This window comes from Gavia stellata, chromosome 12 (assembly GCF_030936135.1).
Source record: "Gavia stellata isolate bGavSte3 chromosome 12, bGavSte3.hap2, whole genome shotgun sequence".
NCBI lineage: Eukaryota > Metazoa > Chordata > Aves > Gaviiformes > Gaviidae > Gavia > Gavia stellata.
The window spans coordinates 13,867,615-13,938,448 of NC_082605.1; the positions used below are offsets into that span (position 1 = coordinate 13,867,615).

General features: G+C 40.7%; 4 protein-coding genes across 4 annotated transcripts; 2 read left to right on the plus strand and 2 right to left on the minus strand.

The window, feature by feature from the left end:
• Positions 1-1,053: 1,053 nt before the first annotated feature.
• Positions 1,054-11,284, minus strand: CHCHD4 (coiled-coil-helix-coiled-coil-helix domain containing 4). The gene is made up of 3 exons (XM_059823298.1): positions 11,172-11,284; positions 9,032-9,130; positions 1,054-2,183 (listed from the first exon to the last, which is right to left on the minus strand). Exons 1-3 carry the CDS (start codon positions 11,191-11,193, stop codon positions 1,888-1,890), a joined length of 417 nt encoding a protein of 138 aa, XP_059679281.1. The 5' UTR covers positions 11,194-11,284; the 3' UTR covers positions 1,054-1,887.
• Positions 11,285-11,567: 283 nt separating this feature from the next.
• Positions 11,568-26,481, plus strand: TMEM43 (transmembrane protein 43). Its single transcript, XM_059823138.1, has 12 exons — positions 11,568-11,678; positions 12,472-12,621; positions 13,700-13,834; positions 14,554-14,648; positions 16,482-16,531; positions 18,807-18,876; positions 20,710-20,780; positions 20,946-21,067; positions 21,665-21,739; positions 21,819-21,920; positions 23,463-23,580; positions 24,568-26,481. The coding sequence occupies exons 1-12, from the start codon at positions 11,667-11,669 to the stop codon at positions 24,768-24,770; spliced, it is 1,203 nt and encodes a 400-aa protein (XP_059679121.1). The 5' UTR covers positions 11,568-11,666; the 3' UTR covers positions 24,771-26,481.
• A 1,277-nt stretch (positions 26,482-27,758) lies between these two features.
• XPC (XPC complex subunit, DNA damage recognition and repair factor) lies at positions 27,759-39,954 on the minus strand. The gene is made up of 15 exons (XM_059823105.1): positions 39,776-39,954; positions 38,726-38,853; positions 37,781-37,904; positions 36,750-36,834; positions 36,082-36,239; positions 35,749-35,869; positions 34,339-34,428; positions 33,205-33,894; positions 32,341-32,501; positions 31,999-32,080; positions 31,412-31,546; positions 30,740-30,909; positions 30,426-30,519; positions 29,785-29,874; positions 27,759-29,123 (listed from the first exon to the last, which is right to left on the minus strand). Exons 2-15 carry the CDS (start codon positions 38,790-38,792, stop codon positions 28,911-28,913), a joined length of 2,280 nt encoding a protein of 759 aa, XP_059679088.1. The 5' UTR covers positions 38,793-38,853; positions 39,776-39,954; the 3' UTR covers positions 27,759-28,910.
• A 992-nt stretch (positions 39,955-40,946) lies between these two features.
• Positions 40,947-44,843, plus strand: LSM3 (LSM3 homolog, U6 small nuclear RNA and mRNA degradation associated). The gene is made up of 4 exons (XM_059823359.1): positions 40,947-40,985; positions 42,002-42,112; positions 44,009-44,104; positions 44,432-44,843. The coding sequence occupies exons 1-4, from the start codon at positions 40,965-40,967 to the stop codon at positions 44,510-44,512; spliced, it is 309 nt and encodes a 102-aa protein (XP_059679342.1). The 5' UTR covers positions 40,947-40,964; the 3' UTR covers positions 44,513-44,843.
• The last annotated feature ends 25,991 nt before the right edge of the window (positions 44,844-70,834 follow it).

Below are 70,834 nucleotides of genomic sequence, written 5' to 3' on the forward strand. Positions count from 1 at the left end.
TTGGATTTCCATTTGAACAACCAAAAGCTTGGGTGTATGTGATTTTTTTTTTTATTTGGTGCCCAGTGTTTATCTGATTACCTAAGATTTCATCTTCAGGGTCCAATTGCCTAAGTGCCAAGGTTTATCACTGCTGCTTTTGTACCCATTTAGTCAATTTTGTGCCCATTGTGAAAGAGTCACACTGAGAAACTCTGTCACACTTTGTTTCTTTTAAAAGTAAAGAGATGCTGAGAGTACCTGCTATCCATGCCCTCAGAACTGAGTAGTTGTCAGCCAGTTAATTGCCTACAATTTTTTTTGAGGATCCAACAGCTGTACTGAAATATAAACAGCTCAAACACACTAAAATTTAACAGACATTCCCCTCAAACATTCAGAAGCATCATCACTAACACTGAAATAATTTAGGCAAACAGCAAGATAGCAAAACATTATATGGAAGCAATGCTGCTGAGCACTCAAGACTGTTGCACACAGAGACAGGCAAGTGTTTAAACATTACTAGACTTACTGGGCTGCATTATTGCCACTACAACTTTTCATGCTTTGGTTAAGTTAACCAACACATAAGAAGAGGGAAAAAAAAACCCAACCGTGCAATGAACAGTTACTGAAGCCACAGGTACAATTTGTTTTGTAATACAATTCTCACAGCCTGCATTTTGCTAGGAAAGAAAAACAATGTAGCATTCCCTTATCCACAGGTATTAAACTATAATGAATTACTATTAAATTATTTGCACCTCTAAAGTATTTTTCAAATATTTTAATAGCTATTCAGGTCCTCTCTAGTGCTGGTTCACGATCCACAGTCTACCACAGCTACTGAAAATGCTTTACATTTTTTATGCCTTCCTGCCTGGGGAGAAAAGAACGGGACAAGAATAAAAATCTGTCAAGCTGGAGCAACTGATCTTCACAATCCACAAATTGATTCAAAGTCTGCTTACAATGCAGAAGAGTTATCTTAAATCCAAGCAGTGTTAACAAAAAACCATGCCACAAAGACACAGGCACTTTCAATGAAGGTAAAAAGTATTTGATTTTTAATATGCATTTAAGTCACAGTATCTGTTTTGAGATCACTACACCAGGTAACATTTTCACTGTATTCTCAAAGTATTTGACAAGAGCCTGTCTATACACTGAAGGAGCAGGTACTAACTAAAGGAACCCAAAAACTGTGGTTTCAGAGCAAAGATGAAGCCAGTGACCAACATTCTTTCCATTCATCTTTATCAATGGTTGCACAACACACCGTTTTTAAAAATGCAAAAGCCATCACAGTAAGTAAATGAAATCAAAGGAGATACACATTTCAACATTTTTCTGGCAGTCCTTACCTGATGCCGGTAGTAAAATGCAACCATAATGTAATATGACCATTTGAAATTTTACGAATTCCAGATTTAGGCCACTTTCAATGTCCTGTATCACTCTAGCAAAAACAAATCTTTAAGGAAAAACAATCATTAACACAATTTCTATTAATAGAACAGAATACATTAAAAAAAGAGCAGCTATTGATCAGAACATACTGAAATGAAGACAGACCTGGTGGGCTAGTGGAATTTTAGTTGACAGCTATATATTTAAAGACATTGTTCAAGTCAAAAATCAAGGAGAACTTGAGGGTAAAAAACCAGCTGTTAAAGTATTAACTGCCTCTGATAGCAGGTTACACAGTACACACACATTCTTTTTGCAGTATTTATTTGCAAGGCTGTAGCACTGAGATTTCTCCTTCGTCAATAAATTATTTACTATGATACAGTGTATAGAACAATGGTGAAACATTTCTTGACGACTCAGAAGACAGACATACTGCAAAAGTCCAGGTCTCTGAAAATGAGAAATGGAGACAACAGCCTCCTTGCATCTTCATTAGCTAGATCCCTTCTCCTCTTTGGCAGCAGAAGCCTCCATAGGAGTAGCTTCTAAATCTTTGCTTGACTTTTCTTTTTCTTCATTTTCATCTTCTTGAGGGTAAAGATCTGGGTATTTTTGCATGCATTCCTGCATGGCACGGAATTGGTCCACACAGTCTGATCCCTTTATTTCTTCTGTGCTATAGTGGAAACAAGAAAAAGCTGACTTGAACTGTTCCCCACAGGGACCACTAGCCATTCCTCCAAGACATGGGCAATTCCAATTAATATCTCCATTGGGCAATATCAATCCTGAACAAACAAAAGAGAGAATAAAAGTTAAGTGCTCCTTCCAAAAATTTATTTCAGTCAGTGAAAACTGCTAGGTTGCAGGTGTAACCTGAAGTACTAACAATGCCGTATTAACTCTGTAGCTTCAAGGGTGCTAAACACTTCTTGGTCAGTCTACTTCTGTCTCTGATCTGTATGATCCTTTACTGGGCATAAGTGAGATTAGTTCTATATCCATGCCTGAATTAAGTCTTTCTCCCTGGACTACAGACCACTGAGAATATTCTAAGGAAACTGCGAAACAGATCAGAGTCAAGTCAATCCACTTGCCAGACTTTGCCAGGGAAACATGCAAGCTTTAAAATCGTGTCATACAAGTCCTAAGAATTTAATTCCAGTATTAAGACTAGAATTATTTAAATGAAGTTGGATGGATGCATTTTTCTTCTGGTTTTAATGAACTCCGGAATACTAACCCACAACTTTCCCCCTTAAGATTTGAACAGGAAAACCAGAACTACAAAACCGAGAATCACTTTATTTCTAAGACAGAGATTAAGTCACATGCCACAGAACACAAAGAATAGTGAGAGCATGCCAGACTGTCTGGTCCCCAGAAATCAAACTGCGCTTTAGATCACAACTGCAAGTGAGTTAGGTCTCATTTTAGACTCTAAATAAACTAGAGTAGCTATAAATTTCTGCTCTGGAAGAGTTAAAGTCATCACAGAAATACTTCAGTGATGGAATAGCAAGGTGGAGATTTAAATGGACATACGGGGTTTTTTGAGACATCAACTGATCTGAGCAACGAAGTTCAAGCAGCAAGACAGAGAACTCAGTTCCTCTGTAAGTTTTTCAAAAACCTTTTAAACAGTCAGGTATAGCAACATAATATAAAGGACTTGTTCATGTGGGCTTCTAGAGTCTCTAATATATTGCTTTAAAGCAATACATCTCCATTCCCTTTCTCTACTTTGCATGAACATACATGTAGTTATGTTTGTCTATGAAGAACAAGATAAATACTGTGCTGTGACCCAAGCTGGTTTCTTCTCCACTTTAACAGTTTGCTCTCCTCCCCTGTAGTAGAATTCCCTAACTTCATCTCCAGGTTGAGTCTCTGCAGAAGCTAACAGCATGTGCACAAACCTGAAGTTTAAGTACTTTCCCTTTAGAAGCAGGTATGAAAATAGCATTGTCAGAGAATAAAGTTGCATCAACTCTGATCCAAAGATGAAATTATATTTAGTGCCTGATGTAACTTGATGTTACCTAAAATACTCCCACAGAATTCAATAAGCCTACTTATTGTCATTGTCCTGTGGGATCATGAAGTTCCAGACATATGTTTCACTCCCACAAGCAACTCCTTGGACATTAGGCCACAATATCATGAATCTTATGTACTGGTACAGCAAAAGCAGCTCAATCATATTTATTGCTATATTAAAAGGAATGAAAGGAAAATTTTACTCTGATTTGCAATTCATCAATTATGTGCTCTAACTCAGACAATACAGTTCAACAGAAGATTACGCTGAGTCAGTCAAATCTCAGTGTTGATCAGCCTCCTTTTCATTACAGAAAGTAACACTCTTAGCATGATTTAGTCAACTACAGTAATACTGTCATTTTTCATAGATCATGCTTTATTTGGCAAGATAGTTTTGTAAAATATCTGTAATAATCACTGTACTGAGAAGATATACCTAGTACAGTGCATCACAGCATCTCTAGCTGCCTGGAAGAAAAGCAGAACTTCTCAGACAAGGAAATGGATGGCTGGTGCCGGATTCCTTATTGCCAAGGATGACATAAAGCAAAAAGATGTGCATCATACACTGTAGAAGAAATATGGCTTGCTTTGTAAACTAGATTTTGAAGTCCTATATTCCTCCTCACTAATACCAATACCAACCAGTCATTTTAAACAGTAATTTTTTTAATACTTCAGAAAGAAAAAAAATACATGAAGAGTTCTGAAATGTTCCTGAAGACATCCCAGCAGTAAAATTACTTGTAAAATAAATCTCTTAAAATAAATTGTTCCTTTTAGAACCAGAACTGCCTTGTAAGCATGCAAATTTTAACAATCTAAGAGTTATCCCATAAACAATACATTCTTGTATATCACACAAGCATTGATTTGCACCTATTTGATCACTAAAATAGCATTGTTATTTGCACAGAAACCATGCTTTAAAAAAACAAACAAAACCCACAGTAATAAGGCGCATTACCTCACTGATAATTACAGCAGAATGCACACTTCAATGAGTAAGTATATCAGCTAGCTTAGAACACAATTAAAATGGAAACATTTCATTCACCACTCTCCTGGAATCACAAGTCTGCAATAGACAGGATTACTATTTTTAATTAAAATTGAATTAAAGCTTTCTTCAAATGCAGCCTGAACCTCACTGATCCAGTGGGTCATAATCTACTTGAGCCTGTGCTTGGGGAAGAAAAAACAACCCTGTTTACATCATAGCAGATCAAGGCTTGCGTTAGCAATTAACTGCTGACATCACACAACCTAATCCTAATCTCTCTTAGCTCATGGGATCTGCTAATATCATGGATGAAGGCAGGCCCATCTGCATTTATGTCAACACTTGTCTTTGTACTTGCTGTAATGAAGTCCCACTGTTGTTCTGAGATAAGTTTCTTCCCTGCTACATGACAAACATTCCAATAACAAGTTTATCTGCCAATGATTCACAATGTAAGATGATAGACACAGAGGAAGCAGGATTGGACAGGACACCATCATTCACAAAAACAGTCCTGTACATCTGATCATTCGTCAAGTTCTTTCTTAAAAGAATGAAGGGTTTTGCTTCATCAGTCCTCTGTGGAAACCATTTCAAAACTGACTCTAAAATAAGATGACTGGAACAAGTCTGGAGAAACAGAGAACGGAGAGGACAGCAACAACCTGTGTTTGATGCGCAATTCCATAAGCTGATTTAGCCAACTTTCCTATCACAACTGTAATGCTAATAAAAATTACTTTTCATGCATAAAACTCACCAGTGCCTTCTTCATATAAGCCTAATAAAGTAAGAAATTACTCTAACTGATGGGAGCAAGATTTAAATTCTTCCATCTGCAACACATAAGACCAGAAACAAGATTTACAGTGAGAATACTATTTTTAAACTGCTGCAAATGAATTCTTAATTTGTTTCCAGCAGCCACAGCTGTTAAAAGGCACATACAGTGAACTTTAAGATACACTGCAATATGAAGTGCTAACTAACTTGAACCTACTCTGGTTTGTCTGCCTTCCCATTTCACATGGCTTCACTTCTTTCAATGCTTTTGGCTTAAAGCGAGCCATTAACATTTTGCCTACCAAAATCTCATAACTGATAGAACAAAATAAATAAATAAATCTCATAACTGATAGAAATAAAAAAAGAATACTACACAACTTTATTTTCTCCCAAGGGAAACAGAGCACAAGTTTTCGCAAGTGATTTACTGACTAAAGTAGACTGCTCAAAAACTAATGATAATTAGTTATAGTTACAATATCTAATATATTAGATAGTTAGTGTTAATGCCTAAAGCAAAATAAGAGCAATACAAAAATACTAAACTATATGATAAGATGGAGATTTTATCATTTTAAGTATGAAAAAGGCCCCTACAAAAAAACAAAACCTCAAATAAAAGTTTCAGCTGTATTAGAAAACAATACAGACTATGGTATATCTAGATAATAAATCTGTTCTTTCCCAGATATGACTGTTCTGTGTATAGCATAGCAGAAAAGATGAAAAGAGTCATTATAGTGAATTATGCCACAGAAGTTAAACACTGGAAACCAAGTCTTCTATTCAAAGCAGCAGCTAAATTAGAAAAGCCTGCATGTTACTTTACGTACAGGAAAGCCCTTTCTAATTTTCTTTTAAATAATAACCACATGAGCCACAGCTTCTGCACTTCAACATATTCCAAAACATTTTGCCCACACGTCTTTCCTGCCCACAAGCTTCATTCCCATTAGGTACAGCTACATTCTGTGATGTCAATTGTTTCGGTTTTGACCTGATGCATTGTAGCCCAAAATCGTTCAAGTGAGAAGTTTTCAGAGAACCCTTAAAACATGGCAGTAACTTAGCACATGCTAAAAAAAAAAGATAACAAACAAAAAACCCAAACCAAACTTATTAACAGTATTTAAACAGAGTTTCTCATTTTGAATCACACAGATACACATTTTCACTGTAAGATGCCCCTGACGTAACTAGCTTTTGGCTTTCTCTGTTTTCTTCCCCTGCTGTAAATACAGAACTGCTAGGAAAAAACCCCACCACCTCTGCTCCTCACCATGGCAGTTCCATATCCAGCAAAATACACACAAGAAGAATCAATTAATATGACCTTTAAACAAGGAGGAAGTGGCTCTTTATTTTGGATAGTTTATTACCCAAATATATGGCACAAGACTATATACCTGTGGAATACATACAAACAGAAACATAATTTGGGGCAGAGGGATGGGACATGAGACAGAAGGAAAAGAATCCCCTCTTTAGAGGTACCAGAAGAATTGTTTTCTATGTTCACATTCCAAGCCTTTGTAGTATGCCTGTTGTGCTAGATGTGAGACAGGGACCTTTCCCTTTCCTCTTAAAAGCTGGTGTCAAAAACAGATGCTTCGTTATAGAACCAATATGCATCCACATACTGTTGCTAGATAGACACCTTTTACTCACAGAATATTTAATTATCACCAAAGACCACGAATCACTGTAAGGGGGAAGATAGGTGAACTTTAAACAACCACATGTAACATCAATACAGACTGCATACATGAATTTACTTAGGTAAACAGCAAGCCACTTTGTTTAGCTGTACACCACACAAGGTGACTTAACAGTTCAGTGAATGATAAAATCTCCAAGGGTTTGTATGTTCTCCAGATGTATCTAGAAAAAGTAACTTTCTTTGCTTTATTTTGTGAGCAGTCTCCAGTTTTTCAGAGGAAACAGAAAGCCACAGGAAAGGAATGGGGAACTTAATGCCACCATCTGATCATTAGAGGCTGTTAACTCTTCACTTAACAGACCAATAATGGATTATAAATTTGCCCAAGACAGAAGTTAAAAGCTCAGATTTTGTTTCACTTCCACATAGCATACTGCCAGGAGCAAATACTGTTAAAAATGAGCTCTCCTCAGACACTGTTTTCCACCTAAGGATGAACTACTTTGCATGAATCATTTGTAGGTTCCATCTTCCATCCTTGTCAAGGCAGTAACAGATATAAGTGCCACACAGATTTTATTGCCTGTAGGGGTCTCTGTTTGAAATCTCCAGGGGCCTAATCACCATTCCCATGGTGAAGATGATGGTAAATCCCAAAGCATAGATTGTTCCCACCAAATAGGCAGTTTGGGTCTTTGGTCTTAGCCAGCAAAACAACCTACCTGAAAATACAAGGTAGAAGAAATCCTAACAGATCCTAAACTGCAGTTTTTAAACACCTTTCTGAAATTGAAATTCTATTTCATTGTTCTCATTTGGGTCATTATAAAACTGAACAGACTCATCACTGCTGACAAGCAAAACTTTTAGATACATCTGCTGACTACAAACAGTTGTAATGAAGCCAAGACAGGCAGCTAAATGCAAAATCATTTCAACACAAATCTATGTACAAAAAAAGTTATTTTAATGACATATGAAGATATGGTTCTAATTAAACTACATACCCTATCAGCTAACAAAGCGACGCTGTGTGCTCCAGCTCCTAAACTGTGCTTAAATACTGCCCTCTAAAGGTCACAGAGCCACTTGCACAACTTTTACTTTCTAACAAAATTTCAAAAAGGGTCAAGCATTTACTTCAACTCAGCTGAGCTGAAAGCAATGAGATCATTTCACACAAAGTGAACAGGCTAAAAGATCTGTAAGCATAAAGCAAATTAGAAAAAAATTAACCCAAATTCACAGATGTTCATGACAATTTATTAACCTAGGGCAAAATTTATTTAATCATTGTGATCGGAAGTTTATTTCATTTACCCATTAGAAACAACCTAAAATATGCTCTGTGCAATCAGAATATTACAAGTCTTGATCTCAGAAATATTCTGATCTCTTAAGCTTCCAGCTGCAGGTTAGATCTACTTCATGTGAGAACTGTAATCTTCACTGAGAACTTTAACTTACATCTTTTTGAGGCAAGACAGTTACAGTTGAAAACAGATTAATTTAAACTTACCTGTCATGTGCCATTGAAAGATATTACTACTAGTTATTGACTATATTGCTGCTAGTGTAGTACAGGATTAGTCAGATATAATTTATATTATATCAGATATTCAGAGATCACCAAATTAGGCAATTTCAGCTGTACACAGGCAGGTAAGCAACTCACATCAGTGACAGTGGTATGTAACTTACTTCAGCTTCTCTCAAAATTGCACTTCGTCATTTAAAACAGTGAAAAAACAACCATAATTTTCACTGGTTAAGCTCTAACTTTGTTAAGAAAAGAAAGGAAGGAAAAGTTTTTTCTGGATATCTCTGGCTACTAACCAAAACTATAAGCCATCAACCGATGTATTTGAACAGGCCACTTTGAAAGAGCATTAAAAGTGTAGAAAAAAACCCACTGTAAGGAAAGCATGTAATTTCTGATGTCCTAATTTGGAAGTTAAAACTGCTACAAGTTTGGGCGTTTATCTACTGAATAACCAGCTGCCCTCAGTCCTTAGAAATGAATGCATAATTTTTTCCTACTTAATACAAGGCTTGTTTTTTGTTGTTCTTGTTTTTTAAGATTGTTAGAATATGGTATATGTGATGTATCACTCCTTACTTCCGTTCTTCTGCTTACTACTGACCTTGTTCTTCATAAGGGTCATCTGGGTCGTCTGCAACCAGCTCAGCACTGCTTGGTGTCTCATGGTCCTCCTTGGTCGCAAATATAATTCTGTCTTTTCCTACCATATAGGAGACAACAACCAAAAGTTCAGAGAAAGCTGAGACAGAAGGAGTCATTTACAAAGCTGCTAAACAGCACGAGGTAATGAGATATTCAACATGATGCATTAATGTTAACAGTGAATGAATTCTGTTGTACTTATCAATCACCTTCAATTAGAACAGTTGTTGGTTCAGAGGAACACATACACAACTGAAATTCTATTCTTCTAAAGTTCCAATTTTCACAGCAACGTACTGTAATGGCTGCAGATCACAGTACAGTTCATTGAACTGTGAAGTTAAAAAGCTGTTTCAAAACAAGCTCAAACTACTCCATTACCAGGACTAACCGAGGTGAAGAGGTTAGACAAAAAAAAGGAAAAGTGAAAGAAAAACTACCCTAAATTACAGGAAAGTGTTCAATAGGATACATATTAATAAAGTACTCTCCATTAAAGACTGGTGTAATATTTTACAGTAATTATCTGAATTAAATACTGAAGAGCACCTTAACATTGTAGAACCAACTATATTGAAAGGTGCTGTGAACATTACCAAGGATAAAAAAGCAACACAGCGCACTTCCTGCTCTTGTGCCACTCTTGATTTAAGAAAGAAGTTCCGTATCGGGCTGGGGGGAAGCTTTGCTGGAAACCCAAGCAGAGTTTTCTAACAACTCTGTAAAGCTGTAAAAAGCACTGAGGCAGACACAAGCAGAAAAGAACAGCTAGCTGAAACTCTTCTGAACGCACAACTGAGTATTCACTGCGTGGGAAAAAAAATGGTAAGTTCCCCAAGAACCTCCTTTCATTCTCCAAATTCATAAAGGCCACTACAGTGACTCGGTATATTAGAAATTAGTATCTTCTCGCCCCTCAATGTGACCTCAACTAGCAGATGTTCAGCAACTCCCTTTACTTTGCTCATTAACCAATTTATCTGTTTCTCAGACATGTTCAAACTAAACCTTTTTTAAAAGGGAAACAGTCTTCCATCAACTCTGCATTGTACTACAGCAAACTTTACAATGTAGAATGCCCAGTCATTTTTTATATAAAACGAACTAGAAACATACGAACTCTAACCCCTGTCCTGTAATTTTGTGGGATGCCATAAGACAACTTACAGATCTCGCAAAGATCTAAGATGTTGTTAAAATAAATAAATTAAAAACATAAAGCAAGAGATCCATAGGTTATGACTACCTCACCACAGTTTATAATCAGCACTCAGTGTGCCAAAGTTTATAATTTCAAAACGACATTTAGAACTACAGAATAGCTTTTTTTTCCAGTTTGAAACTTCACATTTAGTCACTGTACTTAAAGTGGGAGGGGGGGATATATCCCCCAGGATATGAAGTGGTCAAGCCTCATAAATACCACAAGACAGACAACATAATACCTTGTACAGATACAGAAACATAAAGCTCGCACTCTACCCGCCCTATCGACAGTGTTTTTCTTAAAAACGTAAAACCCCCACCTCTGGCCACTTAAGCTAAGCTGGTAGAAATTTAACCCCTACGAGAGGACACCATCCCACGCCGCGACAGGCAGCGCGCCCGCACGCCTCAGCCCCTCCACAGCAAAGCCTGGCGAGCTAAAATAAGAGCCCCGAGGTGCACATACGCTCAGCATTGGCCACTTCACAGGGATGTTTCAACAACCAGCTGCAGGGCGGCACTTTCCCACCACGCCCGCCGCTACCAGCTGCCGGGACGCGCGTCCCGCACACCGCCTCGCCCCGGGGCGCCGCCGCAGCCGGGCGCGGACCCCGCAGCGCCCTCTCCCGCCTCACGGCCAACGGCCCCGCCGCGGCTTCCCGCCTACCGTGAGGAAAAAGGTCGGAGGAGGGAGGCGAGGCTGCCCTCCCCCCACCACCACACACGGCCCGCGGGCGGCTTTCGCGCCTCTTCTCCCCTCAGGCTGCGCCTTCCCGTCCCGGGCTGAGGTGAGCGGGCAGCAGCCCCACGTCGCCCCCACCCCCAGGCCGCCTCAGGGCGAGCCCGCCCGGCCCGTTCCGGCGGCGTGACATTGGGAGGACACCCGGGCGCACCTTCTTGCCTGCAGTAGGACATGGCGGAGCCGTCCGGTGCCTTCCCTCGCAGCGCGCGCGCAGACTAACCCCGCCGGCGACCCGCCGCCCCCTCCACTCCTCCTCTACCACCGCCACAGCAACGGGCAGCGGTGCGCTGCTCCACGCTATGACCTCCCGCCTCCGGAAGAACCTTCCCTGCCCGCCGGCGGCTGCTGACGCACCTCCTGCGACCGCGAGCCGGCGAGGGGAGGGAGCAACCGGCTCGGTCCGGCGCTGGACTACATCTCCCAGCCTGCCCCGCGCCCGGCGGGGAGGGCTTCTTTTCCCGGGTGGGAACTACGTGTCCCGGCATGCGTTGTGGCGTCGCCCCGGGCGGGGAGCAGCTCGGAGGCGGGAGGGCCGGGTGAGCCCTGAGGAGGAGGGCGCGGTTGCAGGCGGCTGTCGGTGCGCGGCTCTCGCGGCGGCTCCTGCGGCCTCTCCGGGGTGGTACCCGGCGAGGGCAAGAGGCTCAAGATGTCGAGAAATGTAAGTGCTGCTCGGCCCGGTCCTGACGTTGCTGCGCGTGGCGGTCCCCCGCGTCGGCGCGTTCCCGCTCCGGCCGCGCCCCCGGGTGTCCTGTCTGAGGCGAGGGGCCCTGTGCAGCGCCTGGTGCAGCGGGGGGGCCGCTGTCACATCCCGCGTGGCATTGGCATCTCGAGATGAGCAAAAGAGAAGCCTCACCTCCTTCCTTGGCTGCCTGTGCTAAGCTAAAGTTACTTCTTAGTTATTCCCCACAGCCCGCGTACGTACAGAGGGTGCCGGTACATACAAACCCCTGGGCTTTCATGCTTTAATGTGGCATGGGCTAGGACAGCAATAGCAATTTTGTTTTCAGCTATCTCTTTGTGTTGCCCGAGATGCAATTATTTTAAAGTATGCAGGCACTTTTCCACTGGTGAGGTAAAATGTAACTTGTTATTTATAGCTATGTTTTAGCTAGTTTGGAATTCAAGAGTATTGCTCAATTTGTCATGGCCCAAATGTGGAGTGTGGACACCAAATAGGGAACCTAGAGACAGACTGAAGGAAGCTTGCAGGGACATGTTGAACGACTAGAATAGAAATTGTTTTTTCCATCAGGCTTGAGTTTTATTTATTGACTGTATTTCTGGTATCAAAAGTGTGATGAGGCCTTTAATAAGTGTGGGAAAGTTTTGGTCCAAGGCAAGAGGTGCTACTCTGTAGAGCAGGAGTATTAACAAAGCTAAAAGACTTATTTTGAAACAGAATGCCTTCCCCTTTCACACCAATATTGCATTTTTTGGTTTATCTCCAACAGTTCTCTGACACAGGCAGCAGAAAAGAACATGTTAAAATCACAAGTCAGTCCAAACCAGGGTTCCTGGAGAGGCTCAGTGAGACTTCTGGAGGCATGTTGATGGGACTTGTGACATTTCTTCTGTCTTTCTACCTTCTTTTTACCAATGAAGTAAGTGACATACTGTCAGTGTTTGTACACAGCTTTAAAATGTCACAGCTGAGGTGAAATTCAACTAGTTTTGCATTTGTAGGCTTACTAATTAAAAAAATGTTAAAGCTTTATTACCATTACCTCATCCATGAGAAGAGGACATTATGTCTGGAGAGCCTGGTGCTTATGCTTGGGATATAACAGAAGAGTGAAATCGCAGGGCCACATATAGCATTTCTGTAGAACTGAGTGTGGTAGAGACAGTGGCAGTGTGTGATGAGAGATAAGATCCAAGACTTGTGAGCTGATGCAGAAACAGGCTGTAGTATTATTGAAAGAGGATTGTATGAGCCAGCCACGTGCCAGTCTTTTCTCTTCTTGGGATAATGTAAGGTCCTCATTTCTAGTGTTCTTATGATTGCGTTAAAGGTAATAAAACTCCATGTTGCAAAATTGAGTGTGTTAATTATTCTCAGTGTTATGTCTCGGTTTTAGACTGAAAAAGGAATTAAGCAGGGAATCCTAACACCCTACCACTGCAAACATACATGCTTTGGGCAGTTTTGGAGTGGGTGAGCTGAATTCTGTGAATTTTCACTTAAGACTTCCTTTTATACCTCTGCAAGAGGAAAAAGAACTACTCCCAATTTTGGTGACTTTGCAGGAAAAAGCACACCGTAACACAATGGTAAGGTAAGGAGAACTTCTGCCAAGTAGCCGTACGCCAAGTAGCCATATGGGTCTGTGGAAAAAGGACCGCAATTGGCATAGTTTTTGCAGTTATTCATGAACAATGAACAAGGTAAGAGGTGAAGAGCAGTAACTTTAGACTCTTGTAGGAATAATCTATGTGTGTTTGAGGAGCTTAGTCAATGTTAACGGTCCTGCTGCATGGGTAAGAAGTACTGCCCCAAACCATGTCAGACACAGAGAACGAGAGAGTGGAGAAGTACAAGTGTGTTTCGAGAATATGCCTTGAGGCTGAATATACAAGCATTCCTTGTGGTCTTCAGATCACTTGTCTGCTAACCTTTTTCACAAAATACTGTTGTACCATTGATTCTCCACAACTTGATTTTGCTTTTCTTGATCACAGGGACGAGCTTTAAAGACAGCCAAATCTCTTGATGAGGGCCTTTCTCTTGTGATCCCTCTTGATAGCATCCACAGTGTCTCTCAGCAGAATGAAGGGGGATTGGTGCACTTAGCTGGCGCTCTGAGTACTTCTAAGGTAAATAAAATAGTATCTTGAAGATAGGAGTATTTCAAGCTTGGAGGGAGGGAAGAATTTTTGCCAAGTAAAATTATGTTTGATATCCAGGGAGAAGACACGTATCTTCTCTCCTCCCCTGCAAGCATTCCCAGCTGCCACCCAAGCTTTGGTTCCTGGCTCGGAATCAGGGAGATGCTGTACAGTCTTGGTCTCCCTACTCCCAAGTAATATGCTACCTCTAGCTGTGTTTGCCCTTTCACTGCCTGATAATTTCAATTCCCCTTTGCATAGGGAACCTGTTGTGTATTCATGATATTGTAAAGTCTTTAGGCTCTTGCAGTACGGAGGCTCTGCACGTTCTGAATTCCCAGTAGTGATGACATTTTCTGTGGTCAGGCTGCATTGCAGAAGGTAACACAGCATGGTAGCTTCCAGCAAAATAAAATCTCCCCCTGGTTTAAACACTTAAGCCTGCATACCATTAGCCAGAATTTCTGGTTTTATTCTTCACTATGGCAATAATTTTTGATGATGATCCTTTAAGTCAGATTTATCAGTGATATAAAGACATGCTTCTTTTTGTCTTTCATAACATTTATACTATATTCAACTGTGTGTAACATAGTACTACTATGTACAGTGAGGTATGTAAATGGGTTTGATAATAAAAGTACAGTGGTTTAGTTTGTGAGGTACAGCATTTATATTGACTTGTATTTTCTTTAATTTTTAAATAGCCTTTGTTTGATCCCAGCTATGGGCTCTCCATCCAGGCTGTCAAACTTAAGCGTAACGTGGAAATGTACCAGTGGGTAGAATATGAAGATTCCACGTAAGTGAAAGTAATCTTTAGAAGTTGTTTATAAAGCTGTTTTATTAACAGGATCCCATCACAATTTTTTTTTTCTCTCCCTACCCCCAAAGAAAAAAAACACGACTCTTTATGGCAGGAGAATTCTAGAGCTCTTGGGTTTTTTTTAGAGTCACTTTAATTTCCTTGGAGATGTCAGGTGTTATAGATGGTCAGTGCTGCAGAATTTGCATCTGATAAAATTTGGGTAACATCCAAGGCCTTTTATCAAATGTTTCCACTTCCTGATTTTGTATAACTTCATATGGGGTTTCTTGGCCTCCATGCTGCAGCTGTGTTTTTTTGTTTTCATTATTGTTGACTGATGCTGGCAACCTCAGAGCCCATTGATCTATTTTCTGTCGTATGTGTTGTCAACAGAATTCAAAGATCTGTACCAATATATGAAAAACAAAAACAAAAGATAAAACATGCATGTTTTTCCCAAAAACTCAGTTGACTTCTATCCTTTGTAGTGTTCCTAAAGCTTCTTTTATTTATTGATGTACTTTCTGTTCATCAGGATTTCTGTAACTCTACCCCCATTACACTCCCTGCCTGGTATTTGATCAGTGGAATCAAAACCATTGTCCCAAAATACTTGGTCCTGAATTTTTTAAAATAAAACTTTATAATCCTCTTTTTCCCTGCATCTGCTAAGCCTTTCCTGCTGCCATTCTTTAAAAATTGAGCATATCGTATTTTCCCTTGGCTGTGTTCCTGTGATTTACTTGTTGGGTTTTTTTGGTTGGTTGTTGGTTTTTTTTTTTTTTAAATCTCCCAAAGGGGTCTTCACTTTTATTAGAAAAGTAAGTGAACCCAACAATTTCAATTATGAATTCCAGAATAAATTCTGATAAAACCATTGACCCAAAAACTGCCTGGTTGATACCTACAGCCTAACATACACTAGAATATTTCAAAGCATTTAAAAAAACCTATTGTATCTAATTGAATCTAGAAGTCAGATTTTTTTCTCAGACTTGTGGACCATTGAGACTTTTTGGCACGTGACTATGAGGGAAATACCTTAATTTCTTTGGTACTTCATATGTGTGCAAATTGAAGTACTTAATTAAACCAACACATGATTTCTCGATTTATAGAAGACTCTGCTACCCCTTATCCTTAATAATCAAAAGCTAACATTAATTTCTAGCTGTGAAAGTAAACTGCCAATTTTAGTTGCTTGAGAGGCACTCAGATTAGTTTATAATAGGCAATATTGCAGTCTAGGTACCTTCTCAAGCGGGTTTACAAAACTGTAATGAGATGTTAGCTACTCTGCTAATAGTTGCAAGCAGAAGAGGGAAAATATTTCTGTTACTACTAATAATTCCACTGACAGTAGTACAGAATTTATTAGCTATTATGTAGGTCTTACTCCACAGAACTCATGTTCCAAGTGTCTTTTGTGTCATACAAAAAATAATGTCAGAGGTTGTGAAAGTGTGAAAAATAACTTCTCAGTTTTAACATGCTTATGGTGCAGCATCTGTAAGACTTGTTGATTTAGGTCAGCTTGTCTCACTGTCTTTAATACTGGTGTTCTGCATCGATCTAGTCAACACCTCCTTGTTGGCAACATGGGAATAAAAGGGTTGTGGCTGTTTAGCATTTTGTGTGTAGCTTTCTCCTTGCACAGAGAATCTATGTCTTCAGAATAGGTAGTTCAGAGAAGGGTTAGTTTACTTGTAAAGGTAAGTTTGTGTTGCCAGTGAACTGTCTGTGCATTTCATTTGTGAAGTGTATTCTGCCCTGAGCAGGGGTGTGTGTGCACTGTTTTGGTTCTCATCCCACCCCTTTTCTCTGCAGGGAATATGAAGAGAATGGTGAGATTAAGAAAGAGACAAAGTATTCCTACAGTAAGTTGGTCAACAGAAAGTCCCTTTTCTTTTATGCATGCAACTTTGGACTTTTGTGTGTGTGTATTTTGATTTTTGTTGTAAACCCTGTATTTTCTTGTTGGGAAAGAAAGGAAAGGAATGTGAAGAAATAAGCAGAAATTCAGTTTCCTAAACAAATGGCAGGACCTCCCTTTCTTGAGGTTACTGAGGTGAAAGGAGGTGTGCTGTTAGTAAGCAACTACTACAGAAAATCTAAGTCTTGTCTTGGAGCTTCTAGAGGTTCAGAGCAGCATCCAGGGTTAGGATGCTCCAGAGATAGGACCCATAAGGTCCTCAGTGACCAGAGATCTGCAGAGATGGGAGTGTGTTAAAAGCTATGCCTGAGATTACTCTTCAGAAGTGGAGTAATTGGGCATGTGTCAGGCGTGAGCAGAAGAGAATAGACAGGGAAGAACAGTGTAGCTCCAGCCTGTAAGACAGCCTGTTGAGAGTCTGTTTAGGTGTTGATACCAGCTAATGAAAACCACCAGCACCTTCTGATGTGCACTGTGGCTTTTGCCAAAAGCTTTTTTGGCAGGAGCAGAACTAAGAGCATTATTCTGATCTACCCAGTGGCAGAAAAATACTCTGAGTCATCATATATCTGGTCTCTGTGCTTCATTTATCTCTGATTAAAGCACATGGGTGTAACGTGGGGTGTACAGCAGTTTCTGGGTGTGATCATAAAAATACCCCAGCTCAGTGAAACATGGGACCCTGCAGCATGGAGTTGCATAAGGAGCAACGCTAGTGGTTGTGAGCTGTGAAAAACAGCCTTACAATGGCAGGGAACAAAAACAAATGCCATTTAAAAAAACAGCTGCTCTTTCAAGATGGATGCATTCTGTCCAGTAAAAGTCTGCATATTACTACATGTGGTGGGTTAGCTTTGGCTGGCAGCCAAGGGCCCACACAGCCGCTTGCTTGCTCTCCCCTTCAGCGGGACTGCGGAAGAGATTGGGAAGAACAGAAATGAGAGAGCTTGTGGGTTGAAATAAAGTGAGGAAGATCGCTTACCAGTTTTACCATTGTGGGCAAAACAGACTCGACTTGAGGAAAATTAACTTAATTTATTGTCAGTTAAAACAAATATTTAATTACTGTTCAGCTGTTGGGTAAACACATTTGCTTCACCCTTTCCCAGGCTCGACTTCACTCCAGACTCCTCTCTCCTTGTCCTCTCCCCACCTTGTTATTGCCACAGGTGGCACTCTCTCCCTTTAGTGAAGCAGCCAGCAGTGCAGGGGGTGGGGGTAGGTTTACAGTCAGTATGTAGTGGTTTCTCTGTGCCATTCTTCCCTTCTTACACTTTTCCCATGCTCCAGCATGGACTCTCCCCATGCTGCAGTGAATATCTGCTTTGCTGTGGAGCACATCCTCCTCTGACTTTGGTGTTCCCTTCATTTTTTCTCACTCCTTTTTATTTCCCCCCTTCCTCATTTGGTGTGTTCTGCCCTTTCTTAAAAATGTTTTCACAGAAGTGCCCCGAACTTCACTGATGGGCTCAGCTGTGGCCTGCAATGGGTTCGATGTGGAGCCAGCTGTGTTCAACACAGGGCAGCCCTCGACCTCTTCCCACAGAAGCCACCCCTGCAGCCCCGCCCCCCACTACCAAAATCTTGCCACGTACTCAGTACACCACAATATCCCTTACAATGATGCCTACTCCACTGTTTAACCAAACTCCTTTTCCTTCCTCTCTACTTCTTCATGGAAGAAGAGCAAGCTATATTTAATATGGAAGCTGCTCAAAAAAGGGACTCTAATTTTGTAGGAGTTATAAGAAGCCTACTGGAATTTGTTCTGGGGATGTGGGAAGGCTGCTGTGGCCTGAACGAAGGCAACATTATGCATTTTTGACCATGGCCCATACAGGTACCATCTCTATCTGTTGTTTGACTGCACTGAAATTTACTAGTTCTAGCAGAGCTCACAGCCTTTCCTCACAAAACCAGATTATTCCCAAAGAATGGAGCCAGGAATCAAACCCAACAGCAAAGCTCCCACTGAGCAAAGTTGAGTTACAATTTCATTGCTAAAATCCTTTTTTTCTAAATCCTGCCATTCCTTGTCAATACGCTAGAAAGATGGATTTAAGTTGCAGTAGAAACTATCACATATGTACTTTGATGTAAATGTTATCACTGCAAGTGTAACTTAGAACTGATTCATTGATTGAAAGGTGTCTACAATAACGGAGATCTAAGTGGCGATTTTTCTGGTTTTCACTCAACCTTCATATCATTTTCTTTAGATACTGAATGGAAATCAGAAGTTGTGAACAGCAGGAACTTTGATCGAGAAATTGGACACAAAAACCCTAGGTAATTTACCACCTAGCACAGTCCCTCTAGATTCTGTTGCTGTATCTGATCAAAGATGAAAGATAAATGACTAATCTTCATGACACAGTGAAGTAGATGGAAACTGTTGGTCTTTTGGTATTTAGGAGAACTAAGGCATAGAGAGATTAGAGAGCAGTTCAAAGCTGCCTGGTGGAACCAGGAATTAAGCTATCCATTAGTAATGGCTGGACATCAGGCTATTATTATATTACCCCTGGACCATGTCATCTCCATGCAGGAGGCCTTGAATGGGTTTCTTTCTGACTTATATTGTCTGTTAGTGCAGTCTATTACTAATTCTTTCCTCTATTACAAGTACAGGGTTAGAATAGCAGGCATCCCGTGAGCTTGTCATAGCACTTGCATGCTGCTTTTTCTAAGCTAACATGCATGAGCTCACAGGCTTATTTGTGACAATCGCCCAGATATAATTTGTTTCATGTATCTCTCATCTGCAGTATTTTAGTTACACTACAATGTGGCATTTTTAATGCTAAGTTTTAGCTTGCTTGTCATTCTCGCAGCACCTTCTTGGTTCCTTAGGATGCAAGATGCCATCTGGCAAAACACATCATGTGTGAGTGAAAAATACAGCTGGAGAGATAGTAGGACCAGGATTTCAACAAAACTTTGAACTTTGCAAAATCTCCAGAACTTTGTTTTGGTTCCATGGGCTCAGCCAAATACACTGCCCTTTATTTGGAAGTACTACTTCAGGAGGGAAAGCAAAGATATATGTGTTTTTGATTATAAGTCCCAGCTAGCAGACTTGTATAGATGAGAGATAATGGAAAAAATAATGCACAGAGTACATACTTGCTTTGTCTCTCCTCCCCTTGCACACTTTTTTGTTAATGAAAATTCTCCAAGCATTCTTCAGTAAATGCAAATCTCCAATCGAGACTTGCAAGAAATATTTTTGATTTAGTGCTATTGCAGTACATAATTTAAAAGTGCTGCAGTTAGAGAACATTTCATCTGAGTGTATTGTTACAAACCAAGGAGACTGAGCATAACTGTTGTGGATCCTTTCATGAGACAGCATAGTGTGTGCAAACATGCTGAACTTTAGAATTCATGCCTAGCGTTAATGAGACTCTATTTTAAGTGCGTACTGCATGTCTTCTTCCTTCCATCCATCCATCTTACCTTTTTATGCAACTTTGACATTTGTGAAAATCTGTTGTTTACTGCCAAGGAGATTCTAGTAGTAGTACTACTTACGAGAATGAAGTCAAGTCTATAACGTAAAGGATTCCTGAGTTTGGAATTTAATTAACTTGGCCATGATGTAGAAGTACCACTATATGGAGGATGTTTATGTCTAGGTTTCTTAATTTAGTAGGTAAGATCTAGCAGTTGACGCGGAAGCTAAATAAATTCAGGCTAGAAATAAAGTGCATTTATGAGTGTAGTTAAATGTTGGAGGAATTCATCTAGGAATGTGATTAATTCATTGTCACTCAAAACCTCTATATCACCACTGAACAGCTTCCTAAGAGCTGAACTCCATTTCAGCCCATTATAGGTTCAGTACAGAAAAAACTAGTGAAACCCAATAGTGTGAATGGAAGGTCAGGCCAGGGGATGAGACGGTTATACCTTGTCTTAACTTATTTTAATGGCTCCAACAACATGAAGTCTGGACACAGTTTCTTGATGGATTTGTTTTCACATCATGACAGCCATTTAGCTCTTTGAGTTTCTCCTGGTGTTTGACATAGTATCTTTTATGTGCTGTGTATTAGATACTGCAAGTCAAGAGTTTGATTGTAATTTTGTGACTAATCAGGGACTCTCTCTGTTCCCCAGTGCCATGGCTGTGGAGTCTTTCACTGCTGTTTCTCCTAACGTCCAGGTTGGCAGCTTTGTTCTTTCCAAGGGTAAGGATTGCTTTGTACTGGCTGTGTGTCTGCTGTTGCATCAGCAGTGGACTTTGGTTCTTTCCACAATAGCAGTCATTTCAAGTGATAATCAGGAAGCCAGCCAGCAAATTAGCTGTTCCAAGTTAGACACCAGACCTGAGCTTGTTTCTTTATTCTGCTTAGGTCTTGTGGATAAAATTGATGACTTCAAGCAGCTGAGCTTGTCAAACCTTGAGGATCCACATGCTGATGTTACCCGAGCAGGAGATTACTTTTACCACAGCGAGAACCCCAGGCGTCCAGAAGTAAGATGAGAAAGATAAACCAAAGCAGTGATTACTATAATGTGAAAAAGAAAGTTGGGGCATGTCCCATTTCTATTTAAATATGTAGAAATCGGAGTGCAGACCATCACATAGGATGATACCCTTAGTACAGTCCTTCAGCATGAGTGCTTCTCTTGTGGGAAGCTTCTGATCCTGCTTCTTTGTCTTCTGTTTTCTTGAGTCTGCTGTGCTTTTAAATGGAAAGACATGGGATGGTGCCGGGAGGTGGGTTCTACCTTGGCCTTGCTGTACTGGGTGGAGTGCAATGGAATAGCTTGTTATCAGCTTGCGCTGCATGCCCTCCTCTGCCAAAAGATGAAATGACAGGGGATGAACATAGGATCTCATTGGTGTTATTGTGCTCCTGCAGCTAAATCAGAGGGGTATTGCAAAACAGCATTTGAGCTATCCTGAAAAACGTGCAGTTTAGAAATCATTCTGGGTACCCTCTGGCTTGACATAAATGTTCAGAAAAAGTGTTGATACATGAAGGGTGTTTGCATGCAGAGTTGTCCTTCCTGTGATTCTCCTTTGTAAAGAAATCTTTCTTGGCTTACACTATTCTCTTGTTTGTAGGTAGGAGACCTTCGTGTCTCGTTCTTCTATGCAGGTCTGAGTGGAGATGACCCCCATTTGGGTTCTGCTGATAAGGTGAGTCTTCAGCTGTTTCTGTGTTTTGCAAACTGTTCCCAACTCAGTAACCAGTAAATATTTTTCCCTTTCTTCCAAGGTGACTGTGATTGCTCGCCAGCGAGGTGATCAACTGGTTCCATATCATACCAAGTCTGGAGATGTCCTGCAGATTCTGTACCCTGGGGATCTCTCTGTGGAGGTGAGATACCACACTGTACTAGTGAAGGGTTAAAATTGGAGATGGTAGTGCAGAAGCAGCAGGGGAGTAAGCTCTCATTCTCCTTCAGACGTGCTCTAGAGGACAAGATGCTCAATGTAAACTGGCTTTTCTCTCTACTTTTTCTAGGAAAACATGTTACAGCCTGTGTTTGCCTTCCAGTTTTCTGCACGTTCACTGTGTTGCAGCAAAATGCCATGCTTCACCTACTAGCAGTACATAATTTGGCTATAGTAATTCCTGATGGGATTTTTTAGTTTTAAAAAGAAACCATGGCTAAAGTAACTATATATTTATTTTTTTTAAATCCCCTTGTGTTGCTGCTGAACATCCTTTGCTTTAAAGGCTGTTTCTGTGCCTTCATATTTTGCTTTTATTTGCTCTTTGGTAGTTTCCCACTTACACATGCAAACACATGCTTTTGAAAAGGTCATATGTAAAAATAGTAAAAATCAGGCTTTAATTAAACAAACTGTAGGAGCTATCCTCTCTTCAGCTTCTAATAACAGGAGTTTAGGCTTGTTTGAAATGTTTATTGCTATTCTGGCTGAGAAAGAACCTTCAGGCAGAGCATTGTGCTCCAATAAATCCTGCATGCTCCAGCAATTTGGTGATTCATTTACTCCTTTTTAGTAGGTTTGTTTCCATTAACGATTGTTTCATGCCCTGTTGCAAAAATCCCAGATGTCAAGAATTTACAGGAGCTCCCAAAAGCAGTTAAAAAGGCTTTTGTTTTGAGTTGAAAGAGAGCAGCAGTAGAATCAGCTCTCTGCTGTGAGCTCTGAATCTTCATTAGACAAAATTTTAGTTCATTGCAAATTAACTCACTACAAATGAAAGCTGTACTCTACAAATTCTTAGAGTACTTGTATATAGAAGTAATCAATCAGTCATACATGTCTTTTCCCATTAAGTGTTTTATTATGTCTAAGCCATTTGCACGTGGACGTTTTATCGAACCAGAGGGGCACACAACCCATTTTGAAAAAATCTTACTCAGAATTCTTGCAAATAGGTGCTTTGCTTTGCCTCATGCAATATACACATACCTTTTATCTTTTCTTACTTGCATACTGCTTGCTTTCTTTGATACATCTTTCCTTCAGCCATCAGTGAATGTTCTGTTACCTTTTCTCTTTTCCTCCAAACATGGTGAAGTCAGATGTTCCTCCTTTATTACATTTACTTGTTAGTGTCTTACTTGCCACAGTATTGTTGAATGTATCGATATGCAGCAAAAACTGTGTGCTTTCTGCCTGTGGTTACAGTGTGTCAAATGGTGCTCATTTAGCTGTCTTAATTTAGACAAATGCTGGTTTCCCTTGAGCTGCACTTTGAAATCTATTGTAGCGTGCAGTAAAACTGTGCAAAAAGACCCTGCAGAATGAGCTGCAATATATCTTCTACGAGAGAATTTGTACTTCTAAAATGCTGTTGGCTCTGATTTGCTCATAATACACTGGGATCAAGAGGATCTTGAAAGAAATTGGGAAAGAGGCTGCATATAATGGTGTTTGCTTTCAGGAAGTGTTTCAGAAAGAGCATGAGAGTAACACCATGAAGACCTGGGCCCTCCGTGCCGCAGGCTGGCTGGCAATGTTTGTAGGCATCAGCCTAATGACCCGAATCTTTTACACTTTGGGTAAGTTTTTTACAGAAAGGTAAAATGATTTAGAAATAGGATCATAATCCCTAGAGAGTCCTCTCTTGCTCACATATGAAATTAATTAATTTGGAGGTCAAGAGGAATCTGGTTTGAACTCAGACTGGATTTGATCCGAAAGTCACTGTAGGCCATTGCAGTTAAACAGGATCCCAAACCGGGATGGTTGCTTTGTGAACATTTAAAAAAAAATATGCAAATATCTGTTGCCAGTCTCAGAAGATCCCAGCCCAGTGCTTCCCAAAATCGGAAGCCAAAGCACACGTTGGGCTGGTTCTTTCAAGTCTAACTCACAGTGCTGCAATCCAATTACTTTCTACATCCATACACAAGCAGTCCCCCCAACAGGTCTTAATTAGTAGTTGTATAGTAACATGTCTTCGTTGTGGTTGTCTGGTTATTCTACACTACTGTGAACAGATAGCAAAGCAAGTTTTTGTTTATCCTTTTGATGTAGAAAAATGTCGGAATAAAAACTTACGGAAAAGCAGGACGGTGCCTGAGACTTGTATAAACTTCAGACATCAAAGCTATCATTTGCTTTGTAGCTATGAACTCTTTTTTTTTTTTCTTATTTATTTATCCATATACATGCTGTTGCAAGCTTTATTGTTGCCAGACATTAATTTTTGTGCTAGCATATTGCATCAGTTGCCCTAGACTTGTTCCATAGCTGCAAGGCTATCAGTCTACTCTGCCTCTCAAGCCTTGGACAAGTCTTCAGACTTAATTTTGATTACTTCCTGTCTGAAGAGATGAGGATACCATTGCCTTATATATTTAGCTGTTGCTTAATTATCAAATGCCTTGAGGATACTCTGCTGAAATGCCTTATCCAGTGCTCTTGATAATAATTTGAGTCTGTCTTTTGATTGCAATAGTGTGCAAACTGTAGGCATGAATAAGACTTGCTTTTAAATGACCATCTTGTCAACTGCTTTATCCGTTGTTTAATTCTTTCTGCAGTGGACTGGTTTCCTATTGTGAGAGATCTGGTTAACATTGGATTAAAAGCATTTGCTTTCTGCGTAGCAAGTTCGCTGTCACTCCTGACTATCTCCATTGGCTGGCTCTTCTACCGCCCTCTCTGGGCTTTGCTGATCGGGTTGCTCTCCGTAGTTCCAATTGTGATTGCAAAATCTCATGTTCCACCAAAGAAGCAGCAGTGAGAAGGAGGTGGTTGGTTTTGTGCTGAATCCTGGTTAGAAACTTTTCAAGTGCATTTCTGTCCCAGTTACTGCAGCATGCTTACAGCACATCACAGTTCAGCTGTGTGCACCAGGAGTTGGGAGGGGGCTTGAATGTGGTTGTTGATATGCGTTATGCATGAAAAATGCTGTTTGTAGGAAGTCAATTACATTGACTTTGGGGAAAAAAGCATTTTGGAATGTCTATATTGGTTATAAGTCAGTGAACAAGCAGATTTGTACCCCTTACCACTTACTAATTTCCCCTGATTTGAGAACTGGCAAGTCCTCAGTGACAGGTGGGGCACCTTGTGTATTGTGGAGACAGTGCCATCTGTATCACGTGGACCGTGATGAGATATCCTTAGGAAATACGTGTGTGTACCTGTCTCTGACAAACCCTCCCTCTGCTGCCTTTTCTTACATGCACAGTCACGTACGTTTCTTTGGCTGATGCATTTGGAAGTGTATGTGCTCAAAGGAAAAACACAACTTAGTCGAATTTCACCCAATACTTAGTAAAATGTATGCTTTTGGACTGAGGATTTTCAAAGTAACTTGAAATAATGAGTGGCCAGGTTAGCAGTCCTCTGAGGTAGGGCAGATTTGTCAGAAAGCATTGATTTCCCCAACGTTTTAAAAGTCTCTGAAGTTGTTCTTGGTTAAGCATCCAAAATGGTAGTGTGGACTTTACCATTGCATAACTATTTCAAAAATTTAACTTCGAATTGCACTTATTTAAGGGGATACTCAGAGGTCACTAACCTTTAAAAATAAAACCTGCTGCCTTGAAACAAAATTAACTTTTATAATTGAATGTATATTCTTTAAAATATTTGGGGTTTTTTTTGCTGTGTATACTGTTTCTTTCTTGAATTTCACTTAGTGAGGACAATAAACATACTCCATGAAATTAAATAGTGAAAGCATTTTTGCCTGATTAGATTTCACAGACTTTAGTAGCCTAAATTTTGAGCTCTATATCATGTTAGAGGAATGCCTTCTTGTAGTGTGATGGCTCATGTTTACATATTTCTGCTGTTAGCCAGTACTTGAGATTAGAGACGATCTTGTACTCTTTTTAAGTCTCTCTCCACCTAGCTAGAGTCTGGCTTCCAGATATGCCCTCTCTACACTGCAGTGTTGTTTTTTTCTGTAAATATACACAATTGAGTACAAAAATCACATCTTCATTTATGAAATCTAGTTATGACCATCAGGAGAAATGTGTTCCCCGTACCAAAGGAACTTAACTTGAACATACATAGAAGCAAATGTTTGCTGCAGATGGTACTGAAATAGAGATCTGAGTTATAAATCATAAATGTTTTGAGAAGCAGCAATTACTTTATTGCCTTAATTCTTTTCATTCTTCTGGTATTTGCATGTTGTCAATTCAGTCTCGTGGCTCGGTTCCTCTGGTAAAAGCAGTAGTAGTGAGCAAAAGGATATAGGAAGCGCAAGTTGTCTCATGCATGCAGCTGACATGCATTGGTGATGATACTGTGCAGTGTTTCTGCTGCTCACTAACACCAACTTTTGCTCCAACTATTAAGAATTGCACTCCACTGGGGAGAGAAACAGGTGTTGGACTGCTGTTACCAGTGATGCAGGAAACTAACCAGCATTACCATATTAGAGATGAAGATACCGTTTTCTACAGAAGTGCTGAGCTTTTGTATATTTAATAAAATACAATTTTCAAAAGTTTGGTCTGTAGGCTTCTTTTTTTATTACCTTTAAGTATTGCACATTTCACATCCAGGAATAGTGTCCAGGTACAGGGAGGATTAGTTTGTAGCTCCCACATGAACTAGTTTTCTATTGTTGGTTGAGATAAATGTGCAGTTGGGTTTTGTTTAGCCTGCAAATATCTCCCCATTTTGGGAAGCAAGTTCCTAACAACAGCACAGCTGCTATCTGGTCTGTATACTTCTATGTGACGAAAGGCTGATTCCAGCCTACCATGGTTTTACTCCCCATTACTTAAGTAATAGTAACAACTTCCTTGCCTCCAGAAGATTATTTGAAAAACATGATGGTTCAACCTGACTGGATTTTTGAAGACGGGGGGGTTGCCTATGCAGTCAACAGCTTAAAATACTTCTGTCTTACATACTAGCGTGTGCACAGGAATGACACGAAGTAAGTCTCCTTTCGCAGACAAGAGCTTTGTGTTTCTCAGGCCAGGCGTGCTGGCAGAGCCAAGGCTTGCTTTTATTGCACGTACACAAACAATGATTCTATAGAAATGACTAAAGCAGTATTTCTCTTGTTTCCATACCAAAATCTGACAGAACACGTACCTGATCGGTCAATCATCTTCCCCTTCTGCTTTGGTCTCCTTTAAAGTACATTTACTCCTTCATCTTTTGCATGCTTAGGTGAGGAAAGCTGGCTGCCTACAGAGCTGAGGAGTAGGATCCTGCCATCTGAAGATGTTATGTCTCTTTCCCCGCTGACTATAACTAGTCCCTAGACTCATAACTTCGTGTATCTGTGCTGAGTGTCCTAAGTGAGGAAGCGGGGAGTTGCTTTGATACAGATGATACCAGCTCCTGTGACTGATACCAGCAGGAGCTGGAGGTGGGCCTTCACACTCACAGTGCTCATCTCCGGATGTATCCTGCATATCGGCACGATGACTAATGCAGAAGGAACTACGTCCTCTGCGGTTTTACCAGTTCATGCAAGATTTAGAACTTTTCTTGAAGCCTTATATACAGGTCATATCTACCCCCCAAACCTCCAGCTTAGGGTGGTCTTTATTAATTTAGAATTCAGTAGCAAAAACTAAAAACTCAGCATGAAGACCCTTCACATTCAAACAATTCACAAGCAGGCAGCTCTGGGATATCCTGGGACCCGACTTCTGACTTCTGGAAATGCTACAGTGCGTTCTTATCCTTGCACGAGTCCTTCCAGGGAAACAGAGCTGCTTACAGAAGAATGAGCTGGCCGGAGGGGAGGTCTAATGGACAACATTACTCTTTTCCCATACTTTATTTTGTTCTACAAATACGGTACAAAAATACATTTTTTTCTGAACATAATTAAATGTAAGCCTTTTTTTTGCATTTCAATCTTTCCTCTGTGACAATGTCTAGCAACAGCTAGACTGTACTCCCCTCTATTTATGAAGAGACAGTGTCAGTGTAATTTAGTTATAAAAATACTGCAAAAGACAGATCAGCATTTCTATTACAAAACTGCAGGAAAAGCTTGTGTAGATTTAATATTCCTCTCTTAACAGTTTTTAAATGCTTAGGTACTGGTTAACATTTACAAGAGCTCTCCAGCTTCAGTGAATTCTGTTTCCGACAATGACACTCAGCCAGTTTTACATGTTTTGCTCCAGAACATAGCCCCATGGTCTTGATAAAACAAAACTGAAACAAATATGTATATATTCAAATCACTTAAGAAGACATATTTACCTTTAAGTTTGAAATGAGGACAGGGCTTCTCCCTTCTAATGCACAAGGTTTCTGAAAGTAAAGGAAGACTGTGGGCTGAAAAGCCAAAACTGAGTTTCACAAAAGGCAGGTATTCTTTAGAAAGTACATTTTCAGATTCCTCCAAATCCTGATTGCATTTTTTTTTTTTTACACCGTAGAAGAAGTATTTCCCCTCTGTGATGATGAGACAGTAAGAGCAGAACTCCACCTCACTACTGATTTGGCTAAGGTATGAATCAAAGAGGGCGTTAGTCCTGTGGCCAGCCCACCAGTGACTGTTAAATAACAGCTGCATGCTTTAGTTCTGAGCAACCAGGAAAAAATGGAAAGGAGAAAAATGGTAAAAGACAGTGCTAACAAAAGGAATGCCTCAGAAAACAGAATTATTAGTGCGGAGTGATACAAAAGAGAGCAAAAAACCCCAACAGCACAAAGTGATCTTCTAAGAAGGTACAACTGCTCATCTGCTTCTCCTAAGTCCAAGAATAAAAGGATGAACCTAATGACCCGTGACAGCAAAAGAAACTCTTGATACTGATTAGGCTGGTCCCCGATAGCTCAGGAACACAAGTGCACAGAAGGCTAAGTCCTTATCTGGCAAAGGATACTTCTGTTGTGACTATTGTTCTTGCATCTGGAAACGGCAAAGAAACGCTTGTTCTGATCACAGTTTCTCAAAAGGGAACAACTGTGCTGCTGCTTCTTTCTTTTCTCGCTTGCTCTTTCTGGTTGTCTTCTCTTCTTTTTTTTTCTCTAACTGGCGATTTTGGGGCCAAAACATGGCCGCATTCCCTACTGCAGTCTCTGAACTTGGACCTTCTTCTTCATCAGAAGAGAATCCTGCTCCTTTCTCTGTCTCAGGTGCTGATGGCTCAGTCTGGAAAAAACAGGTGTGAAAATCAGCAAGTTGCTCTAGAAATCACTCCTAAGTACCCCTTTCTAAATGGGCTTGTCTTCCGTCACAGGGACACTTAATGACATTACAGAAGTTGGCTGCTCTGGTTTGGGCTTCTCACCCAAAGCACTGTGTTTCTATTCCTGGATATCAAGCATTCTTTCAACACAAGCAAAATATTTTTGGCTGCAGAATAAAAATAATCCTGCTTTAAAAAGATCATGCCTTTCACCTTTCTCAACGGGGAAAAGATTAAGAACTAAAACATCTGACTTCATAACAAAAAGCAGCCCCCTCTCATGCTGTTAGCTACTTGCTCGGCTTGGAGCAATAAATCTAGGAGGGGTTATGTCAAAACAGAAAATAATACCCAAAATAATGATGCTTTGCAAAACACTAATCTCTTGTTAAACAATAATGAATCTTTCATGGACATGACCATATCGAATTTCTGGTGTAGTTTTTTTTAATGAGTTGCTAGTCACAGACTAACAACAGGAAAGAAAAAGATTTTTGAGCAACTACACTCTGGAAGTTCTACACTCTACAACTGGAAACATAACACATTGGAAAGACTGGAAAAAATCTCTTGGTAGAGAAATATCATCCTGAAAAAGAAATCACTAATAGAAATGCAGAATACCTTGACGGAGTAGCGTTGCTTCAGTCTCTCTCTGATGAGAAGTCCTTTTGTCAGCAGCTTCCAATTCGCCAGAGCTCTTTTCTCACGCTTCTGTGTGGGATTGTTATTGAAAAGAGAAAAAGTTGCTATTTTAAGTTTCAATGTATTTACACCCACAGAAAATGGACATTTGAGGATTTTAAACTGCCATTAGAAAAACCACACCAACTTATATGTGTCACAGTAAAAGATTATAGGCCAGTAGGATTCTTAAGAGTAAAATGTATTGGTGTCCAATTATCTGCTAAATACATGAATTACAGTCACTTTCTAATGTGCACCCTGACTGTGTAACTTACGCCAGAACCTCCTCCAAAACTTTAACCTCATACGTGTATTCCTCATTTTTGTTTCCCAGCAGCCATGGAAAACTATTCCAGAGTATGCGCCATTTCAGATATTGCTACACACTTGTATTGCATCCCACTGCAGTTTGCACAGAAAGCCCCAAATGGGGCATTTGGGGGATGCAACTAGCTGCTCACAGTCACAGAGCTCTTTGCCTGTTGCTTACACAGCCCACCCTTGTTTGACTGTCCACAGTTTCACTGAAATTTACTTAATAAATGTAACAATAAGGAAGCTGCAAAAATAATTCTCACCTCCTTCTCCTTCTTTTCTATTTCTGCTTGTTCATTCTCCCAGGCAGCAATGAGGACCTCTTTATACTCCTCACAGACAACATAGCCATCGGTACTAGGAAGGAGAACACAATCCTCTGTCAGCTACTAGAAGAAAAAAGAAAGGGAGCAAATGCCTGCTGACCCAGCCAAACCAAAAGCTACTGAACATTGACAGAACTGTCTGTCTCGTAGGATCTAAGTGTGTAACTCATCACATGTACTCCTTAACACAGCGTGTACAACTTCCATAGGACATCAAAATCTGTCAGCTGCAACAAAGCAGCTTTACGTACACTGGGTGCGAGTAGCCGCCATGAAAATCAAATCCAGTGATGGCTTGAGCGCAGTCAATGTCCAACTTCCGCGCCAGTCTGTTCAGATTTGGGAGTCTCAGTTGCACACAGCCAATGGGTAACATGGATGGCAGGAAGAGATAGACATTTCCATATTCATTCCGAGGAACCTGTTATTGCAAAATTAAAGAGAAACAGTGTCACTCCTGCTCTCTGGAAAGAGGTGAAAATCCCTGCTGCAACTCAGGGACTCTCCCTTCCTTCTGACCTGCTACATTCCACTCCAGTATTTGGTTAATATTCACATGACAAAGCACAACCCTAGATTTTAGCTGCATGGTTATCTCCTAGCTATGTTCTCTGCCCAGGCCTTGTTCCTCAGGCTGTAATGCAGAGAATGCACAAAACAAACATGGGGTAGGCAAATTAGATCAACAAAATTATAAAGTTAGCAGTCTGCACTGCTAGCATCATTACTTGTACTCAGCAAGAAAGGTCTCAATGAAGTTTTGACCATTTCCTCCTGGGTACAGTTACCTCAGAACTCTTAATCCTCAATCCAGATGTTATTCACTGATCTCACCTCTGAAACATGCAACTTCTGGAAAAATAAAGCCCACAGCTCCATATAAAACACTTCCTTTAACACCAGCCCTCTGCCTCCCTAGCTACCTTTCCATCCACTGCTACAGGCGGCTGATACTCCTCTGTCTGCCAGCGACCAAACAGTGCCAGGTCCTCTTTGTCCCGGTTTGCAGGCTCTGCAAGGCGTGCCTTCCTTGCCTGGTTGGAAAATCCTTTCACCATCTGTGCAAATACAATGATCAAGCCTGTAACACCACAACAAGAAGCTGCCAGTGATTTCAGACTTTCCTAGGACATCAAAGGAGAAGGCTGTGGGAGAGAAGAAATGTCTGTTTCCTAGCTTCAGTATCCACTGCTTATAAATGATAACCCACGGCACCTGTATGCAACAGGGAGCCAGATCCTGCAGTTACACTAGGATGCCTCTGAAGATGAAAAGGGTGCAGTTCTGCTAGATACCATTGGGGTGGGAAGAACAGATAGCTGGGCTTTGAGTAGTACATAGGAACTACAGGCACAGTAGGTGGACAGATTCACAATGTAGCTACCACAAACCATGCAAGCAAGTGAGAAATCTACATCTGCTGACAGAGAGAAGGCAAAAACCAAAGCAGAACTGAGCTTGAACTTTAGAGGGCAGATGTGTTGCACAGGAGGAAGACACACCCTCTTACCTTGTAAGGCACTTCTCCAATCCTCACCACTCGAGCCTGCTTTAGCCAAGTGTCCTTGGAGTGCAGCGTGTGTACGCAGTCTCTAAAAAACCAGAAGAAAGCAACTATAAGAGTTTTAAAGTCTCTCCATAAAAGACTTCCAAACTGTTATTCACATGTTAGGAGTGGTAAAAAAGCTGTATCTAAGTGATACGCAAATGCTGTCTGAGCAGCTAAGTGCCTCACCCTGTCTATGCATGTGGCCTGAGACTACTGCTGATACCATCATGGCCTTCACACAAATTAGCTCTTAAATTTGTTACGAAGATCACAGTTGCACATAACAACATGTGCACCACTCACCTGGAGTAGACAGCCTCTCCCCTGCAGTACCCTAGGACAGCAGCTGACTCAGGATAGATCGCCTGGTATTTCAAGAGGTGCCTCTTCAGTGCATAAAGAGGGTGGTTTTTGTACTCTCCAATTGCTGTTGGTAGAGGCTGATCTTGAAGCTTAACTTGAAACTGTAGGAAATATGCAAAGAAGAGTGATTTCAGGACTCTCTTGCACGATCCTTTGTAATAAAATGATTATAGTATGGATCAAAGGAAAAAAAACACCAGAAACTTAATCAGATGAGCCAACAGACCAAAGCATTCTGTTACAAATAGGTATTTAGATGTGTACCCAGATCTCCGTATTTTAAAGGGTAATGCTAAACTGTACAGAAACCACATTAGTAAGTTTCTAGCATGGGCTGTCCAGTACTTTTGCCATTCAGATTTCTCTGAACAGCCTCCATTTGATATTATTTTAATCTATCATTGTATATTCCCTTTAAAACATGCTCAATCTGAACATTTCAAGCTCAAATACAAACTTCCTTCCTCATGGAAAGATTTCTAATGATTTTTGCCTGAATGAGAACCTGAGGACTGCACTCCTGGCACTAAATGTCCTGAATAACCTATTGCCATTTACCTCATTTTCCTCCTTCTTGTCTCTTTCCACATAGGGACTTCTATATGGCTGCAGCGTGTCTTCCCACCACTCAGGGTCCACACGGCTCTTCCTTGTTGCAGTCATCCACACCGGGTCATATCTTTGTGTCACATCCCTGACACTCCCATCATTGTCAAATCCCACAATGTAGGAAAGCGGCTTTGTGGCATACGTGAAGCACAGTTGAGGCTGGCCAACGTTGCCATGAACACAATCTACACACACCCACTTGTCCTCACGTTCAAGGAAAACCTCCAGCCACTGGTCTGTGCCCATCACTTTCCTTACCTCCTGCTGTCCATCATCCTCATCACTAGAAATTATTTTGTTTCTCTTTCTCTGGGCATGAGGCAAGGCTGGCACCGTGCTTTTTGCTGACCTAGGGTCAGCTCCATATGAATTTTTTGATAGCCTTGATTCTGAAGTCTCAGTTTTTGGGCTTTTTATAGCCATTACCTTTGACTTCTGGGAGCCCACTGAGCTCCTCTGCCTTTTAGACACAGTTTCAAAATCCTCATCGGAGAGAGGACTCTCCTCCTCTGAAACCTCAAAGTCCGAAACACTGCCGTCATCACTCCCACTCTCTTCTTTGTAACACACTTTGGAGGCCACTCGTCTCCGGCGATCATTCTTGGGCCTGACTGGCATATCTTTTTCTACTAAACTGTTCTCTTCATTACTAGATTGCTTCTGTTCCTGGCTGCCTGTAGTCAACTTTGACTTGCGTGTCCTTTTGGTCTGAGCAGTTTTGTGTTTCTTTGGCTCCTTGTTCTCTTGTTCGCTCTCTGAGGATTTTTCATCCTGTTTGGCTTTTCTGCAGGGGCATTTTTTTGCCACAGCTTTGGGTGTTGTGGCAGAGCTCTCCCGCCCCTCAGAGGTACCGCTGAGAGACTGCCTCTTGGATGAGCTTTTCCCCTGCAAAGAAAGAGGCTAGGTCACTTTCATTATCATGGCTAAGAATATGTTAAAAAAACAGACTGAAATCAGCGCGAGGTGCATGCAGACCAAAGGTTGGCCACCACGGCCTATCTGCATGTCTTAGGGGCTCAAAAACTTCAGGAAAATGGCTGAAGAGAGGTGTACTCAAGCAGCAAGTGTTTTCTGTCCAAGTTTTACAGAAATTTAAAACCACTGAAGCATAAGAAGTCTTTGCTGAAACACACAAAATGGGCGGTTTTTCTAAAGGAGAAACCTAAAAATTAAGCGTTTGCGTCTTCTGCACTACAGACAGAACATTGTCATCACCCTGGTTCATGCAGTAAGTGATTCATTTCCAGCTGCAACAGCCAGAAAGTTTTTTCAATCCTACTGTATAAACCAGGGACCTATTCCTTATTCCACACACCCAAAAAAATCTACCTTTGCTCTTGTCTCCTTGAGAGGAATAGGCTGAAAAGACATCACAAGGCGACACAGCAGCTGCAATGCTCGCAGAATAATTAAAAATATCTGCAAAAGAAAAAATAAAGCATGTTTAACCTTTTTTCAAGGTATATAAAAACACCTCTTGAAACTCTTTTACAATCTGGGTTCTGTTACAAATCATTTTCATTCATACCTTTTACACAGTGCTGTATACACTGACACAGATGTGTAGGTAGCCCAGTTGCTATAGTATTAAAGCACGGCACAGTCTTCTCTGGCTCTTATTTATGTTTCTACCGTGACGGGGTACTGCTGTTAACTCACAGATGAGGAACCAATTCCTAAAGAGGCTAAATGAACCATCCATTCTTGAGGAGAACTGAATAAGATGACTCTAAATCCTGCCTCCCAAAGGTGGCCAAAGCCAAACACATACCATCAGCTGAACCCAGGAGAAACACTGGCCACTCAGAGAATGTCATTACACTCACAACTGAGCAGCTAACAGCTCTGACCTGGCAACTGCCTTCCTGCATGGGACTCAACTGAAGCTGCCTAAGCAACGCTTCATTCGTCCCCATTTCTCCTGTCCCAGGAAGTGACATCTCTGCATTTCCACAGCAAGTTTGCAAAGCCACCACAACTGCTTCCTGCTTTGCAGCAGAGAAGCTGCAACATTCCACTTTATCAGCAACAGGGCAGAGCTGCAAGCCAAGCACCTGCAACGCAGCAGCTCGTTTCTGCTCTTTCAAATGTTCCCTGTCAATTTGATGTCCCGAGTTTCCCGCTCCCTCAATTGTTTTACCAAAATCTCTGTGTGACTTGAAGCAACTCACTCCACTTCTCCCCTTAATCCAATTCCACCACAAAATGACTGTAGAGTCTCCTTTTGAAGCCTTGTTCTCGGGCTGCTCTAAATCAAAGCTCAATTCCTTTGGCCTTTAATGGTGACTCACAGTAACAAACTACCAACCTTCTAACTCAAAGATCTGTAAAGAGTTTCTCTGGCTGCAAGTAAGCCCAAGAATTTCCTCATTCAAATTAGTACTTAAGAAGAAACCTATTAAGCTCGTTTTCTTTGATCTACACTGCCAAAGCATACTTAAGAACAAGTAGCTCTATACACTATACATAAAGCCATCCACAGCAGAACACAGAGCACGCAGTGACACCAACCAGAACTAGAGGCTCCAGTTAGCCACAATTCAAATTGAAGAATTTAATGACAGAAGGACTTCAGATAAAAATACAACAAAAAGAAAAAGCTGCAGAATCACCTAAGTCACCAATTTGTATCCTCCAAATCCATTCCTCAAACACCACTTTCTGTATGACCTGACAGCACTACAGCAATGATGCAGCATGCAAACTCAGCAACCAACCCTGCACTTCCCAGTGACTTACATGAACCAACTCTTCATCATCTCGTGCAGCATAGATGGCAAACCGCCTCTCCAAGGTCGACTGAAGGGGCTCTCCTTTTTCAGTGGTAAGCTCATCATTGACAGTAAAGGTTCCAACAAACCTGAAATATGAGACACTGACTTATTGTCTAGTGTTCATGACTGTATTCTTAAACTTCATAGTTCATCCTTTCCTTCTGTAAAAAAGACAAGACTCTCACCCTCGTACTTAAAATCAGAAAAATCACTGAAAATTGGTAATTACATTTACCCCGCTCCCTGAACCCTGGCTCTAAATTCTATGTGACAGCACGATTAGGAGAGAGAGTTTTACCATTTCACCAAGTTGGAAAGGTAGAGAAGGTCCACTTGGCCTGCAGACACTCTTGTGAAGTGGGTGGGGATGATGGATAGACCAATGGCATGAAGGTCTGGCTGGCTGCAGATCCTGTTCCTATAGAAACCATTTGCTAATAAACACAAGAGGTGAACCTGAGAGAAAAAAGTTTCTATAGTGAGTTCACAAGAGATTTTCTTTGCTGGCACTATTGTCCATGTTAAAGATGAGGAAGGCTTTACTGCTCCTTTTAACAGAGACAGGCAACAATGAAGCCTCCCAAGCATACATAGGGTAGACACATGACTGTCTTCAATCACCATCAGAAGACAGTAAAGCCTGGGAGCCCCTGTCAGTGCCTCCTGCTCTACATGACTGACAGTTTAACCCCGACAAAATGAGCAGATACACACTCATTGAAGAAATATACACCCTACTCACATCTGCTTTGATTTAGATTTTTACTAATGCAGTCACTGATGTTTCTAACTTACAGTTTAGGAGACGTCTAATGAGCATTTGTCAGGACTACAGCTTTTTTATTTTTTCACTTCTAGCCATGGCCCCATATTACTTGATCAAAATTAGTTTCTTCTTCATTACAAAATCAGTTCAGACATCTTTATGCTCAGTTTTTCTCTGCCAGGTTTCTCTGTGACCAATACCTTATGTGTGTCCTCACGAACCTCCTTGCTGAAACGTTTCATCATTCTCCGAAGATACATCTCAAACTCGGCTTTCCTTTTTTCTCTGCGTAAGATTACAAGAGAAATGGATGTTGTGGGTTTTCTACAGACCTGACTTTCTAGATTCCTCAATCGGATGAGTTCACAAAGAGAATCCACCCCAGAGAATCTTCTGTGCACATTTGACCAAAGTTTAGTTACTGGCTATGTAAATAGGCATACAGCCTGCTTATGACTAATAAACTGTGAACTCCATGTACCCAACTACTGAGAGCTTGGGTATATTCAGACGGCCTAAATTCCACCTAACTTTATGTGCCTACAATTTCCTAGCAGACAGCTTTGGACAGCTCCAAACTAAACTTGTAATTCACTGTCTGATTGGTTTGACTTTTAGATTACTGCTAGCATTCCATTCAGATTCCTGGAAAAATAGTTTTCTCTTCATTGATGAAGTCTTTCAACTTAGAGGCAACAGATATTCCGGTTGCTTTGTTATGAAGGCGTGGCCTGGGACAGTGCCCACCCTGTAACAGCACGAGGTGTCATCAGGCCTCCCGCTGCCACACAAAGAAAGCCCTCCTTGGTATAATGCTCCTAGCTGCCAAGGACATTCATTTGACCCACCTATTCACACCTCAGATATGGGCACACAGAGACTTCCACCTGAGCTGTTAAGATAATTACAGTAAAACAATGCCATTCACCCACAGGTCTCCTTGAAGAGAGCTACTACTGTCCCTGGTTTGGAAATGTAGATAGTAAAGCACAACAAAGTTACATGCTTGATTTTCAAGGAAGCTGAAAAAACTCCATTCCCACTGAAGATTTTTGGTACAATTGTCAGTGTGTGAACTGTTCTCCATCCCATGACCTCATATCATTCCAAATCAACAGTCTGCGCAAAGTGGGGATTTCCACCCAGAACAGAGCAAGTCAGTGACAGTCAAGACTTAGCGTATTTTTAACTTCATCTTTTAACAGCCCTCCATTGCCTTCCCTGTTCTTACCGCCTCTCTCTTTTCTTCACCTGCTCTGGGGTTTCAATCTCTATCTCCACAGGATTGCTTGGCAGCACCACTGCCGGAAGAACAGCAGCTTCTTCTAACTTAACTGTGGCAGGTTCCTGGAGTTCTGTAAAAATAAAATATTACCAAATGGTAAGTAAACAGGGAATACATGCCTCAGGGATGTCTGACAATGGGATAAGAACCTACCTATTCCTTCTCAAGTGTTCAAACAACCTACATACAGAACATTCCCAGTAATTACCAGCTCCTGGATCTTCCGTAACACTGTGGGTGCTCAGTTACCTCAAATAACTGTGGGATGCCAGTCACCTGCTCTTGAGGAATCAGCTCAGCACAGTCTAATGGCAAGTGACTGCCACAGGCAAACTCAAGCAAGAAAAAGGTGAATGAAGCAGATGTGACTTGAAGAGTACTTGTAGAACAGCAAAGAAAAAAACTGACAACTGTTCACTTTAGAAGGCACAAATCTGTAGCAGCAAAATAGGAAGATTATGATCATCATGATTCTTATCAGTTTGTTGATGGCCACCTAAATGAACAGCTCAGCCGGTTTCATCTCCACTCTCCTTTTCTAGGAAGTCACAGTTTTGAATCTTCAAACCGACTCATTCTTAGCTGCTCAATATTAGATAGCACAAACAGCTGAGAAAGTGCTTTGCGTGGTAGCATAATTTTAACTTAAGCCAACAAATAGTTAAATAGCATCAGGTCAGTAGTTGGGGTTTTTCTACTTTGGAACCATTCTAAAAGCACTGTGAGACAGGAGCTTTTAAAGATACAGATATGCACATGGAGCATACTTTAGGTACACAGAGTATATATATCTACCTGAATCCAAATGAGAAATGGTTCAAAAATCAAATTACAAAAAAAAAAAATCTGTGTATATTTACTCCTTAAAACGAGTAAACACGCAATTGTTACCTTCCACGTCCTCCCATTCATCTTCACTTTCACCATCATCATCGTTGTCAGTATTGTCTTCATCCATCTCTTTTTTAACAGGAGATTCTCTCTTCAACTTTATCTCCCGAGGGGGCTTCAGTGAGTCACTGTTAAAATTATCAAAATGGCTTTAGCATCAGGAAGTGTAGGTGCTTGTTTATTTAAGAAAAATAGAGAAAGAACACACTAAAAATAGGGAAATAAATGAAGCATGACCTCTGCATCAGCAACAACAGATTGAGTGTTTGACAATAAAACCACAGATACTTTCTCTGTAAAGCAAACCGTCTTTGCCATAAATAACCATGGGCTCAATGGAGCAACACTTTTTCAGTGCAAACTTAGGTCCTGGTTCTGCAAGGATGTTTAGGAAGGAAGATGCCTGAATCTTCAAAAGGCCCCATCCTTTAGAACAGCTTGTACAAATCAGTCCTTGGAGAAATGGTTCACTTAATCATTTGTTCTTACTGAACCTTCAAAGTGCACTGAAATTGAAACTGTTTCTGTTTCACTACACTACTACCCAAGGCTCTGGCTGGCCAGTGAAATGAGACCAATCAGTTTAATTTCTTTTTATTAATTCATTTGCTACAGCAATCTCCACAGGCAGACCATGCTGATATTATATTTGGATTCCAAAACACACCGGAGAATGATACGTTTAGAGATTTCTGGTCATCATTTTAAACCCAAATCTCAGGTCAACATTTCTATTCATGCTGGATTCCATAAAGCCTCCCTAGTCCCATGTAAAAACTACAACAAATGAAAGAAAATTTTACATTTAAACCATTGAATTTGAAAAGGCTCACATATTTGCTTCCCATACAGACTATCTTCCTCAGGACTGACTCTGCAATGAATAAGACAATACTTCTGTCCAGCTGTGTGACACAAATGTACTAAATTGGACCGATAGCCTAAAACAAACTGCTCAGATGCGCATATGCAGCACTGGGCCCTAAGCAAATAACATGTAACCATGAACAGAGAGCTCCTATAGACGCGAATGATAATAAGTAAACTTACCTGCAAGTTTCCTCTTTGTTACAATTCCCTTTATTTCTAGTAATTTTTTTATTTTCTTTTATTAGTGATTTTGCCCCTTTTTGTTTTGAAGGCTTATTTGTTGAGTTGGAAACTCCAGTATCACAATCTTCTTCCTTCTTCCTAGCCAGAGCTTTTGAGTCGTTCTTCTTTATACTGGGCTTTTTCTCTTCAAAATCGTCTGCCCAGAACAGAAGAAAGGACGATATGTTAAAGGATGAAGTCTCATTTCTATGGCGATCAGAAACAATACCTCCATGGACTTCATTAGAGCCAGCTACAGAAGAAAGTGAGCACTCACAATGACGAGCATGTCATTGTTTCTGAATAAATAGGTAAGAATTGAACAACGAGACCTGTTTAAAGAAAATACTCATAATAATGTAACGCACAAGAAGTACACAAAGATTCCTATAGTCCTACCAATGGGGTCAGTTGAAAAACAAGCATCGTACTTGCCACTCAGAAGAAATTATTATTCTGTGAAGCTGCTCTGGGGAACTTTTTCCAGGGCACCTCCGGGACACGGACCCGCATGTCCCAGCCGCCCTCGGCCGCCGCCGCAGCGGGGGGGTGTCCGCAGCCCCGCCACGGCTGAGGTGAGACAAACCCTCACCGGTTCGCTCAGTGCTTCCAGACAGCGTGTGGGCCCCACCGGACATTTCATACACGGATTTAAACCCCCGATTTCTGGGTGAATCGCCCCGCCCTCTGGCACTGTGGAGAACACAGCTATCCACGCCTCCAGCCTGAGGTAACGGCCCTTTCCCTCACGGGCGCTGCCGCGGTCCAGCGCTGCGCTAAGGGCGAACTGACACCCGCTGCTCCCCGACCCCTCCCGAAGCGGCCTGAGGCCTGGAGCGACCCAAGCACCGGCGATGGCGCAGCGCCCGGCCCGGCCCGCCATGGCCTCTCGCCCGCACTCACGTTCCTCCTCCTCCGGCTCCGGCTCGCCCCGCGGCGCCCCCAGGCCCCCGGAGCGCCTCTTGCTGGCAGCCGCCGGCCGGGGCGATGCTTTGCGCTTCTTGGCCATGGCGCTCCCCCGGCAGCAGCCAGGCTGCGTCCCCCGCCGCAGTCCCCGCCGTGCCACCGCCCCCCGCCCCGCCCCCGTCGGAGGGGAAGGGGAAGGGCCATAAAGTCTCGCGGGAGAGCGCGGGAGGCGGTTTGAAAGATGGCGGATGAGGTGGACCAGGTGAGCGGCTCTCTGCTTCCCTCAGGGCGGGAGGTGGCGGCGAGGCCTTCCCCGCTGCGGCCGGGCTCGCGCTCCCGCTCTCCCGGCGCCTCCCGCCTTCCCTCCGCGGGCCTGGGGAAACCTCCGCGGCTGGAGGGGCGTAAGATGGAGGCAGGCTTTCGGCTGCCTAACTGGGGCTCGGCGTACCTCCCGGCAAAGCTCTCCGCTTGGGCAGCCTTCCTGAGGGGCAGCCCCCCGGGGGCAGCGCTTTCCCTGTGAAATGTAGTTACTACCGGCCTCCGTACTTGTGCTGCCGCCGGGGTTGTCAGGAGTGCGGGCAGGGCTCGCTTCAGGCCCCTTTCCCCCAAGAACCGCCGGAGGAGGGAAACGGAGGAAAGCTGCTGAGGAAAATACCGTTGGCTCTGCCTCACTGAGAAGGAAATAGGTGGCATGCTGCGGGATATGCACAAAAAAGTTCATGCGTTTTACCTGTGATCCTGAAAGTACACCTTTATCATAAAAAAGAGACCTCAGCCCAGATTTCTAACCTGCTTTGAGGCCTGGCATGACTGCTGTGTTGTTGAGCTAGGCCTCAAGGAGAGGTGTGTGTTTGGGCAGGAGGGGTAGTGTGTTACACAGCTGGCTGACGTGTGCTGGCAAAAACGGCAGTGTGTGTTTCATGTGATGGCACAGCTGTGGTGCTGGTCCATAAGCTGGCTGGTTCATGCAGATTAGGCTTCCTGCTGCAGTATGGACAATCCTTGCTGGTAAGGAATATAGTTTATACAACAGTATGTGTGAGGCATGATTTGCTGCAAACTAAACAGAAGTCTTTTAACTCCTTTTGCTCAGGCTGATGAATATCTGTAGTGTGGTAATATCAGCTGCACTCAGGTTCAACAGGATGTGAAGGAATGTTTTGGAATATCTATCTAATCTATGTTCTTACCTGTTTGTTTTCTGTGTCTCACAAACACTGAGGAATGGAAAAGTTCACAGGCTTCTGTACAAATAACTTTTTTAATTTTGTTTTTTAGCAACAAACAACAAATACTGTAGAGGAGCCACTTGATCTCATCAGACTGAGTCTAGATGAGCGAATCTATGTCAAAATGAGGAATGACAGAGAGCTTAGAGGCAGACTACATGTAAGTAACACTTTCAGAACACTACCATGCTTATTCAGCTAAACACTGGGCAGCTTGTTTTATGTACAACAGTCTAGTACACAGGTGCTCCATCCCTGGAAACATTCAATGTCAGGTTGGACAGGGCTTTGAGCAACCTGTTCTAGCTGAAGATGTCCCTGCTCATTGCAGGGGGGTTGGACTAGATAACTTTTAAAGGTCTCCTTCAATGCAAATGATTCTATGATTCTTCCATTGATTGTTTAAAAACGTAAGTTTAAAAGTGCAAGTAATTGTATCTTATGGTTAAAAGTGCAGAAGTGGTTAGAGAAGGTAGGGTAAAGATCATGTTAGTAACAAGGGCTGAACCCTTTCTCTTATCAAAAGTGTTATGTTGTTATAGAACACTAATTTTCTGTAACAATGTGATTGGTGGCAAAATCTAATTTGTTCAGTACTCTGTCTGCTATTAAATGCTTCTCTAGAGGTTCAAGAGATGTATTTAGTTTTTCTTGTCTCCTGAATGATACCTAGCAATTCATTCCACTGCTTTTGGCTTCTGTTTCTGTGTCTGTGAAATAAGCAATAATGCTGCAGGTCCCTTGTGAAGTACCTTGAGGTCTCTTTAAGACTGAATTAAGAATGAGATTATCATTATCAAACAGGTATCTCTTAAGGCACACCCTATGAGGGTACAACTGGATATGTACTCAGCTGGATTCTCTGCAAATCTTGTTTATCTAAGTGCTTTCTTCTGAGAGTGATATGTCTCTTGGTGAGACAGATTTTTGCTTTCTTTAAGTCGGTCATACTTCCTGAGTACTGTACTGTGTTGGGGAAGAGGTCCAGCTGCCCCATGTGCTAACTGGGCCTCAACCCCTTTGGGAACACAAAGATGAGGAGAAATCCATGAGGCACATGTGTAGTTTGCAACATGCTTTCGTAAGGTGTTTGGAACATGTGCTTATTTTAAGTTTTTGTAGCATTGTGTGAATTACAGCTTTCATATCATTTAAGTTGGCCCCAGGCAATCAATTCCAGGAGGCTGGACTGCCAGCAGAGAATGTGTGTCACAGAATCACCAAATGGTAGGGGTTGGAAGGGACTTCTGGAGATCATCTAGTCCAACCCCCCCGCCAGAGCAGGTTCACCTAGAGCAGATTGCACAGGAATGCGTCCAGGCAAGTTTTGAATACCTCCAGAGAAGGAGACTCCACAACCTCTCTGGGCAGCTTGTTCCAGTGCTCTACCACCCTCAAAGTAAAGAAGTTTTTCCTCACGTTTAGATGAAACTTTCTGACTGAGTTTGTGCCCATTACGTCTTGTCCTGTCACTGGGCACCACTGAAAAAAGACTGGCTCCATCCTCCTGGCACCTGCCCCTTAAGTATTTATAAGCATTAATAAGATTCCCCCTTCAGTCTTCTCTTCTCCAGACTAAAAAGACCCAAGTCCCTCAGCCTTTCCTCTTAAGAAAGATGTTCCAGCCCCCTAATCATCTTTGTAGCCCTTTGTTGTACCCTCTCCAGCAGCTACCTGTCCTTGAACCGGGGAGCCCAGAACTGGACCCAGTACTCCAGATGTGGCCTTAATGTGTAGTTGGTTTAATGTTAATGAAGTGTGTCTGTCTCTGAGTTCTTGCATGTGCTTTCACTGAAAGCTTCAGAGCTATTTCCTGGAAGAGTGTTTCAGTGAATATAAATGTCTTCCCTTTTCTTCATGCTGCAAAGTACTGATTTGTTGGCATTTATGTTTGAAATCATAACTATAACTGATACTACTTTGTTTTGATGTAGTGGCACATTTTGGTCAAAATCAGGCTAAACTAATCATGTCTGAAAGTCTTGCTATAATTTTGATTTTATTGAGCTTGTGTTTGAATTTTGGAAGAAATAACACACTAACTTCATTCCTACAGGCGTATGATCAGCACTTAAATATGATTTTGGGTGATGTGGAAGAAACTGTAACTACAATAGAGATTGATGAAGAAACCTATGAAGAGATTTATAAAGTAAGGACTTTAGTGTATTTATCCCCATAGACAACTTTTTAAAACTAAACTATGTTGTATTATTGAAGTAGTATATTGATGACTACTTTTTGAACCAAAATCTAAAAGAAGTTTTGGGCAAATTGTTATGAAAGTACAAAGGATATCCAAAGACATGGTGTTAGTTTTATTGATCTCTTCACTGTGCCAGAACATTGTGTGTTTGAGCTTATATTTGTTGGATTTGTTTCTGCTGTTTTGTTATGAGTGAATTTGGTCATATGCTTAGCAGATATGTTTCGTAAACTATGCTTTTGTAAATGTAAACTTTTCTTTCCTTCTTCGTAGTCTACCAAAAGGAATATTCCGATGCTCTTTGTCAGAGGTGACGGCGTTGTGCTTGTAGCTCCCCCGTTGAGGGTTGGTTGAAGCAACAAAGGATTTAACCTTGTTGGAAAGTTTCAGACTTTTGGACAATGGTTCGTGTTTTGATCATGTGTCTCAATTCTGTACATGTTTTTTATAGGATGTTTTTGTCTGTCTTTTTGGGAAGGGGATGGAAGGGGAACCCGTTTGTTTTGCAGAAAGTACATGTAGTCAATTGAAGCAGTGTAAGTCCAACCTGATTTTCTTAGAATTAATGTAACTGCTGTAAATCGGCTGTCTTGTCACATCAGTAAAAGAATCCTTAATTCTTTCAATCTTGGCAATAGCACTGTCTTAATTTTTTGTTTTAAATAAATTTCATTTATCTTTCAGATTTGACTTGTCATGTTTTTATGCAGAGGACATTATTCTTACGTTCTTCTATAGAGCTAGTGCTATATTAAGTTGTAGTACATATCCTCGCTTTCTGAGAAAATGGTAGCTTTTGTGTGTGTTGTGTTAATTTCTGTCCTTACTAATACTCAAGTCTTGCAGATTGATGTTTGGGAGGGCAATACTACATGAATCTACCGTGCTATAATTTATGGCTTTTCTGTGTTCAAATTCTTGATGCATATACCCTTGTAGGGAAATAGTGTGTATATATATATGCATCTTCCACATCAGACATGTAAAGAAATGGGCTTCTTTACAATGTTGTTAGATGTTTTTATTGTGGCTTTATTAACAGAGCTATGGTTTCCAAGGCCATAAGTAGAAACTGAGGTCGTTGCCTTGCCTGCTGTGTGCATTCATTTCCCACTGTCTGGAGCCTGTTTCAGTTCATGAATACATTAAATTCTGCTGAACGCTTAAGACGCTCATTAGTTATCTGCAGTGAAGGTGCACTAGAAGCCTGAACAAAGCTCTTTTTTAATATACACTTTCTCAGGCTCAGGCCCACCCTGTTTGCAATTTATTCTCCTTATTGCATGACAGAAAAAGCACTTAAGAAATGTTTTAATATGTTTGTTTGAAAGGCATATGAGAGATGTAGGTCTACTCTGGGACATTTCCTGCAGAGCTTGCTTGTCACTTAATAAACTTAATTTATCTAGGTTCTTAGGCACACTCTGTAAGGTTAGCAAAAGCAGCTTGCTCTGGCACTTTCTCCTACAGTTAAAAATCTTTGTAGCTTATGTCCATGGCTTGTGACAGTGGGGAGGAATGCAAGGTCTGCCTTGGTAAACTCCAGGCCAGATTCTTCTTAAAGGAATACTAACTCTTGTGGCAGTACAATATATACACTCAGATGTATACTTCATGCTCTTTGAAATAAGAAAAGCAGGCACTAATAAAAAAAATATGCTCTGGCTTGTAGGTGGCATCTGTACTCTGTTGTTCTCATGCAATGTCCTCTAGCTTTGGGGTAGATTTAATGAATAGGATAGCTGAAGCTGAAATAGTGAAGCTATTGCTGAGAATTAGTGTGTTAATAGCAATTTAGTCTTAAAGTTTAAATCATGTTGAGACTTGCTACCATATTCCTTGCACTTCATTCTAGAAAAGACAAACTGCTCCACCTGTACACAGATGCAAGAATTTATCTTAAACCTTTGTACAATGCTGGCTTCATATATATAGGTCCCTTGTGAGCAAATGAAAGAAGAAAGCATCTGTACAACTTGCTACTATAATATTACTTGAATGAAGAACGGGTATGCAGTGGCTTTGTAGCAGACTTCCCTCACTATACCATCCTTGCTTGAAGTTGGTCTGGGCTAGGATGAAACCAATTTTCCGTGATTCCTACCTCATCCATTTCTAGCATGCTGTCTCTGCAAGAGTTAGCTCAGCAAGCATCAACTCCTGTACCATGCGTATATAACCCTTGATGCTGGAAGAAAGCTAGTGATGCTACAACTGTTCCCCTTCTGGAAGGGGTACAAGGATGACTGCACTGAGATCCTTTTTAGTCTATTATCTTATCCCCTATCACTCTAGGAGGCCAGAATAAATGCTTAGGGGGAAGAGAGTAAGAATAGGTGAACACAGTAATAGTCCTCCAGTTCCCAGGGATCTGCACATCTGGGAAAGGAAAGAGTATGTTTCACAGAACCTGAAGGATTTATCTTCCATTAATTAGTCTACATCTTTTAGGAGTCTGGTAAGCCTCTTTCTATGTATTGTTGTGGTATGTCACAGACTGACCATGTGTTCTCTGAAGAAATACTTCTGGTTTTGGCTTTGTCTGGCTTGGGCTTGGTTTTGAACTTGCTGCCTGTCACTTTCATGTGATGCTCCTTAATTCTGTGTAACAGATGATGTTGGCTTGGTGGTATTCAGAGATAGCAGAGTATACATTTACTTTTCCATCTTTTCTACTCCTAATTGTCCTTCAGTTTTCTCTTTTCCAGGTTGCAAAGAGATTTTCTATTTAATAATTTTGATGAAAGCTGCTCCATTCCTTTTGTACTATATGATTTTTGTATTGGAGGTCTGGCATGATACACAAGGTGTTAGTACATCAGAAACTTCTGTCTTGATAATTTTAGAATGAATATCTGTTATTCACACTTCTTAGGTTCTCTGAGAATAGTATGAGAGATGTGAGGACTAAGTTTCCTTTACTTGAGCCATATTTGCTAGCATAACACATTTGTCTATATGTCCAGTAATTCTATATTTCAGAGTATCAGCACAGTTGAGAGGTCAGCTCACCTCACCAATTTGAAATGGGCTCTCCAGACTGGGAGCCAGTCTAAGCTCCTCCATGATGAATGTGGATTAAAAAAAACCAACACAACAAAAAAAAACCCCACACATTAAAAAAGCTTTTCTGCAGTCTTGTGTCTTACTATTCTTTCTGTTCTTTGATCATCTGTTGGCTGTACTAAACCTTTGTCAAGATTCCCGCTCCTGATGTGTTTGAAAAAGAATTTATTGTTAATTTTCCTCAAATAATTTCTCAAAATTTCTCAAATGCCTTTTCATATTGTCGTATGATTTTAGCCTGACAGAATTCTTGGTATTACTCAGCTTCTTGAAGCTTGCCTTTTTATTTCTAGTAGCCTTCTGGTAGTTTTTAGCCTTTGGACTGCATCTTTTTGATAGGTGGAAGAGTAATTTCTCAATTTATTGTTTATGAATAATTTCTGTTCTGCTTGCAAACATTTAACTCTCAGCAGCTCTTTTTTAACAAGATTTTTATTGTGTAATTCCCTTTTTCATAAGTGCTGGTGTAGTTGGACCTCTGGTGTCTTACTGCTTTTGTGAGTGTCAGCTACCTGTGAAATTTCTATGTAGACTCATTGTAAAATTGATTTTTGACTCTCTAACTCATGTAGGACGCTAGATGGTGCTGCGTTTCCTCAAATTCAAGCTTGGTTGGCTTTGACTGATGTATGTAGCCTGTGTCAACAGGCCCTGTAGTTGTACAATTAGTCATGTGTTTTTAATTAGGATGGCACTTGCTGACAGTTTTAAATTAACTCTGCTGCTCACCCATAAGTAAAGATCAAAATATGTTTTGATGTTTATGCAGGCACAGACCAAGCCCCCAAAAGAGTTAAACAGTATGTATGCCTTGCATTGTCAGATTTTAAAATGCATGAACTCCAGACTAGCAGCTTTGCTAGTAGCATTAGCTGAAGAATTATGCTGTATAGAATAAATTGTGGTTAACCACTTTGCTTCTAAGCACTGCTTGGAGAAGAACAGCACATTGTTGTGTGTAGTATACAAGGCTGCTTCTGCACCCACTGATTCAAGTGTTAGTTGTACAGCTGTCTGATAACTTCACTGGAGAACTTCACTGCAGTTAAAATTCAGCAGGGGGAACAGCCTGCACTTATGAATGTATGTACGTTAAACTCCCAAAGTGGCAGATGTTTCAGTTTATTTCAAGTCACCGATGCTGCTTGAAGCCACAAAAGTAGATTTTGATCCTGTCTATGTGGTTGAACAAGATAGAATTTTGTTCTAGGTCATGTAGGGTTTGCGGGGATGTTTTTTTTTAAAGTTGAACAGAGATTACCCTATGCGTTTCATTCCAATTCCCCAGCACAGGACAAGCCCGGGATTTGGATAATAGGTTATAGTAAGACTTGAGCAATGGCAGACTGCTGCAGGGACTCAGGGTTGGAAAAGCAGAACAGTATTGATTATGTTGGGAGTTCTGCAACATCACTGTCTCCTCTTGGTGCATCTTTTCTTGTTCTGTAGGCATTGGAAATCTATAATTTGAAATATTTAAGAGAAGGAGGCTTGTAAGCCCTTAGAATTCTTATTAGAACTATAGCACTGGGAAGGGAGCTGATTCAGTGCAAGATGACAAACATTGTGCATTGTTTTTTGGACTGATGATGACATGTACAGAAAATCCCATCAGGCTTATTAAGGTTTAAGGCATTCATGCCAAGATGATTGATGGGCTGAATACATCATTACTGAGGGTGTAGGACTCCCATGTTTCTAAACAGGAAGCTGCTTTCATATACTAAACAAAAAGAATGGGAAAGAAAAATAGAAAGTTCTACAGAAAATTGAAGCACAGTGTCCAAGCCAGCCTTTTTTGGGGGGGAAAGAATGGGTGGAAGGAAGAGAATAGATGATGTGGGTTGGAGCGGAAAACAAGAACCACTGACGGAAAAAGATGTAGTCAGAAACCCTGTTTATGAGTGAATTTTTTCATTGTTACCCAAATTAGTTTGAATGGAAGAGAGGCCCACTCCCAAATTTTGGAAACTTAGGCCAAAAAGCCTATTTAGTTTTACAATGGCATTTGATCAGTTTATGATGTGACTGCCTGCAACAGCAAGAGACTAGGCGTGCTGACTGTCTGTGTGGGTGGACAAACTATTGCAGAAAACACCACATAAGCCTTTGGAAGAGTTGGGTAATGACTGATCATGAAGTGGGGTTTTAGCAATGTTCTCCTCTGTATGGTACATGGTAAACATGGAGTTTTACTTACTCAAGGTGCATATGGAAATCTTTGGAAGAAATCAAAACATTCCAATATAAACATGTTTTGTGAATTAGAAGGATGTTATTTGATCCACAGTATGTACAGTGTTCCTTAGTCTTATATATTTTTGTATTGTGAAAGTAAGGGATAGCATAAACCTTAAATGGAAAAGATAAATTTTGTTGTTTGTGAAGGTACTGAAGTATTCATGTGACAAGATAAAATAGTTCTTAAAAACTGATATAGTTCCAGAAATTTCAGTAAGCCTAATCTGTGTTACATATTTAGATCACAAAATATCTTTAATACCTCAGGTAATTGATGCATTTCCAGTTTCTCTTTGTTTTTAATGGTGAAAATTGCTCAAGGCTTTTAGAACCAGTTTTTTAATTAATTGTCGGATAAAGACCTATGTTTTATGCATCTGTGCTGGCTAAGCATGATGCTCTTTGATCACAGTCTGTTGGTTCATGTCACCCAAAGCCCATGTCAGTACATAGTAGCTCTCTGCAGTAGATGATACAGTGTTTTGCCCAGCTTGTTTCCAGATGATTTGAGCAAGGAACTTTGACCAGTGTCTTTAAACTGTCTGACAAGTGGAAGTCTCAATTCCGTAAACTCCGTTGCAATAGTGGATCAGTTTTAGCCTCTAAAAGAGACTTCAGTGCTGCAGCCTTCTTAGCCCTGTTCCATTCTCGCAGCACTCAGCTGTTGCACAGAAGGTTATCATCTTTGGTAAGGAGGCTGCAAAAACCTTTGCTAGCAATGGCACAGTTTATTAAATGGTTCATAGTCTGATCGCTACCTAATAGAACTCACAGTTGTGGCACTTCTGCTACGGTAAATTTTCATTTGCTTTTCTCGAATCTGCTGAACTGGGCAGTAAAACCTCTAATTCTATGTAAATCATTGCATCAAATGTGTATGTCACTGGGGCCTGTCACTTAACGCCAACCAGTATGAAATGCGGTGTAAAATTTTGACTGAGGAAGTCACATAATCCCTTCCCCAATCTGTTCTGTGGAAATGACACAGAATTTTCATAAAAGCAAACTTCTTCCTTTTAAATAGAAAGCATGCTGCTCTAAATTTAAAGCTAAAATAGGTAGAATATTAAGTATAAAGCCCATGGTTGTCATAATTGAATGCATTACTGAATTCTTCCAGAGCCTTCAAATTTCAGGGGCAGGGAAGAAAATTGAAACAAGTGAATGGTGCTCCAAATCTTGATTTCTTTAAATAACCTCTGCAACAGATGACTATAATTTTGTCACTCATACTTAGCATATAATTGCTCTGATTAAGTTGGCTGCCTATGCTGTAAAGGTGACACAGGCTAGGTATACCTAATTACCTTTTTCGCAGCAGGTGACAGTTACTAGTTCATCCTGTGCTGTAGGAGGAGTGGTAAAGTAGTGCGTTTGCAATTTGTTCTCTGGCAGCTATATTTAGAACTTTTTAGTAAAACAGTTACCTCCCCCAACTGCCCAGATGTTGCATTCCAGTGGTTAGCAGAAGTCTGAGGAAGAAATAAGATATCAACAGATAACATCTGAGAGCTAATTTGATTTGTTCTACATTTGTAATGCATTCCTCCAAGCTAAATTCTTGTTGACTGAGGTGCTGGTTATAATAGTCAAACGATCCAAAGCTCCACTGCAACCCAGGAGAATACACTCTAGTTAAATTGAACACAACTCTTAACAATTTTTTATATCAAACCTTCCGATCATTATTGCTGCCTGTTGGTGTAATTCAAATATTCAGAGTTGTTTCTGTATTAACGAGGTCCTATCCATAAAGCACACGCTCTAATCTCAGTACCAGCTAATGGAGATTTTCCTTGTGGTTAAATGTTAAGCCTTTAGAACTTCTTTGGCCTGCATTCATTCCCTGAAAACCAGCCTAAAAACAGCATTGCTACATGCACGCAGCTTCCAGATTCACAACATCCTGTGGGTAAAGCAAGAGATCTGTCCGCTGTACTCAACCCTAAAGCCTGCTTGTCATAGCTATTTTTTCTTTCTTGAGGCAGTGTGATATCTATACAATGATTTTTCTCCCTCTCTCATGTGCAGTCTCGTGAGTTAAGGAAAAATGTTTTACATGTGGTGTTTCAGGTGTTGAATATGAATTTTATTGTGTAATTTTCTGTTACTTCTGTTTTCCTCTGGATTTTCTTTTAGTAGTGTTGTCCCACAGAAAGGTTGCAAGGTTTCATTCTTGTGAAGATGGGATGAAACTTCCTGGACAGGCATTTCTCCATCTTACTCTTTCTGGTACCAGTCTTGATACACAGAAAAGATGGTGAGTACTGTTTTTTGATTGGCACAGCTGCACAGAGAAGACAATCAGTCACACAGAGAAATAGTAGTGTCATCACACATACAACAGAGATCTGCTTGTTCTTGATCCAGTCTCTTCAACTGTCTGTATTATTTTGGTACAGTTCTGTCTCTTATAATCTTGATTTCTTTTTTTGAAAAGGATGCAAGCTATACATCTGATTCAATACAAGTGACCCACTTGATCACAAGAAAGTAAATTTTAAGGATGTAAACAAAACCACTGACCAAATCTCCCTTCCGTTTTCCTTCTTTTGTAGCCTAGAGCTAGTTAAGTTGTCAGCTTCAAGAATATACTCCAATATGTTCTTTATTGTGACTGGTAGCTTTTTCATTTCTCTACTGTTCTCCTCTAACTAGTAATTTTTTTTTTAAGAGAAAAGAGCAATCTTAAACATCAGTGAACACTTAAACATCTGCATGTTGATGAAGCTTCTGTAGACAGTGCATTGATCTCATAGAAGACATGTCAGTAAACTTGGCATTAGTGGACATCTTCTGCCATGTCAAGCAAATCTCTGAAACTCTTCTTAAACTACAATTGCAAACTGCAGTTGCAGTTTCGAGCTGATGATAATCTCAACCTACTAGTAAGAGAAATGTCAGGTACATTACTTCCTTTTCAAAAACACCTATTCTCATCAGCTATTTCATGAAGAAGTACAGCCATGTAAGGAAGGATTTAACTTTCGGCCTGTTCAAAACATGCAAGTACATCTCTGAAGCATTTTTTTTCTGTTCAAGGTGTTTCTACCCTAGGAAGTCCTCTCCTTGTGCTGTGAAGGGAAGGTGTTAGACTGTGGGTTGCAGAGCATTCTTTGAACTAATTGTCTACCCACTTGTGTTTTTGTTTAATGTAAGCCTTGCCTGTGGCATTAGCAGTTGCATTGTGCTAATGTTAGTCATTAATCCCTAGGATTTTTATTTCTGGTGAGAGTTAAATGATGGCTGAATACCTAAAGCAATGGAGTTCTGCATGCAAAAAGTATATCAGAACATTTGAAAACTTTTTTGAGTCTGGCTACAAAATTTTCAATGTCCAGAGATGTAACATATATGTGGTCTTTGTCATATTTTATTCTTCTAGTTGGAGATGAACACCCTTCTTCCTGCATTGATCTGCTCAGGGATATTCAAGTCTTGGAAGAAATTTGATTTTGTGTTTCCACTCTTGAAACCCACTGTTACAGCACTGCTTGAAGTCTCATCTCCTGCATGCCTAGGTGCATGATCTCATCTGCATGATAGATGCAAGTCTATGTCATGGATGAGGGAGAATTTCCAGGAATTTAAGTTATTCAGTGCTTGCTGATAAAAGTGCTTGCAGGGCCTAAGTAGGAACTGTTTGCAGTGTCTGAGCAGCTTGGGGAACTGACACAGGTGGTAGATCTGTTGCTTTACCCTGAATCATTTTCTGGTCAGTTCAGGGAACAGGAGCTGCTTAAGCCAGCACTGCAATTTGGGAAAAATGTTCATTAAGCTACTGCTTAAAGTAACATCACAGTCCCCTTAGTGAAAAGTGGAGGTTTCGGAGTCCCATATTAGCTTGTTAGTACTGATAGGAAGAGGAATATATACAAGAGAGTTCAGAAGATCTGAGAGTGATGGAAATTGCGGTCTCAAAAAAGAACTCCCAAGGGTTATATGGAAGGTATCCCCACTCATCATACTTAGCCTATTAAAGGTTTAGACATTTTAAAAAACAAACAAACAAAAACCCCCTCAGCTAAACATGTGACATCTATAAGACTATGTTCAAGTGAAATTTGAGATGAATATTCAAGTTTGTTTTTTTATTTCATCAGAAGATACTCACCCACGTCTTATACAGCAGAATTGTGAGATTCCTGTACAGTGAGGTTGTAAACAGAGCATGAAAATATAATGTAAGCTGCCAATTTGCCTTGAGCATTTTTTTCTCTTCCACAGGGCCTGTTGCATAACTGTTCCCTTCAGTCTGGCTCTGGCGTTTATGGGCTGGATGGTTACGTGAGAAACTAATCAGAACATTTTTCATTTCTATGGACTAGAATTTCTGGAGCAATCTGGAAGCTCTGCATGTAGTAATAGCATCCAGAGAAGCAAGAGTTAATTTTCATAGGATTCCTTCCCAGAGTTTTCTCCAAATAAATATTCTTTGTAAATTAGGAATAAGCTTAGTATTTTGTGTCCTTTGAGCAGTAAGCTTGGGACAAGAGGCTTTGTCTTATCTCTTTGGGTTTTTTTTACTGTTCTGCTGTTCTAGGGAGTTGTGTAGGGTGACCGCTAATCCTCTGTGTGTGTCTAAGAGCAGCAGAAGCAATTACTGCAGGTCATGCTGACCTCGAACTAGGTTCCTTTTGGTTTTATGTTGCTTATTAGTTACCCTTCTAACCCAACATCCTTTGTTTCAGGCAGAAAACCATTGCAGGAATGCAATAGCAAGGGAAGGAGGAATGCGTCATTCATAAATCTCAGAGCATTTACAAAGGAGGCCATAAATTATCTAATTTCTTTCATCTGTAGAAAAGAAAGCAGGATATTGCAATCAAACTTTTTGTTCAAGATTGCATGCTGAGACCATGGCAGAGCTGCAAATAGGGTACATCGCTGTCCTCTGTAAAGGGTCTTTTAAATTCTAGAGCCCAGTAATGCAGGCTGCACCATGAGTACATGGATCATTGTTTCCACTATTATACTGGCAACATGGAGGAAGCTGGTACCTCCAATACTGAAGGTATTGGAGAAGGAATTAAACTGAACCTATGGGGTAAAATTTAATTTCCTTCAATACATAATGCAAATCAAAGTGAGTAATCTTAGTAGAAAATAAGTTTCAGTTTTAAGATTTCTAGGTGGGTTTAATATTAAAAAGATGAAATGATGAAAATATATTTTTAAGTTTCAGCCTTAAAAAAAAAAAAATCTGTCCTGAATAACTCAATCTCTTTGTCTACAGAGAGCTGATAGTAGTTGATCATACTGCTATACAGTTCAAGTCAACAAAATGTAACTCAAAAGACAGAATAGAATTCTAGGCTAAGAACCGAGATGTGATCCTCAGATTTTGTCCAAGATTTGGGAATGGACATTACAAATTTATTCTAATCCTTTCTTATTCTCTTGCCATAGCTAAATAGCTTGGGTGTCATTAGCACAACTGATACTTTTGTACTGGTAGCTCTGGATCTACACTAGGCAGTAAATGGACTTGATTGAAGCTCTTGGCACGCAAGTTCTTTGTGTCTCTGTATTTCAGTCTGTTCTTAGCTATTTCACATGTGTATTGAGAACTTGTCTGTAACTTTTTTTAATAGGAAGATACCATATCTGTATTAATTATAAAAACAACTTTCCACTGGCAATCTGGGAACGTATAATATGCTACCAGGTCTCTTAGGGTTACACCGTGAAGTCCTGTAAAGGTATTAGAGATACAGCTGCAACTGCATTTATTCAAGCTTCATTTTTTAATACTCCTTGTTATTTAACACTGGGTCGTATGATATAAATTATCTACTGTGAAAATTTTCTTGTTTATGTGAAACTTTGCATGACCTTATTCCTTGCTGTCTTTTCAGACATCTTTACAACCAAGCGTATATCAATTTCTATATGATTTTGGTTGTGTATCATTGGATTTTGGTGAGGCAGGAGAGAAACACACTTGGTTTGTATTTTTTAGTGACTTGTAAATATTAGCATAGGACATAAATTGCTGATTCTTGATGAACTACTTTCTCATGTAAACTGATGGGTGAATATGTACACTGTCAATTAGTAACTTCTGAACAAGAAGCAGCCCTGTGGGAATCTTGCTGGTTACATAAGTCACACCTAGGTCTCACCCTCTTGAAATCCGAACTAAGCCCCCCACCCCTTGAGTACTTAAAGATGCAGCAAGCTGGGAACATCCTTGACCGGGTGTAGCAGCATGGCTCATGGAAGGTACAGGCCCTAGCATGTGATATGCATTAGGTTGGAGTCAGATGGAGCACTGCATGTTGAGATCCTATAGTGTTTGTGGGCTGTACCTCGGGGTGCTGAAGATGAAAGCTTCAACAGTGTGAAGCCTTGCGTGGGTTGTGTTTGGCCCACAGGCTATGTTCACCATCCCTCATGTTCACTGGAATGTAGAACTTTTCAGCCGAATACAGATTGTGTTTGGTTTTTTAACTGTTTAACAAAATAGAACTTGTAATTATCTGACCCTAAGTGGGAGTCACTTAAAAGGCATTAGTTGAGGCCAAAGGAATTTCCATTTCACCCATGTCTCACACTAACCCTCATTCTAAGCTCTTTTATGTTGAGCAGCTGCCAACTCAACTGCGGGTGAACTGTCTTTACTGGCATGATGTTGCTCAGATTGATGCCAGACATTCTCACTTTAGACTCGAGCTTTTACACAGTAACCCTGCATATCCCTTGAGTACACTTTTACACAAGTGTGAACTCTGCTTAGTTCTGTGCCTTCTTTGAATCTTGAGGCTGAATTGATAAACCACAGCACCCCAGCTTATCCTCTGTGGCTTCACCAAGGAGACTTAAATTCTGAATGAGTTTTACTTTTTAGAGAAATGAGGCACAGAGTTAAGAGCCTTGTAGCTAGACAAGATAACCAGTGAATTCTGGTTTATTTTAGAGGGGTTATCTGGATTACAAAGTGCAATGTCAAATAATTTTCAACAAGGGTTCAGACCATGAATTTTGTCTCTGATAGACTCCAGCTTCTTCAGTGTACTGACAGTGGCTTCATCCTTCTCTCCTACTCTCTGTAACGAGCGTCTCTCCATATTTGTTAAGAAGTCCCTTTGAAGGTGGATGGGAATTAACTTTTAAAAGTCAGTGTTTGATACTCAAAATTTTGACTGTTTGTGGCAAAATATCCTGTCTCAGATGTAATGTTCCAGTCATATCTCTAGCGGACAATGTACAGCTTGGGTTTAGATGAATGTAAGCATCTGCCCATCTCCTTATCTTCCAGACGAAGGAAACAGAAGGAGGCTTTGTCTTTTCCTTGTCCCTACAGGAAACACCTACAAAGGTGAGGAGGCATAAAGACCGATTGTAATATGAAATATTCTCAATATGGGATTACGTGAATGACCAGATGCAATGGAGGAGGGAAAACTGTATGGGTGCAGCAGTTCTGCCTTGGCTAGCCTTGTGGCCTTAATGACTGGGTGATCTGGGGAGGGGGGGAGTATTTTTCCTGTTTTTCTCGTGGAACTTCTCTGATCAATAGACTTTCCAATAGTTACGCGATGGAATGACAAAAATGGTCCTGTTGCCTAAGAAATGTCTCTGGTGGCAAAAGTTTTAAAGGTCTGGGAGTTTCCTTATTGTGTTTAATGGGGCCTTTGGCTCATAAACACATTAAACAAAGAAACAATAGATCCCTAGGGGAATTTTAAAAGCTGAAGTGTAGGAACTTTAATAATATTATGAGGACCTAATATGTCTGATGTGGGAACTTAAATCAGGCAAGAATTATGAAAAGAATGTTTGAAGTGAAGATTTAATTACATGATTTATTGTTAATCGTTTATTATTATATATACAGTGCCAGGGGCACTCCTGGTGCTTTACAGATGATTACAGAATAGCAATTCCCAGATCAAAGATCTTGATCATGCAATCTTTATTCGTGTAAATATTCCCTATGGTGCCTGATCTTGTTCCATGTTAAAACTCAATAATGCCCCCCCAACACAGCCCATCATAGACAATTAAAAGAACTTCAGCAAGAGAACACTGATTAATTATCTTCCCCAGAACACTGAATATTTTGGTGCCATATATTGTATGGATAAAAGATATCTATTGTATTTTAGCAAACCTCACATTTTTCTGCAACTTTAATTCTTAATTAGAGTGTCAGCAAACATTAAGATTATTTCCATGATAGAAGTGGCTTATTTCTGGAAGAAAAACGTCCATTGGCTTGACCCCATATGTTTCAGATCCTGTTGATTCAATGGAGCCAATTTACTTGCATGTAATTGTTCCCTCAGTGACCAGCATAGAAAGTTTCACCTTCAAAGATAGATGCTGAATGTGAAATACTCCTGCAAGCTATGCAGATGCTGAAACCTCTGTTTGCAGAAGGTTCTGCTTTTCTTTGTTTCATCTTGTGACACTTTGCACTCCACTGGAAATGCCACCAATGAGCAATACACTTAGATGGTTTTCTTATTCTTCATCTGAAATGGCTGTTGTTTATCCGCTGGGTTGCTGTAGGCAGCCACAGAAGTGAACACAGCTTGTGCAGCCATCTTTTGGCATATGTCTTTGAGACATAATGGCTCTGGTGGGGAGAGATTGAGGTGATTGTGTGCAGAAGGCAAAGGAGGCTTTTTTTACTCCATCTGTTACAGGATTTTAATATAGCTTTTTGCAGCGTGCTGTCCCATTGCTCTAAAAGCAGTGGCATGTAGCGCAGAGAAAGGTATTCTGGCTAGTGATGTATGATGATCTACATGCCTAAGATTCCAGTGTAGTGATCAGGATTCAGATTGCTATCTGAATATCGTCAGTCTAGACAGTGGGTAGGGAGTATTGCTAGAGGAGGCAGTTTGGATGATACCCAGCATTGCCTGCTCTTGAAAACACTTTTTTTTTCTTTCAAGGCTGTGTTTAATCATTAAGATTTAAACAGTCTAAGGTGTCCTATAATTACCCAGGATGTTAATGAAATCTAGTACTTAGTGCAGGAATGAGCATTGCTTTGGCCAGTAGCTGGATGGCACTGACCAATTTTGTGTTTACAGCTAATAATAGGGAAGCACTTTTTCGTGCAACTCCTAATTACATTTACAAACTTACTGCCACGAGATGGTGTGAGGGTTAGAAGTCTATGTAGATTAAAAATGGGACTAAGGTAATTTATGGAGGATAGGTCCATCTGTGAATGTTAAACACAATAGTTCTGGTGTGATCTCTCAGTCCTAAACTGTTGATTGCTGGAGAGTAGGAGGATGTCCCTGGGGAAGAATTGCTCTATGTACACACCCTGTTTATTATACTCTCTACCTTACTGTTGAAAACAATGTACTGGGCTAAAGGGAGCTGTCAGCTGGCTCAGCATGATTGTTCTTACATTCTCACGTGTTCCAGGTTCTTGGAAACTTCTGATTTCAGACCCTAATAGTGTGGCTCATAGCATTATTAATCCTCCTCGTATTGTATTCATAGCCACACAACCCTTCCAAAACTCTAACTCCTGTCTCAGCGTGCCTAGGGTGGAATTCTCAAGGAGGGCTGGTCTGTAGTTGCTACCAATTCTACACATAAAATTCTGACTCCCCTGAACCAATGACAAACCTTCAGAAGGACTGGAGATTCACTGCAGTCATGGATCCCTTGGAGATTGCTCAGATTCAGCAGCAAACAAATGCTGGCTAACTAACCTTCCCAGCTCCCTTCTAGCACTCTTCTAAATGGTTTGGCAATAGCAGTTTTGACATGCAAAGTATGGCTATGAAGTGATTTACTTAAGGTACAAGTGAAGGAATTGTGAACCAGAATTAGGATTATCTAGATGCAGAATGTCAAATTTCTGGCCAAATAATGTAATAGCACTTTTGGAGGGCTTCTAAACCATGTAATATTGTATTAAGGATCAGCTTTACAGTCACAGGCAGGTTTGGCTGTCATCAGCAGAAGACATACCTCTGCCTCCCCCTCTGTCTTCCCCCTTTTCTTTTCTTGAGCTATCCCAGTTCCCAGTCTAACATATTAGCAAAGACTGCAGCTAATTTTAGTTTACGTGAATAAAACAAGCTATATTGCATGGTAGCTGAATAGGACTACATATACCATTCAGCCCTCCTCGTGAGACCGGTGAAGTCTGGCATAAAAATGGTGTAAACAGATGGGAATGATAACTGCTTCAGCAACCACAGCTATATCCACCTCTGATCGTAAGCCAGAGACCTCATGGTGCAAAATCATTTGGGAGGGGGACAGTCTCATCCCATAGGTCAGATACAGTCTGTAGGCTGTCACTTTCTCTGATCGACAGCCGTGGTGTTCAGGTCTAGTCAGAAGGCCCTAAACATGCTAATTTTTGTTAATTATTCTTGTGCATATTCCAGTAGTGCTTGAAAGCCCAAACTGAAATTGGGATTCTATTGTGTTAGGTGCTGTGCTAACACACACATCGCGTTTCTGTTTTCAGTCTGTCTTGAGTTCAGCAAGGAGCATCGAAATGAACATGGAAATTAAAGGTGAGGGATTACTGATATGAATTGTCATAGCTCCACTGAAAACAGTGGACATTCTCAGGTTCGGGTTTTTACCAAAGATATGTTTTCCTGGAGACTGAAAACATTCTCTTCACTTTTTGAAACAACTTCAGATGTGTATTTTTATCTGTAATGCCTTATGTCAATATAAAGCCTCACAATAGAGCCTGAAACTAGACAAGTGATCCTGACATGATTGCAACCAATCTTCAACAGTAAGTAGAAGGAGAATTGAGATTCACTTTATCCAGAGCTGTATGTTTTCTGAGTTTACTGTAAGTGGATGCTTAAGAAACAAGTGACTTCCTGAAGACCTCAGGATTCAAAGAATAACTCAGAAGTGTCCATACAGGTTAGTGTGACCCACAAAATACCCATTACTCATTCCTCCTTAACTCTGAAACAGCAATGCCTTTGTTTCTCTCTCTCTCTTTTTCTTTTTCTCTAACTTGAAGGCAACAACAGGACCTGTGGCTTTGCTCCGTACATGTCACTGCCTGCCAAGAACGGCAGGCAAATGAGTAATACTATTCCTTCCTTGAAATTCTTTTCTTGAAGTGAAATGAATGAAAATCTTTACAGTGATAGAGAAGAATCCAGTTTCGTGGAGAGTCAAAGGAAGGATTTAGACTTGCAGTAGTTTATCCCATTTTCAGTTGTTTTTACAATAGTGGTGGTGGAAGTAGCTAGAAAAACAATGGGAAAAGGAAAAGAATTATTTAAGTAGCAAAAAAAAAGCTTATCTTCTGGCAACTGGCTAATTAGAAGCTAGTAAAGCAAACTTAGGACAGCATTGAGATCAAAATGGGAAATCCAGTCATAAAAATACCTCTCCAGTCTCTGATGCTGGAAGAGCCATTGTTAACCTATTTTTGCACCAAGAACAGGGAGCTTCAGGACAGGACTTTGTAAAGGCCATCAGTTGAAAGAACAAAAATCGTTCACCAATAAGTAAGCTGCTATGTTGATTCTTCAAGGCCAGGAGGTAAACATATAAACAGTCTCTAGAGTAGCAGAGGAGATGAATGGTAAAAGGGCTTGCTTTTTCTTTCTTGTGTTTAAACAGAGTGTTCACCAGATTTTGGTGGTGTTATCATCAGACAACTATTCTCTTGTAAAATTGATACCTCCTAGTCTACTTCTTATTAGTAATGTAATAGCCATGTTGAAGTCATGGTGGTCTAAGGATAGAATGGAAGCTAGGCATTCAGAGAGAGATGATATCTTTTATTAGATATTTGTATGTACATTCTGCCTTGCCCAAGAGACCTTAAAAGAATCTAGTAGGCAAATTTATAACATAAGCTGATGAATAGAAGGGATGCTTTCTCACCCTTAAACTTGTTCTCTCTGGGCATAGTGCAAGAATAATAGCAGGGTAATGTAAAGAAGCAGCTTCCACTGTTGTTTTCTGTGCTGTTTGCTGTGTGAATAAACAAAGAACTTCAATCTCCAGCACTGTTTTTGCTATGATGAATGCTTTGTAAATGCTGATGGATGGATCAGGGCAGGATAGAAAGATAAAAAGTCTGACACATCTTGCCAGTACTGAATTCATATATGGATTGAAAGTGAAGTGTAATTACCACCCAGATCAAATTCTTTCAAGAGCCAGAGCTGTCTAGACCAACAGCAGATATTTATTTTTAGGGTTGATCTTTGTGGGTTTTATTAGCAGTGCTGCCTTCCCTGGGGTAAAAGCAGGGGAGGGAAGAACACAAAATCCTCTTGAGCTTCCATTGTTAAAACAAGCTTACAGGAGAAACCTTAATTCTGAGAGCCAGCTGTATTTTTGTGATGTTCATTCTGAAATGTTCTCTGCTTTAAATTGGCTTGAGGAATCAGTGTAATAAATCTGGCATTTGAAAACTAAATTATGTATTCAGAGAAAAAGTAACTTTAACTCAGATAAAAGGTATGATAATGAGGTTTTTTCTTCAACTGAGACAATTCTGGGCAATTACCACTAGTCACGAGGTTTGTAGGTTAGCGCAAACCTAGATATGGCTCTGTCCACTATCCCTGCACAAAAGGAAGGAGTTGGGCCCATTCTGCTAATAGTACCCCTTTTTTAGCAAATTGGTAAGCCATTGCTGGGCTCTGACATGCATTGCTTCTGTATTTTGGTTTGCCCCCACAAAACACCTGCACGCAAATCTTTCAAATGTAGCAAGCACCAATTTCTTCATTATGTTTGACTGGGTTGTGGGAAATGAGGTGTGTTACGAAGTTTTTTCAAGTGGGCTACACAAATTGGAAAGCTGAAGATACGAACTTGGATGTGTTGTTAAACAACAAATCTTCTAAAGAACCTGGGGTGGGATCCTAGCAACATGATTTCACCACCTGTAAGTGGGTGCTAATACTCCTCTTTGCCAACTGGGGAGAAGACGGACCTGCTTAAGACTTTCAAAATGTTCTAAGGGTCTCACATTGAACATCTCTATACAAAATCAGGTTTTATTTCTGCAGCGTTTTGTCTGAACAGGACTGTTCTGCCCAGTAAAGCTTGGTAACTGCCTAATGTACTAACATCCCAGCACTGGGAAGTATTTGTGCTTAAACATGTGGAATCACAGACCTCCAGCAGTTGCTCTGAAGAACCTTCCACTTAAGGCAGAAGTAAACATTTTTCTTTCTAGAACCCTTTTCAAAATGGGTTTATGGGGAGGATGAGAATAAAAAAGAATGGCGAGCATGGAATTCCTGTTTGATCATCAGCACAGTTTGTAAGTGAGCAGAAGCAAGCTGATACTTAGTTTAGAGGTGGGTGGCTCCTTTCCCCCCCGGTACCCGGTACTTGCGCTGTAGCTCTGTGGCGTTGTAAGAGCACGGCGCGTTCCCTGCTCCCCCGGCTGACCCCCGCTAGGTGGCGCTGTTGTACCAAGGCAGCTGGAGCAGCCCAGGGCCGCTCCTCCCGCAGCCCTGGGCGCGCCGCGCAACACATGGGGAGCAAAATATCTAATTATTAGATATTAGTATCTATTAGATAGGTGCTTTGGCTGATGGGTTTGCTGCATAACTGCTGGGAATGAAAAACCGCTCTGAGAAGCGCTGCAGATGTGTCAGCTGGCTCAGCTGGGATTCCAGACAGGATTCCCACGTGCCAATGGAAATGTCTGTATGAAGAGGACGGACTTTCAACTTCGCTGTGATACCTGCAGTAGCAGTTCAGGGTACAGGGCTGTGTAACAGCCAGTGGTTTACATTCCTGTGCATGTATATAATGCAGTTGTTGTTTACAGGTGGCTCAAAGACTAGCGGGAGTTGTCTGTAGTTCTAAAAACACAGAAATTTCCCCCTGGGAGCAGGAATTGGGTCTTAAGCAGATGTGGCATCCCAGGTACTAGAAAGGAGTATTGCCCATGTTCTCATGTGGGAAATGGGATTCAGTGGCCAGGATTAGAATATTGAAGTTTCTGGCTGCCAATCCAGTGGGGAAAAGACTAGATTAGAATTGATTTTGCTTTTTTTCCCCAGTTGTGTCAATACCCTTTTCTTCTGACATGCTGTTTCTATCATTTCTGGACAGGTAGTGAAATTTTTTTATGTAATAGCGAATAAAACAAGACAAGTGGATCAGGAACTTCTAACCTCCTTCTCAGGACTTAAGAACAAACATCCATATAATTTCCTGACAGTTGACAAGTTTGTACTGGATAAAAGCAAATGCTTTCAGCCATCATAAAACAAAGTTCTTTATTATACAGTGTAGAAAATGTTGCAGTTGATCTGTCTTGTTGCCAGACTCTTTTCAAGACATTTGGGATAAATGTGCTGTAAAAAAGAAAATTTTACAGTCGCTTTACATTTTGTTTAAATTTTTAAGAGTAAAGACTTTGTAGAAGCAGTCGTTCAGGAGCATGCCTGTGTAGAATGGTGTGATTCTGCGTCTGAACTGAGTGCTTTCTCACCACTGTGATAACTCCCAGTGCACAGCCACCTGCATGCCTGTTCTGTTGTTTGTGTACCTGGAAGTTTAAAAGCATACAGCCTGGAGGACAACACAAATATAAATGCTTTGTTATGTGAAATGGCATGTGGTCTGTTGATTTTCTATGGCTTCACATGGTACAGCTGAAGCAAATGCCAGGGTGATGCTGCAGGTGCAACTGTATGATTTGTCCACATTGGGAATGGGACCTACTACCTACACCCTCTGATTTGCCACCTCTTTGAGTCTCTGCTTTTCCCATATTCCCTGTGGGCAGTTTGATGGCAGTTTGTGTCACATAGCTTCTCGATGTGTTGGTCAAGACAAGGCTCAGAATACCCTTTTCCTATGATACTCCTATGCCTTTCTCTGTGGCACAGCCATTTCTGTTGCTTTTTGATGGGTTTCCTCTTGTCGGCTGTTTCGGTGTGGCTGGAGGGCTTTAGGAGGTGTGACATGAGAATGCTTGCAAGGCTTCAGAGGTTTCCTGTTCCAACAGGGCTGCATCCATTCCTGCTCCATCCTGACCCTGTTAGGATGCCCTCTACTTCTGATGTAGCATCTCCTCTGTCCTATCCTTTGACTACAGTCTCACAGTGAAAAATAAATGTTCTGTCCTGAATTACCCGAGTTGCTTAGGAAGACCTATACCTACCTCACACTTCATTAATGATGCTGCTAAACAAGACCCTCTGTACTTACCAAGAATAAGTAGAATTTAATGGCAGGATTAGTATTGCAGTGTTTATAAAGGTCAAGATAATGAAGAGGTCCATGGAAACACTCCCCCAACTTAGGGAGAACAAATCACAGTAGAGTGGGTGCCAAAGCAGAACCAAGTCTTGATTAGCCCTGAAATTTGAGGACATCTGGATCCAGATAAAAAGCTGTGGTCAGCTTTCTTCTCTAATATGAACTGAATCCAGACACCCTTGGACTTTGTGTTGAGCCAGTTCTGGAACCCATCCCCCTCTCTAATCTTTGTTGATCTATGTCCCTTTTTGTGTGGAGCTAAATTAAGAGAATTTGGCTTTCTCACGAAGTGGCCAAGCCAGACACTCTAAACTTGGGAAACACAAGAATTTAAGTTGTGGCTACAAATTCAAATTCACTATAGCCTTTGTGCTGTATGCGTTATGATATTGTCTGTAATCACAAGCTCAAATACTATTAAATCTCTGCAGTGTTTAAAGTGCAGGATGGATACTGCTCACTTAATGAGCAACTATTTAATATTTTCTATCTTCATTGTTCAGTGTGTACCCCATGGCTTATTTACTGCACACTATTCAAAGCCTGTTCTGAATACAGAATTATTAACTTCCTTGGGAGCTTTCTTTCAGCAGTCATCGTTATTGTATCTGGGTGCTTCACAGACATGAAATAATCTATTTTTTGCAATGCCTCAATGAAGTGAGGGGATACTGCACCCCCACTTGGACAGATGGCAAACAGAGATATGAAGGTGAAGAGAAAACATTGCCAAAGGTTTTTGAGTGTCTGGGACTTGATTTTTTTTTTTTTTTTCCTGAGTTCACAGCACTGCAAAATATTTTATATATTCAAAGCATAGTTCCTACCAACTTCAGGTCTGGCTGTGAATGCTCAGCAGTTTTGCACATCAGGCTCTAAGGTCTCGTTTTGGGTCCCTAAGAGGATAACTGACAAGCTGTAAAAATGTGGATTAATTGATTTGCTTAGCAACATAGAAAAACACTGTGGCTGAGGGTGAGGTGGAGTCCAGTTCTGCAGGAGTGGCATTTATACATCTTTAGGAGAGACCTGGACTGATAACCAGAGGGACAAGAGACTCAGTTCCCCTACTCCCAGATGAACTCTGGCAATGAATCATCTCTCGCCTTTGTCACAGCTTCTCTTTCACAGAGTCTAACTTTATCCTCTGGAGGCTTATTTCCTTGGTAAGAAGGGTTTCTTCAGAAGGTGATTCAAGTTAGGAGCTTAGCTTGGTCACCGTGACCAGCAATCCAGTGGCACAAGTGCTTTCCCTATTGACCATAGAGGGACCCGAAGGGCATCATCCTCACGAGGCTGAAGTTATTCAGTGTATATGACCTAGGTTTCCATCTCTGCTAGCTGCTCTTAGGCCCCACTCAGTGCATTTCTGGGCTCCCAGTCCCAATAGCTATTTCATCTTCTTCCCCCTCCCTTCATCCCCAGTTCTTACACCTGAACAGCCCTGCACTTAGTTTTTGCCCATCCTTTAGTCCTCACCAAACTCTGTTTCAACCAGCTTCTTTCCCTTCCTACTAGTCTTGTACTTTTTACCTTCTGCATCAAGACAGTTTCACCATCAGTATTACTGGCTTGGCAGCAAGGTGGTCATCAAAAGCACAGAGCAGTTGTGGACCTTCCCCTGCCCTGTAATGCTGGGATGTATCTCAAACAGGTGTGAATGAGAGTACGCAATAAAAAGAACTAGCTTCAACAACATAGTCCTGAACGCTGCATGCTCAGCTTAGGGCTGTAAGTGGGCTGGCACACACATGCACGCCTTTCCCATGTAGGTGCTGCCAGGGAATGGAGATCTATAGTGAAAATAGATTTTTTTACAAACGTTAACCTAGTATTGCAGATATTTTCCCCTTCAAGAAGTATTGATACCAGTCTTTGAAACACAGTTTCTGAGTTTCACAGGAACAGCACAAGACACGTGTATAACAACTCTCTATTCTCCTTCAGGAGCTTTTCTGAAGTATAGAGATTTCCAGATTTCTTTTTAATATGGCCAAAACAATCTATTTTTCTCCAGTTTCATTCTTGGAAAAGGCAGACTGTTCTGGCTAAAACTTCCCTTTAAATAAATAAATCAGCTTAAGAGAGTCACACAGCATGGAAAATTTCAGCCTGGATAGCTAAAGGTTGGCAAAGTTTTCAGCAATTGAAAAGAGGATTTTATAATGAATGGGAAGTGTCAAGCAACCTTTGTAATAATTGATGCTACCAGCCCTTGCTTATAATAAGTACAATTACAAAATGTTTCAGTAAAATCATCTCTGTCCCAGAAAGAAGCTCCATTTTAGTGCCAAATCCTTCAGGCTTAATACCTTTGTTACTAAATGAAGCCTCGATTGCCAACCTCCAAGTACTTAGAAAGGAATGTTCTATTTAATTCCCATTCATAGTTGTAATTCATGACTAGTCTGAACTTTGAGTGCACCTGCAAAGGCACTGTTTGTGTGTATTGTATTGCTGGCAACAGTGGCTGTAGTAAAATGCATGGAACAGATGCCACAGTTAAAGCATTTTCCTAAGATATTAGGAATATTAGTCAATTAGAGCAATCCAATCGAGATTAGAATCAGTAGAGATGGCAGGAAGATGAGGTAACTGGCACTGCTGTTACCTGTGCAGTGTTTTCTAGATAAACAGAAAATGTCACTCTCCAGTGTTAAGTAGCACTAATCTGATGGTGAGAATATTAGCTGTGAAAATGAACACACTGTATCTGTGGGTAAAGGTTATTGAAAGCTGAGCCTATCTTAATTTTGAGGGTGTGTGTGTATATGTGTAGGCGATGATGAGTTCTGAGATTGGTTTTCAGATATAATTCAGAGACCAACTGCAAGGAAACCAAAATTAGAGTCGGGAGCTGTGTTCAGTTAAAATGCAGCTATGTCTTGTAAAGGAGGTATGTCAGAATGGGATCTTCCCACTCAGCTAATTTCTGGGCAGAGTCAGAGTCATGGACTTGGTAAAAGCAAACACATTTTTCTGCGTTTGGCCTTGTTCTTTCTTTAAAGGCCAAAGCAGCTTAGAGGGAATTCGATATAATTCCTCCTTTAGGATGCTGCTTATTAAGTTATGGTTGGTTCCACCGAGGTATCAGTGGGGTTTATTTTCAAGGCATTGGAATTGGATGACCATCTTTGAAAACTTTGTTTGTCCTGCAGAATCTTTACACATACTAAGAACAAAAGGATCTAGTTGGAATCCAAAAGCTGCACAGTCAATTTGCAGAGTGAATTAAAGGGTTGTTTGCCCAGCATTTGATTTTTAATCTTGCTTTTAGGAAAAAAGAAATGAAAACTGGTAAGGAACAACTTACAAGAGAAACTCTACTTCATTCATAGGTGTGATGCAGCCCACGTATCTTGACACTTCATCAGATCTTTAACTTAATTTTGTTTCTCATCTTGTGGCAACATGCTGGAGTGCTTATATCCCATCAGCTTCCAGCACTGAATATAGCAAATATGTAGGAAAAGTCAGTTGATGAGGCTGAAGAAAGACGAAACAGAAACACAATATAGTAGAATAAAATGGTAAATTAGGAAAAAAGGGTGGCAACAATCTAAGACCTAGAAATCTACCGGTTTTTTTCTACCCAGTTTATTATTTTGATGGACTGGTGTCCCCTTCAATCAGTCTGATTTGCACAGGAATCAATTCTGCAGGCCACGTCAGGCTTGCAGCATTAACAGGTCTGTCGGTACCCAGGAACTCTAGTTTTAAACACCTTCTGTCTTTGATCTGAATTTGTCTAAGGAAACAACTTAAAGTTCTAATGAAGGGATGGCTGCATTTTCCTAGAAGATACTTTCCTCAAAACAGAACTAACAAATTACCAAAACCAACCTGAACAAATGTCCAAACCACTTTCTAATGATTCCCAAATACGCCTTTGTTTCAGAGGATTTTTCATCTGTCACCTTAAAATTTCATAACCCCATGACAGTCCCTGTAGGCATGGAACTTTTAGTCTATATAAGGCTGATTACAATCAGCTTACTTTTACACCTTGATGTAATACTTTCTTCTATCAATAGTTTAGTAAAATGTACCTATTGATTTGTTTTAAGTTACCAGGACACTTTTTCTTTTTCTGAAAACAGATACTGTAGATTTTTACTTCAAGGTAGTTATAACTGTAGATTCAAGTACACCTTTTTTAAAAATTTAAGGAAAGTTCATACTCCTTTTCAAACTCAGATCTGAAACTTAGGACTACCTTCAGTACATATTTGAAATCAAACAAACTGTTATCTGACCAGCTCAAAATTTGCAGAAATTTTAGGTATGGATATGAATCTAGGAATTAATGTCATGACTCAGATTAATCTTTATAGCAGAAAAAACCCTTCTTTCCAGCTCAATTTATGATTGATGTAAGATTTCAGTAATAATGACTAACCAAAGAATAGAATAGAATGCCTCCTGGTTTTCCCTGTGAATAGCAGCTTTTTTTTTTCCCTTTTTTTTTGTTTTTTTTTGATAATAGCAGTGGACAACAGAGGCCTTGGACATCAGAATGATTTCAGGCAACCAGTGGAGTATTCTCCTAAATTGCTGTATGTTTTCAACACTGTTTGCCAGCAGTTGGAAGAAATATTTCATGTAAATATTGCTTTAAACTGCTTTAAACTCTAGGAATGGTGGTTTTGTTGTCTCTACCTACCAATTTCATGTGATCTTAACAAAATATTGACTTCAAACACAATCTTTGTCCCTCAGTTGTACTCCCCTGACATTTTGTCCTTGACTCCTGCATTGTAAGTGTACTGTCTCAAAGCATTGGATCCAGTTTCTTTTCATCACATGATAACAATGATAATGATTTCATTCTAGGGAAATACTAGTTAAAAACAAAATCAGTGTAATTTTTAGTATTTCATAGGTTAAATAAATGTCAAGAATGTCCCTCTGTAAAAGTGTTTAAAACATGCCACTTCAGACAGGTAGTCATGTTCCTGTTCAGAAGAAGATTTCTCTCATCCCACATAGATCATACCCGGAATGACCACTTTTCACTCACTGATCTTCAACCAATTCATAAAGGCAGGTAAGATGGAAGGGTTCCTGACCCTTCGTTTAATGCCTTTTCCATTTGACTGTGCTGGCTGACAGTTTGTCATTAAAAAAGTCCAAACGCTACATTTTGTGCTAGAGGAGATTACATCTCCTTTTCATTGGTGCAAAGCATTCAGGGCCAATTCTATTCTCACAGAGTACAATGGTAGCACTCCCAATGAGGGGCAATCAGTCCTGGGAATCATTTGCTTCACCAAGTATCTGTTCAAATTGCTCTCTGATGTCTCCAAATATATCCCTCATTTTCATCACACTGTTTCTTCTGTTGCCTCAGTACACAGGCTCCTGCAGGGACAGTACCGGCTCCCTTAAGATACTTGTAATCCTATTGCAGCACTGTATGAACTGTGCTAACGTTTTTTCCTCTTTAGATAGGGGAAATAGTATATGCTTTCACTGGATATGTTCTGTAGCCATATTTGTCTATCTGTAAGATACTTCTGCCCTCTTTATCATCTTCCTTTGACTGTGTTCTGCAGCATCCAAGTGTTCTTAAATATATATTACATCTCCTACGTTGCTCCATCTGATTGGCATAAGATACAACACTGCAGCTGTCAGTGAGCTGCTGGTGGGTAGGACCCCATTTGCGATCCAATTTTTAGATGCATTTGATATCAGAAAAAATTGCTCGTATTTAAACCAAACCATTCATCCACAAGCAGGGGAAGGAGTTTGGCAATTAACGAACCTCTTTGCTCATTGATTTCTGTATTTTCCAACCAGTAATATTCTTGCTGTTAAAGAAGACCAGAAGATTGTTTATAAACTCTTAATAAGGAAGAAGAGATAGCACCTAATGTTCTTCCCCTGTGGCTGATAGACTCAGCTTTTGGGTGGTAGGTGTTACAGATCCTACAGTTAAGTACATTTAGGGGCAATCCAAGGCATACATGGTCTTATTTTAAAGACAGATAAACAGCATCTTTTCTTCTTCTAAGCTGATTCTGGAGTGCATCCCATGTGACACTTTTAATGTTTAATTTTTTCCATGGCCATAAACAGCCTTGAAATTGTGATTCATTCCCAGCATACTGCTTGTCACTCTGATGCTTTCTAATATCCTCCCAAAGCCATCAAATG

What these genes read in the sequence shown, in the direction of transcription:
- CHCHD4 (XM_059823298.1), bottom strand. Translation starts at nt 11,193, where the DNA reads ATGTCCTACTGCAGGCAAGAAG. An exon ending in GTCCTACTGCAGGCAAGAAG is followed by an intron (nt 9,131 to 11,171) that starts GTGCGCCCGGGT and finishes CCTATATGGTAG; the next exon opens with GAAAAGACAGAATTATATTT. An exon ending in TGACCCTTATGAAGAACAAG is followed by an intron (nt 2,184 to 9,031) that starts GTCAGTAGTAAG and finishes TTGTTTGTTCAG; the next exon opens with GATTGATATTGCCCAATGGA.
- TMEM43 (XM_059823138.1), top strand. An exon ending in ACCTTCTTTTTACCAATGAA is followed by an intron (nt 12,622 to 13,699) that starts GTAAGTGACATA and finishes TCTTGATCACAG; the next exon opens with GGACGAGCTTTAAAGACAGC. An exon ending in CTGGGGATCTCTCTGTGGAG is followed by an intron (nt 21,921 to 23,462) that starts GTGAGATACCAC and finishes GTTTGCTTTCAG; the next exon opens with GAAGTGTTTCAGAAAGAGCA.
- XPC (XM_059823105.1), bottom strand. Translation starts at nt 38,792, where the DNA reads ATGGATGAAGACAATACTGACAACGATGATGATGGTGAAAGTGAAGAT. An exon ending in CTTTCCAACTTGGTGAAATG is followed by an intron (nt 35,870 to 36,081) that starts GTAAAACTCTCT and finishes CTCATATTTCAG; the next exon opens with GTTTGTTGGAACCTTTACTG. An exon ending in TCAAGGAGACAAGAGCAAAG is followed by an intron (nt 33,895 to 34,338) that starts GTAGATTTTTTT and finishes CTTTCTTTGCAG; the next exon opens with GGGAAAAGCTCATCCAAGAG.
- LSM3 (XM_059823359.1), top strand. Translation starts at nt 40,965, where the DNA reads ATGGCGGATGAGGTGGACCAG. An exon ending in TGGCGGATGAGGTGGACCAG is followed by an intron (nt 40,986 to 42,001) that starts GTGAGCGGCTCT and finishes TTTGTTTTTTAG; the next exon opens with CAACAAACAACAAATACTGT. An exon ending in CCTATGAAGAGATTTATAAA is followed by an intron (nt 44,105 to 44,431) that starts GTAAGGACTTTA and finishes CCTTCTTCGTAG; the next exon opens with TCTACCAAAAGGAATATTCC.